The 72,089-nt window shown below is 39.1% G+C and overlaps 1 protein-coding gene and 1 non-coding gene across 2 annotated transcripts; both read right to left on the bottom strand.

Moving 5' to 3' along the window:
- Window positions 1–7,970: 7,970 nt before the first annotated feature.
- On the bottom strand, window positions 7,971–53,576 carry KPNA4 (karyopherin subunit alpha 4). The gene is made up of 17 exons (XM_074298104.1): window positions 53,287–53,576; window positions 32,527–32,571; window positions 31,225–31,314; window positions 31,100–31,129; window positions 30,957–31,009; window positions 29,730–29,825; window positions 29,005–29,090; window positions 27,388–27,474; window positions 21,319–21,488; window positions 21,190–21,234; window positions 18,110–18,241; window positions 16,635–16,763; window positions 14,293–14,397; window positions 13,398–13,469; window positions 12,174–12,336; window positions 11,540–11,634; window positions 7,971–9,983 (listed from the first exon to the last, which is right to left on the bottom strand). The coding sequence occupies exons 1-17, from the start codon at window positions 53,353–53,355 to the stop codon at window positions 9,885–9,887; spliced, it is 1,566 nt and encodes a 521-aa protein (XP_074154205.1). The 5' UTR covers window positions 53,356–53,576; the 3' UTR covers window positions 7,971–9,884.
- On the bottom strand, window positions 15,166–15,499 carry LOC141565290 (small Cajal body-specific RNA 7). The gene has a single exon (XR_012488966.1).
- Window positions 53,577–72,089: the final 18,513 nt, after the last annotated feature.

Consider the following 72,089-nt stretch of genomic DNA (forward strand, 5'->3'; position numbering starts at 1 on the left):
AGCCCCCAGCTCTCTCCTGATCTCCAATCAGACGCCACCACTTGCCTTTTGAACATTTGCTCAAACTGGATGTCCACAATGCACCTCTCCTTATGTTCCTCCCCTAAAGCCTCCCCATTTAAACTTTCCTCCTTTTATTGAAGGCACCGGCATTCTCCCATCTGCCCAGGCTAATTTCCACCATGCCATCCTCAGTTCCACATGCTCACCTCCCATCTCCATCAATTCCACTGCCAAGTTCTGTCTCTCTTCTCTATGAGCCCTTCTCTTTTGCAGGCCCCGCTCAGGGTCAGGAATCTCCTAGATTCTAACCTTCTGACTGGTTCCCCAAAGCAAGCCTCTCCTTTTAGGTTCCCCAATCAATCCATTCTCTACTCCGATGTCCAAGTGATTTTCCTGAAATGTCACACCCCTGTTCTCCCTGCTCTAGCGGCCATTCCCTCCAGAATCGAAGATGAACTCCTCAGCCTTCTGTGCACCTGTGTCCCATCCCCACTGGTCCGCCTGCTGGTCCCGCACACAGTGCTTCATGTTGGACTTTGGACTAGTTGTCTTTCCCCCACTGTTTGGAGCGCTCTCTCCCATCACTGCCTCTGCTTGTCGGACTTCCTTCAGAACTCAATTCCCACTTTGGCAAGAGGCCATTCTCTCCCCACTGCGAGCACCCTCCCTCCCAGATTCCTTCCATCCCTCTGTCGGTATCCTGCATGGACCCAGTTGTACACCCACGAGGCTGGGAGCTCCTTGGCAGTATGGAGTGCTCTTTTCTTTGTATCTTTTGCATTTGACGCAGTGCCTGGCACACGGGAAGAGTTTAAGAAAGGCTAGCTGAGGCAATTGAACTCCTTTGTACTTCTGAAACCCAGAATAGTAAGTTCTAGCCCAACCTAGTGGCTAAATTCTGAGTCAAAACATTCACAGGAATACTCTAGCAGCAGAGTTGGAGGGGAACCATGGGGATCGTGGGGTAGGAATCTAATACACAGGAACCATTGTTGGGAAGACTTATGTAAATGAGTGAACTGGGCAAAGGCAGGACAAAATACCCAATGTGAGGGGACCCAATACCAAATAGCAACAACTCAGGTCCAACACAATGGACGTTACCTGGGCTTATTAAGGCACCCCCAGTTTTTGGCAACCCAGAGGGGAACCAGACACATGAATCATATTTTTCATTTGAAATAAATGGCTTTTTTCTTTTTTTTCTATTTTGCTTTCATTGTTTTAGTGAGAATACATTTTATGGAAGGCACACATATGAATTTTTGACAGTTGAAAGGGGAAACTTGTTGGGAAACCACTTGTGTTTACTCATAACAATTTAAGATAAACTTTAAATTTAAAGCACAGTTTGATAGTTTTAGAACTTAAAGGGATTCCAGAGGCCATCCAGTCCAAACATGTCATTTTCTCTCAGGAGAAAACTGACATTCACATAGGGCAGGGTTTCCAATATTTTTTAGGGCTACCATTTTATTAATCAATACAGTAACAACAACAGTTAAAACTTTCTAGTAACCGTACAATTTACTTCCCTTTGATGTTTCTGATAAACTCTAATTTTGATACTAAATAGGAATATAGGTTCATAGATTCAGAACAGGGAGGGGTGTTTGAGTTCATCTCAGCCAATCCTTTTGTTTTACAGATAAGGAAATTAAGGCCTGGAGAAGTTAAGTGAACTAACTGCCTATGGTCTTAATGTTACCTGTTGTGGGATGTGCCACTAATTATTCAAATTGTACTTCTGCTAATTATTAGTCCCCTGACTTCTTTTCCGAAGGGTTTATATTAGATCACCTTTGAAGCTCCTTCCAACTCTAGATTTATGTCTTGCTCTGATGTTTATTATCATCATTATTATGGCTGAGGTAATTGGGTCATATAGATAGTGAGCGCTAAGTGTCTTGAGGCCGGATTTGACCTCAGGTCCCACTGTGTGCTGCCCCTGATGTTTATTATTATTCACACAAACAACTTATATTTACATAAAGCTTGAATGTTTGTCAAGTGTTTTCCTCCCTATAGTCTGGTGAGGGCGTTGGTATAATATGGAGATATGTTTAATTAAAAGTACATGAATATATCATTATAAATGTATATTGACATTGGCATGTAGGTGGCCCTACAGCGGACAGAGTACTGCACAGAGTCAGGAAAACCTGAGTTCAAATCCAGACTCACACCCCTACTAGCTGTGTGTGATTTAATCCTGTTTGCCTCAATTTCCTTATCTGTAAAATTGGAGAAGAAATGGCCAACCACTCCAATAACTTTGCCCAAAAAACTCCAAAGGCCATTGACTGAAATGACTGAACCACAATGACAAATTTCCACCCTTTTAGATTTTGTTTTTAAAAAATCTCAGGGGAATTCAGGGCCTTGCCCGTGACTACAGAGCTCCTAAGTAGCCAGATTCATGAGATGGAAAGTTCATTACACATTAGGGGCATTTCCCAAAGTCGATTCTCAAAAATCCTATGAAAAGGTGACCAGTCTATGAAGTTGGTATTTAGATAAAGCTCAGTCGGTAATTAAGGAGGATTTCCAATTTTTCTATGTTGTAAATGAAAGATAGCACGGTGCAATAGACAGAGGGCAAAGCCTTGCAGGCAGCTCTCTGCCATAGAATGGCCAATTAGCAATGGCACTTCCATACCAGGAACACCAGGACTGCCTCCCCCTCGACCCTCCTCCTATTGCCCCACCTGTGACACTATCTAGTGCTCTAAGTTGGTGCAAATTCATCCTTTTTATTTAAAATTCATCATTGCACATTTCAGGATGACAAAGACCATATCTTTAACTGCTAGATGGATAAATGAATGGTCGGATGAATAAAAAGGGAGAGGATGTTCCTGGGAAACTCATGTTTGAACTGGAAAGTGTGTGATAAAGAATTACCATGTGTACAGGGCCAGCGACTCACTTCTAAATGAAAGATGGTTACAGGAAATATTCACATTCACATCCTCCTCATCACTTTATTGAATGGCATCCCTTTTTTGGTTGCTGTGGAATTCCCAATTTTGCTTTGAGGTAGTCTTTGCCCTCAAGGAACTTACAATCTAGTGGGGAACTTAAAGATAGATAAACATTTCACATGTCATAAGACTGAATAGGGTAGGATTGTGATCCTGATTATATATTCCTTAACCTTAATTTCCTCATCCGTAAAATGGGAATAAAAACACTTCTAGTGCCCTCCTCAAAGAGTTGTTGGGAGGCTCTCATCAGTTTTGTTTGGATCGAAAGAAATCCAGTTCTAAAACTGTCCTCTACAATGAACTACTTGAAAATAGTGGGATCACATCTGTGGAGCTGGAAGGAACTTTGGAGACTATTTTGCAGATATAGAAACTGATGCCCAGAGACTTATTCAGTCATATTGAATACAAGCAAAATTTGAAGTTGAGTCCTCAGATGCAACTTCAGCCGACTTTCCAAAGCAGCACCTTCAGCTCCCTAAGTTTGCCTTCAAACACTCCAGTGCAACAGATGTTAGGTGCAAGGTGTTATACTCTCAGTGAGAATCTGAGGACAAAAGGAGACCCTTCATGCTCATATTGAGAGAATAAAAGGAGCCAATAATTTAAGGAAAGTGCTTGAGGGATTGGGGAAGGCTTCAAGGAAGCTGTGGCAGCTGAACTAAATCTTAGGCAAGGGGAGCAATGGAAAAGTCTGTGTGGGAGCAAAGTGATTGGGGTTACTAGGGCAGTGGGGAGCCAGACTGCAGAGGGCCTGAAATGCCCAGCAGAGGTTTTCAGGGAGCAATGACTATGTGTCCTGGGGAGCAATGGCATGGGGATGGGGTTACAGATGGGAGATCCTAGAAGGGAGACCAGTGAGGCTGTGTCAGACCAGAGAACAGAGGTAACGAGAATCAGTTATGTTTGTGTCTGAAGGGACTGGACTGGAAAGATGGCATGAGGTTAAGTGGACATGGAAGGAGAGGAACTTGTCAAGAACAACTGAGTTTATGATCCTGAGCAACCAGTCATGTTTTAAAACGGGAAATTTAAAAATGGTGGGAAGATCAAATCTGTTCTGGACAAGTAGAGTTTCAGAGGCTCCCCAAGGCTTAATCACTTGTCTGACTTGGTTGAATCCTTTAACCTCTAACTGTAGGATTCTGTGGAAGGCCACACACAGATGTCAGCAGTTAAAAGGACAAAGTGGTTGGGCAGTTGTTTCATGACTGAAGTTTCGTTTAAGCTGGAGGTCCTCAAAGTCCCTAGGTAAAACAAGACTTAATGGGAACCACTGGAGAACAGAAGGCAGACTGATAAGACAAGCATTCTGAAGTACAAAGGCAGGTTTGTAAGAGAAAGTGAACTGCCCAGAGACACAATCTCAAGGGATTTCAGTAGCCTATCATGGTTAAGACATATTAAAGGGCTGACCTGAGACTTATTACAAAGAAATGGAATTTTGTCATCTAGTGGATGACAAGAGTAAGAAACCGGCTTTAAGTCATTTCAACTGTAAAGCTCTTTCCTTGCCTATGATATTGAAGCTGATCATTTCTAGAATTCAACTACATTAATTTAGTCACAAGATGAATTGGGACGGGGGGATGTGGGGGCTCCAGAAATCCCCAGATAATACTGGAAAAGGATGAAGATAGAATTTGAAATAGCAAAAAGAATGGCTTAGGACAAGTTGATAGGTAAACATTAGCTAAGGTTCTCATGTGTCAAAAGCAACTAGACATGGAAGAACTTTCCTTAAGCTGTTGTTTTACAATAGTTCACATTGACAAGTCTCTAAATATAGCCCTCTGTGGAACAGTGTTAATATAAAGAAACTGAGGCTTAGAGACGTAGTGCTGTTAAGTCCATAATTGGGATTTGAATGGAGCTCTCCAGAGGCTGCATAGTAAGTGGTGCTGGCCTTGGAGTCAGGAAAACCAGGGTTCAGATTGTCACTTGTACTCAAGAGCCACGTCCTGGTTCGTCTCGTTTGCCTATAAAAAGGGCTAACTTGTGCCCCAAAAATCTTCATGGACTGTTTGACATTAGGGACTTTGGCCAACCTCAGAGCCCGCAGTACCAGTTATCAGTCTGGTGCCAAAGTCAAGGGTGAGATAAAATGATCTTGGATAATCTGTTAACTGTGAAGCAGCAACTAAGAATGCTTCACTCGAGAAATGCAGAGACTGTGCAGGTGATGGGGAAACCAGGAAACATTGGTTGGTGAGAGAACTAGGGGAAGGTGGGTTTGTTTTTTTTTGCCTTTTTGAAAGACAAAAAGGGGAAAAACGCCCAGGAAGCAAAGGTGAACAATCCAAGAGATGAAGAAGCCAAGACCGCAGTCCCAATAGTCAGAAGGGGCAGGATCCCCAGGCAAATGGTTTGGAGTTACAAAAGATGGGGGGCTTCTGGGCACCCTCCAACAAGGTGGGAAGAGCTGGGGAGCAAACTACAAACTTTGGTGGGACCCAAGCAGGGCTCTCTGGAGGGAAGGCTTCTGTGCAGCCTGGGCTGTGATCCCTCATGCAGACATGGTGACTCCAATTGCAACTTGTGGCTGTGTAACATTGTGTAGAGTCTAAATCCTATACTCTAAGTTTCTGTTAATGAATAAAAGATTCAGGAGACCCTTCCTGACATCCGAAGAAGTGGCTTGAAGAACTCTGGGAGAGGACAGGAATTCACCCCACACTTTGATAACCTTGGCAAAGAAAAGTCCGAGATTTGTCTGTGTAGCTCCAACTTCATTAATGGTACTTGGCTAGAAGCATGAGACTTTATTACTCGACTGCAAGGCATTCATCTGTAACACTGAGCTATCTCGGCAGTGTGGCGACAGCTTCCTGTACTGTATTTACAATGAGCAAAAAATACTAAGAAAGAACACACATTACCAGTGGAGTCACATTTCAAGAACTTTATTGTTCTTAGAGAAAAATAGATCCCTCACATTTTAAGTTTTTCAGTGAAATTCTTAAGATCATTCGTTCTCTAGCTCTCAGGTTAATCCAGTGTGTAGGAATGACTGGTAGCTGGGGATCACACATGATAACCACGGCTTGCTAAGGGTAGAAACCAATCTATCTTTCCAGGAATTTTGCTGATTGATGTGGTTCATAGAAATCAGTTCAGAGCAGATTAAAAGAAAATGTTTAAAAAAAAAAATCAAATATACTCATTGTGGCCTTGGCCATATTCTCTACCTCCTTCATACAAGATGGCCCACAGCTCCACTCTGCAGCTGAGCAAGGGAAGCCTCAAGGGGCCCAAACCATGACCATTCAGAATGAATATTGCTTTTATCTGTATGGGATGCTAGTTGGAGCCTTGGCCCTCCCAGCACATGAGATTGTTTTCCATCATCAAAAGGGGGGTTCTAAGTCACAATACTAAAGAAAAGGGAATTGTGGGACGAGGAATCAGTTGCTTTTGGTGCCCCTCCAAAAATGAAGAATGAGCATCACTTATATTAATGTATCAAAAGTAAAATCCATTTCTGCTCAGTTGGGGTTAGCATGAAGCCTTTCATATTTTAAGGGAAAAGACATTATCAGAGGAGATTCTTATTAATCCATCTGGGATGGCATGATCCCATGCTGCCATTAATTAGCTCAACATTAGGCAAGGCACTACATCTATAGGTCTAGTGTTTTTCATTCATAAACTGAGCCAGACACTTAAAAGTGTGTTGTCTCTCTTTTGTCTCCTGCCCCTCTCCAATTCCCCAAAAGGACCCCTCTTCTACTCCCCCCAAATGGGGAAGATGCACGAAGAGGCGGCTAAGGAGAGTCAAAGGACACTGGCCTAGCTATGCCACTTTCTCCATGCAAACTCATGTTGGAATCACAACTGTTCTTTCTGTAGTTTAAGGAAAACCCACATGGCACTAAGTTTCCCTCAACTGAAATCTACTTTTAACAAATCAAAAAGACCTTCAAAATCCCCGGTTTCCTTTTGCACTGGGTGAAATGTACTCATTCCAACATGCTACCCAAGGACAAGTCAGTGGCAATCTCTTAAAAATTTAATTAGAAATAGCCATTTATTTTTCATCTCTCCATCCCATCCCTTGTTCTCCCCCATCCCCACAAGGCAAATCCTAATCTACAGTTATGCACATAACTCAACTGAGCGTTTTAACTGGGGAGGTGGTGAAGAAAAGTATGTTTTTTAGTCTCTGCTTAACCATTTTTCGAAACCGAGAAATAATGAAGCCCTACTCTGGGTGAGCCAACTTCCTGGACTACTGGCTAACAGTTAGGAATATAGCTGTGCTTAAATACACAAGCAGTTAACTATTAATAGATGTCAAGAGAAAATACTTAGAATGAGAATGCAGACACTGATCTATTGGGGGGGAGGGGAGGAAGGTCAAAGCCCTATGTCTAAGCAGAAATATGTTTGAAGTATGAAATAGCCCTTATCTTTAATGAGATGCCATGTGCTTCAATGATATAATTTAAGTGATAAGCTTATAACTTAAGTTATAAGTTTATAACATCTTATTAACAAAGAAAGAAAAAAGTGGAAAAGGGCTTATGGCTCGATGAAAATTAAGGCATTTGCCTATTCTTACGTAAACATCTATTACCAAATCTCATGTGAAAATAATATTTTTGTACAAAACCCATCATTCAAGTGATACTGACATATTACCAGTGCTGTCCAGGGTGTGGTTCTAAACAGAGTTGAAGCCATTCAGAAGATCATCGTTAGGGGAAAGGTTATTTGAAGGGGGAGAAGGTACATAGGTTTTCATGTGCAAATTCAAAAGCTAATAATATCATCACACATCATGAGGAAATGAAATTGTAGAACTAAGCTGATTAATAAATCAAGTTACCTACATTCTTTTGGTTTTGAAGCAGGTCAAAAGCCTAAGAGGTAAGAAGGTGAGAACTTTAATAAATTGAATTGTTATGTTGTCATGTCCAGTTTGATCATAAAAAGCCCTTCCCCCCCGCGCACACACACACACACACATCACACCCCGTGTAAAACATTGCTTTAAGTTTTAATGTTTATTTCCCCAAGACAGCCTAGCCTGCACTCTACTTGGATAAATTTTACAAGCTAGTTTTCTGCTGCTTCTAGTTTTAAACTTTAACCATGTTCTGATGACAAGGAATGCTGCAAAAATACTCTAGTCCAACAAAGAGTTATGATCACAAAATAATCTTTATCCATTCTACAGTGTTTCAGAATTACCAGTTGATTTTTAAACACAAAGTAGATAACGATGCTAATGGTGGCTAATCTGGTATGTTTCTTATAGCAAACCGCTGTTCATGCAACACGTGTGCTCGAAGGGGAAGGCACAGGGTTTCCTACAATGAGCCACCTTATAAAGAGTTCTCCTTTTTGTACAAATTTATTTGTGTCACATTTAATTTAGTGTGCAGAACCTCAAAACTGAGGCATTATTCCAATTTATAAAAACCACTTGCATGTCTTTTATGCAAGTTTTAGAAATACAAAGTTTTCTCCCTAAAGTGGCTCAAAATAGATTGTTCATGGCTGCCTACATCTAAGATAAAAAGATTCTAAAACAATTGAACAGATTAGGCATATTATTAAAGGTGTTCAAACCATTACTTGATTTGTACATCTATTCACACCTCGTCATCGGTCTTTATTCGGCAGTACATATGCACCAAATTCCATTTTAGAAGTTTCCATATCATTTTCATAGAAAACAAAGTTTGAAAGCAAGTAACATTTAAACACAGCACGGGATTCTACCACAACTGAAAACTTTTTTCTTTTTCTTCTTTACAGGACTCAACAAAATCTAAAACTGAACTAGGCTGTAGATTATTACCACATGCAAAGAGCTTCATGTTATCTTTGAAAATGAAAAGGACGGCTTTAGAAAGCACATTTTACTGTTTCTTACTATTATGGCAACTTGTGTACTGCAACACAGTCTATTTGGAGGGAAATTCTGATTTTTCATGCAAAAGTCTACACAAATTAGTTTTTGATGATATGGAAAGCTTTTCATAACATCAAACATTCATCTGGTGCAAATGCACAGGGACTCCTTCCTGAAAAGTTATCTGACTTGACAAGCAACTAATAAAGCCATACTAGATAAAGTAATTAGGGGGGTGGGGAAGAATGAAAAGAAAAAGAAAAAGGACAAACGAAAAAGGAAAGGAAAAAAAAAGGTCCAAGAGAAAGGGAAAGGAAACCCAGGCTGCAGAAGTAAACCAAAGTCTGCTGCTAAACCGGTCTTTTATTTCCATGTCCAGTGTACGCCAACACTTAGGGTCTCCCCCTGATGATTCCCAGGTTTGTCCCCAGCCCCTGAAGGCGAATCAAGCTCGCACGCATCCCCATACAGCACCACAACCACACTCTCGCACACGCGCCCCTCCACAACTGGGGTCTGCTCCCCGAGGGAGGAGCCCTGGGTCTGAAAGATGAGCCGGGCTCCCCACCACGGAGGCCAGAGCCTGCTCAATGTCTTCCATTCACACAGGGCTGAAGTCATAGCAAGACCGGGCTCTCTCTCCTCGGGCTCGGACGGGCACCCTGTTCTCATTAATGCTTACAAGGCTGGAAGATGGTGGTTCCGCGCCCCCCTGTTGCTCTAGCTCTAGTCCATGTTCCTTCTCAGGCCCGGCACATCAGTGACCTGAGCCCTTTTCCTTTGAACGACCTAAATAAGCATTCGTGTGAAGTTTTTCATTACATTTTGCCACTCACTCTCACTCGCACCCACTCGCCATCTTGACTTCATTTGGGCTTTCTGTGATTCCAAATGAAATCTTCACGTTCTCTTTCCCCGATTTAATGCAGCAGCAGATCCCATGAGCCAAGCTTGATGGATCAAACCTTTTTTTTATATATATATATGTATATATATCAGTGCTGCATTGTACCCAACACTTCCACAACATCTTTCTAAAACTGGAACCCTTCCGTCGGTACATTGGCAGAGGAATTGAAACCAAATGTTCCCCCTTGTATTGCCTCTGGAACAAGGCTAGGGTCTTCATCAATCTAGAAGGGGAAAGGGGGGGGGCAGAGAGGAGAGAAAGAAAAAAAAAAGGTTAAATCTAGGTATCTTAAAAGCAATCTTTTACATAGTTTGAGAAAATTTTATATCAGAATGATTCCCCCCCTTTAATCTATGATATTTAATGCAGACAATCTAGCTCAGTGATTGGTGAGCTGCCATGAACTAAAAACAGCTTTGACATTTTAGAATACAATAAAAAGGTAAAAATTGATCTTAGTTCACTGGGTGGTTGTGGATTTATTTTGCTGATCCCTAATCTATTATGATCCAATTATCATAACATTTAGTAAATGTTTCTTTCCACTATTACTGTAATTTATATTATAAAAAAAATGTTAGTTTGAATATTATATCAATCTATTTTTGGAATTTATTTCTCTTATTGAAATTTTTAGAAAATTCTTTAAAATACTGGCATTTTTAGCTTTTTCTTTAGTTGAATTATCTTTTAGTTCTATAAAATCATCTTTTCCTGGGGATTTTAATTAGCCCTACATGTTTGACTATCTATATCCTGACAATTTTTACAATAATAAAACTTTTAAAGGATTTTATTTAGGATTTCCATGTTTGGGTTCACATGTGCCACAGAGCTATACTTTTGGTATTTTGTCTCATAAAATTTTCTAATATTTTTAAAGACTTTATGCTCTAGTCTTTTGATATTTGGAAGGACAATGTTTAGAGGGTCAGGTCTATAGTCGTTTGTGTTTCTGAGGCAATCTCACATTTCCTCTAATCAGAAGAAATTTCTTCCAATTTGTGGGCAAGTGGAATTTTTTTTGGTTGAGATCAGTGATTTTCTTAGCGAAGGGAATATAATCCCTAGTGAGAGAACCCTCTTCTACCAATGCCAATCCCCAAATGCTGAGTGATTGGTGGTGTTTGGTGTTTTGGGCATTTAACTTTATAGTCACTTGGCCCAAGTTTGAATCACTGGATCAGAGGCCAGACTTGAATCCACGTCTTCCTAATTTTGGAGCTACCTCAATCTAATTTGTCACACTGTCTCTTGAAGTTTAGATGCATAGTTAATTAACAATTTCTACTACTGAATAACAATATTTGAAGATATGATAGGTATAAATATGGATTCTAGTATCTGAATTATTTTGGAAGGAAGACTGTAACACAAGCTGTCTGATAATTTACAGCTCTACTTGCTATTTGAACTGGATTTTACGATTTTGCAGATGAACACTATCTAAAACAAACACCTACATTTTTCACTTTGTCAGGTGTTTGTATCATTCACTCACAATTAATATCTTTATAAAAAGACTCTTAAGAAATTAACATATTTGCCTGTAAAGGGTAATTTCAGAATATAAAGGACCTTAGTTTTTTAGGAAAATCAGTCTTTCAATAATCTCAAGTAAACAGCTAAATAGTTGACATTCTATTTTGTTCTATCAAAAAAAAAAAAAAAATAAATAAAATAAAATAAAATAAAAAAAAAAAGTGTCCTCAAATCCCTACTTTTAGCTTCCCTCTTCAAAAATAGAATTAATTTAAGAAATAAATTTAAAATTAATACATCATCTGATGAGAAGAACTGATCAATGATCTCATAGGCCAGCTTGTAGATGTCTTCATTTTCGTGATTTTGAAGCTGTTCAATCTTTTCAAGGCCTGCAATAAAAAACATTTTATTATGTAAAAGAAGCCACAGTAATATTCAAAAATAATGATTATCAAAGCAATTAATTAGAACTCCCTTAAAGTCGTGTGTTTAACTCAGAGAAAGGACCTAGGAAAATGTCCTTTTGGGTTTAGTTGTACATAACTGTCCTTGAAAACTGAATTAAAGAAAAGGAGGCATCTGCCTTTAAATGCTTATCATTCATCATTTGGAAAAAGAAAGCAAAAATACATATATTTCTACCAAGAAATCATTAAATTTATTTGTAATATCCATACTGAAAATATATAATTAGTCCATGTATATAACTATCTTTAAAGTACGTTCAGTTTTTATCTTTAAAGCACATAGTACTTTAAAAAACAGAAAACATTTATAAATGTATTTTGTTATTTAAAATTTAAAGTAGCAAGGTACATATATGAGAAGTGAAGACCTGGCATTTAGACATTCATCAAAGCAATAAACTGAAAAATGTTGAAAAGTTTACTTAGTGAAATATTTGCTAAAACACTGAGCTTATTATTACCTCCACATTCTTCTATTAGGTTGGCTATGGTTTCGGCCTCGTCTTCAGCCATTTTTAATATATTACTTAGCCCATCAAGTACCACCTGCACAACCTGAGCATCTTTCACAGTCAGCAAGTTGCAGAAGGGTGGGATAACATTCTGCTGGATAAGGTAAGCCACCTATGGAAAGAGAACCCAATGACCAGAGGCTACAGAACAATCAGGGCATTAGTGGGGTCTCCCTGGCAGCGGCAGAACTGAGTCTTCTGACTCTCCAGTGCACAAGGCCTAGTTATGTAACTCTGTGACCTTAAGCTACCATATATAGCCGATGTTCAAACTTACAAAATTCAATGCCAACTAATACCTAATGGATTAATAAATTAAGAGCTGGAAACCACAGAAAGCAGGACCAGAAGCTTCCTGGAACTGACAAGAGCTCCCAGCAGGCAGACCCAAGCTATGCAGCGTCCATCCCATAACGGAAAACCAGCCTGACACATCCTCATTTTTAGTCATGGCAAGGTTTGGCTTTCTGGCCTCCAGGTCACCAACTACACATCACTGTGAGAAACGGTCCATGTGCTGGGTTTGCTTTCTTAATGGCATTTTTAAAAACCATACAAAGGCATTACCATGAGAATTAAATGAAGGTCCAATTACAAAGCAATTAAAGGCATTCTCTTCTATCCAAGGAAGGAGTCTAAGGTCCTAATGCAGAACGTCCCTCAAGGTCAAATGTAACCAATACAACAAAAATGAAATTCTGACTGAAAAAATGGTGTGAGGGAAGTGTTACTAAAGGAAGCTTTAGTTACTAACATTGGTAGAGAGTTAATCCCTACTCAATCTAAAAGTCTTTGTGTAAGGTCCTATAAGCTGTCTTTAGAGAAGAATTCTCTCCTCCTTAGTTGTACATCATTTAATCATATGACTTTTAGGCCCTGTGTAGTTGTACAGTGAATGTCCCAACACTGGATGACAGGACCACACCCATAGTGTTCAAGGATGTCATCAGGCCCGGAATGAGGCAGAAGCTTCTATAACAAGTGTTTAGGAAAACTCACAGAATAAAGCCCGAAGCCTGGCCTCTTGAGGCAACAAGCTGAGGCTTCTCTTGCTGGGAAAAGGCAGGGTAAGAGCACCTGGCAACCTCTCCTTTCTCTTTTCACTTTGAGACGAGCCCTCTCAAGCCCTCCCCAGCTTAGGAATGAACATGAAGTGCCCCAGGCCCCCCTCACCTGGTCTTTTCTTCCACTGATTGTTAAATTACTTATGGCCCAAGCAGCTTCTTTCTGAGTTCCAAAATCACCCTGGAAAAAAAAGCAAAGGCACTCTAAGACTTTTCAAAACAAACCAGAGTGGGTGGAAGCATCTGCTTCAAGGAATGTCGATTGCCAACAACCAGTCACATCTCTCACTGCAAAAATGCTAATTAAAAGCCAGAGATCTAATGCTGTGGCACTAAGGAAGGAGGATGGGCACCCCAAAGGGATCCCCTAGCCGCACACAGGTGAGCCTTTCACCAGGGCACTTTCAAGGCACCAGGATTCCAGGTCTGCAGCTTTGGGCAGCACAGCAGCCACATTAACACATTCAAGAGAGAAGAAAAAGTGATATCAGAACATTAAGCAACACAAGAGAGAATAATGGTCTGGGTTTTAAATAAAACAGCAATGCCTATGTAAGCCAGTGAAGCTCAGCAGAAATGGGATGACTCCCACACTCTGGGGGACATGCATGGTCCTTGGGGGCATAGCTTGGCATTATCTTAAATGGCCCTTTTCCTAACCCAGGTGAACTAAAATGTTTTAATATTCCTCTAAAAATAATTAAAATCTATGCAAGAATCATACATGAGTCAGAGGAAATGTTATCTATGTAAAAAAAAAAAAAAAAAGATTTTAAAGATTAGATGTGTCTATTAAATATGATTTTACTATTACTATATCAATTTAATAGTATTCCTAACTCAAACCAATCCAGTTACTAAACATTAAAGCCACATGTAATTTACAATGGAGGCACCAATCACCCTGGTCTAAAAAGTACGTGATTGTGGTTATGAGGCTAGTAGCAATCTACGAACACTATGAAAGTGGGCCCCAAGAACTGCCCCCAAGAACACTTCTTTACCTTATCTAAGAGGTGTATGATCATGGGCACAAGGCTGGCATCGATCACTGCTTGAACTTGTTGCTGATTTCCCGCAGTGATGTTCGAGAGGAACCATACCGCCTCCTAGAAAACAAAATCCCTTCAATAATCGATAGGATTAATTTAAAAATATTTAATTATTAACAGCATTAATCATTTTTACAATACTGTCAAAATACTCTCAGATGACATACACCTGTTCTCAATGATATACAATAGTATCTGAGAAGGGTTCACAATTGTTTAAAATGGACCTATCAAATTGCCCCCCACCCCAAACTCCAACAAAACATCAGAGCAAAAATGAAAACTGAATTAAAATCACATACAAGAATTGAAGTGAATGTGTGTGAATTTTAAAAAGAAATTTAAAAGATTTAATGCAATCATTTTTTATTTCACAAGAACAAAACTTAATATGCTTTTAAAATAACTCTATATTAGCCAACAAGTTTTTGGTTCCATTGTGCCTCTAAGTTCTGGCTGATAGATAAATAACATCTATTTTTAAAGATCTTGTTGTGTCTTCTCTCCTCAGGAACCAGGATCAGCAGGAACAACCATAGGGAAGAAGGAGCTTTCAGCTTTACTGTTTTCTCTGACTGGCTTTTGCTCCTGTTTGTGATGAAGGTAAGGATTCTTTTATCACTCCTACCAAATGTTTTGTATTTTTCACTAAATATACTAAAAACCATTTTAAAAAACACTAAAACCACTGCTCTTATAGTAAACAGAGGGAAAATTTATAGACTCATAAAGGAAAAACAAGTATATTTGTTTATTTATTTAATTGGTATGAGGGGGAGGGAAGCGAGAAACATATTCATACTAATCAATAAACACTTAGCTCTTATGGATCAGATCACAGGTCCACATTTATGAACCTGTTAGAGACTAGGGTGCAAGGCAGGTAAGTGAGCTGTTCCTGAGCTATAATCACTGGCAAAGCTGTAACAAATACTCCTGTATTTTTTACAACAGCCTCAGATGCACTCCGATATCTGCATTTTCAGTCAGGGCTCCCTTTCCTCAGCCTTTACATTATTACCCCCATGCACACACACACAGATACACGTCCCCTCCCACCCCATTTTAATGTTTACTTAATTTTAAAATAAGTTTTAAATACTCAAATCACACACCTTTCAAACAAATGCACCCAGTTATCTCTATGTCATCACTTCCAAGAGAGCTAGTTTTTAAAAAATCATTTTACAACTAGTTTTATGTATTAATTTGGCAAATTATACTTTAATAAAAAAAAAAACAAAAACAAAAAAAACCTATGAGATACCATATTTTACCATAATTTGATAAATAACTTAACCTGAATCCTAATTACAGAGAATCTGCAAACCTACTCCCAATGGAAGGAAGTTTTCAGGTCCTGTTTTGAAAACACATTTCCAATTAAAAGTAAAATTAAATGGAAGATGCCCATATCAAGTTAAAACAATGTTGATGCAATGTGATTTATGCTAAAAATTTCCAACTCCATTGAGATATCACAGATACAAGGCTAAATTCTTTCACACAACATATAATCATCTTAGACTGAACTCGGAGGTTGCCTTTTAAAGGAACAAGGACAGATCAAAACCAAACCATCAATTATCTGGTCCTTGACAACCTACTGCAGAACAGAGTTATTATATATAGCCTCTGAATAGTAAATTTAAACCAAAGGGAAAAATGACCATTCTCTGTATAACTCAAGAGGATAATAAATTTAATACAGGGTCTTACAGCAATCACGCTGAATGTGTGAGTCTTCTTTAGCAAACAGAAAGTTTTTACTCCCAGAAACAATTCATTCATCTGTATGATGGGTGCTACTGGCTTGCCTACTTTCAGGGTCACTAGAAATCAGCCACAATCAGGAAATCATTAAAGGCCAGGTTCCACTCTTAAATGCTTCGAATAGTCACACTGACTGATTCTGCAATTTGATTCCTAGGATATTAAAGCTTGAATCACCTGTAACTTTATTTCCCAATCATTGGAAATTTAATAAGACTCACAAATTTAACTGTCAGTATTTGAGGAAATTAACAAAAGGCCTAATTATTCCAAATAGCTACCATTCAATCTGATAACTGATTTCTAGTTTATTCACAGCCATAATAACCTAACTGCTTTAGTTTCACAAACCATGGAAAACAAATACCTGTAAATGAGGGTGAAGGTGAGAGACAAAAGAGAGTGAGGTAAACCATGTGGAAAGCCGCAGTAGGGAAGACATTTGACTTCTGGGAGCTTCAAGTTCTGAACCCTCCCTCCTCCCCAAGGGTCGAGCCCTAAGACACTCAATACGTACCCACCTTATTGATTTTTTCTTTGGGATGTGTCAGAAGTGCAGGGAAGTGTGAAAGAGCATCGCAGTTCAGCACAACCTGCGTCTGCTCGTCAGTACCAGTGACGATGTTGCCGACAGCTCGGAGTGCGGCCGTCTGAAAGACACAAAAGCTCCATCAACTCTCATGCAAGTAAAGACGATCGAATGTGAACAGCAAAGGTTGAACAGAGTGAAGTGACTGTAAGCATGGAAGGATTCCAAATGTTACCCCGTGCCTAGGAAGGTTGAATAAGATTGTTGGAAAATCAATCAGTAAGCACCCAATGGGGAAGGAGAGGGGGGAAGTAATGTTTGCATGTGCAGGAAGTGAAAGGAAAAAGCTAGGTACACAAACACAACAAAGAGTATGCAGTGGTGGAGGGGAAAATTAAGTTTTCCACTTTTCTTTAACTTTCTAGTCCAATAGTAGGAGATGATATAGCTATGTTCAACTAATTTTTTCATTCTAATCAAGTGATTCCTAAACACTAATTAACAGTCTTCTAATGACTTTAATTTTCCCGGCTTCATTTAATACTTTTTCTGGAAGATGAATAAGTTGAATAAGTTTCCCAATCTCTCACCTCACAATTCTTATCACCTGGATCATTATGACTTGCAGACCAGCCCCACCTCGGAAGTCCTTCCCTGCCCTCCCTTAGGCGTCACCTCAGCTCAGGGCAGGCCCTTCCCACCCCTCAGCTGCCTTACTGCCACCACCTCCTAAAAGGTCTCCCTACTCATCTTCTTCTCTAGGCCAAAGGGACTCTCAGTGAAGAGCAGATCTCATCTATTACTTCAGGGGCTCCCTGGTGTCCCCAGCATAAACTATCAACTCATCCCTTTAACTCTGAAATCCCTTCACTAGCTGGTTGCCACAACACTTTCCAACATCCCACCCTCCAGCCAAAGCTTCTCAGTTCCTTGCACACCCAATATGCTGTTGCCCATCTGTCACTGCACTGGCCACTGCATCCACCTGAGATGAAGCCCCTTGCTCCTTCCCCACCTCCATGAACCTTTCACTTCCCTCAGGATGAGAGGAAGCTCATCCTGATCCAGCCCAACTTCCTCTGGTCCACTTCTCTGACCTGACTGGAGTGTGCCTGCACATCATCTCCCACCCTTCCCTCTGAATGAGCAAAGACTGCTATCCCTGGGGCTTTCCCAGCCTTGCCAAAGATCCCTATTGTGGAAGAGCACTCCTTGTACCCTTGGAGGAGGCCAAAGAAGGTCTGAGGCTGGAATTCAACAGCACATAGTCTGTCCTTATTCCTGTCAACAGATGAGTTTCCTTGAGCATGCAACGAGGAGCAGGGGATGAACTAAAAGTGCCTCAGGGAGCAAGATGCCCAGAGCTTTGCACTATCAGGAGACATGGAAGTCAGGCTTCGGGACCCAAGAAACCACACTGTGGTTGTCTCATTGTTCTCCTAAGGTCCTTACTGCTAACAGACTCACCTGCACCTTCACCTCCTGGTGACTGAGCAGAGGAACTAAATGAGGGACGATGCCCGAGTCAATGACCATCTGAATCTGCTCATTGCCAGCATCAGTCAGGTAAGAAAGGGCCCAGACAGTATCTACCAGTATCTACAATGACAAAAACATCAGACATATTAGCAAGCTGTGAACATCCCCTAAGCCAAACCAAGATTCCTTTTGTTCACCCTTCCATGTTTCACCTCACCCAGGGGCTGCTGCTCATCTCATCTAAGAAGGTGCCATCTCGAGAGGTTTTTGCATGGAGCCATGGTGACCCCAATTCCAGCCAAGCAATGCTAGCTGTGGCAGGCTGACTGCACCCCTCCCCTAGGAACCCCAGTCCAGCTATGCTGACCCAGAAGAAAAGTCACAGCAGGCAGTGAGGGGTTTGCCACACCAGGACCTCCTAAGGATATCAGGTAGCCAGTCTGGAGGGGTTTTAACTTGCACTAATGAAGAGAGAATTATAAGATCAGTGACAAGACAGACTCCTAAGCACTGCGAAGAATCCTGCAGTGGTGACTGGGTCTTTCTGGACTTAAGGTCTCCAGATTTTTGTTTCATTACAACTCCTGTACCCCTAGTCATTTGATCTGCCCTGAATCCATGCTCTGTCCATTCATATCCTTAGAAATCACTAATTCTTTCCGCCAGCTTCCTCTGGAAATTATTATAATGTGATTAATTGTAATATAGAGTAAAATATTTGTGTATCATTTCTAGTGTCACTTTTATTAGTTATTAAGCACCTCAAAGATAGTCTTTCACATATTAAACATCACCTTTACACAGCATTTCCTAATTTGTGGAATACCCTTCTAACACTTTGAGGTAAACAATCTAAGGATTCCCTTCTCTGAATAAGGGAGCCAAAAACAAGAGGCTAAGTCACACTTAGTAGACAGTCAGGATTCACACTGAATGGCTCCTAATCCTATTCCACACAGCACTGAGGGGTTCAGGAAGTATAAACGTTCTCAACCACTTCCAAAGTGCTTAGCCCAGTGCTTGGCATACAGGAGGTGCAATATAAATGATTGTTCCCTTCTTAAGGCTGAAGGGCGGTAGGCAGGTTCAAAGGATGTCTGGGTAAATTGGATGTAAAGACTGTACTACCAATGGCACCCGTGCTGTTCAAAAGGGGTACAGTAAATGGCTGTAAAAAAAAGCAAAAATATAAATCTCTGCTTCTTTCAGCTTGATATCTCACATGTCTGGAAGGTCAATCTGACCAGAGTACTTTAAATAGCCAATATCCACTGCTAAGGAGGCTTTCCCATACATCATATTTTTCCCTTTCAAAGGACTTTCCCCTGGGTAACATCAAGCTATAGATCAAGGCAATATGAGGATGTATCAACCTGTGAGTGCTATAAACTGATATTTCTTCCACACCAATCAGATGTTTCTAGTGTTGTTCTAGATATGAATCACCATATATATTCTGCATTGTTTATTTTAACATAAAAAGTATTTTCAAGTCTTTTGTAGTCTTAAAACAGACACTATGGCAAAAAAAAAAAAATCAATAAATGCTTTTATGACTTTCCTCTATAAAGAATCTTCATTCTAATTCAAGATTTTTTAACAATAGGTAACCTCAGAAAAATGGCATTAAATGGAAAAAAAAAAAAGAGGGGAGTTACTTGATGTTTTTTTCTGTATCAAACTGCAATTTATTTTTTTTTAAATATCTGATAAAGGAGCAGCTAGGTGGCACGGTGGATAGAGCACCAGCCTTGAAGTCAGGAGGACCTGAATTCAAATCTGGTCTCAGATACTTAACACTTCTAGCTGTGTGACTCTGGGCAAGGCACTTAATCCTAATTGCCTCAAGAGGGGAATAATCTGATAAAAAGCCAGAGAAGCCAAAGTCCTCTGTGCTAATTTCTTTTTTCCTCATTCCTGAAACTCTCCTTGGGTTCCTGATCGATTTGGGCTCTTCTCTCTTTAGGAGATCTGACTCCCAAATCCACATTCTAATATGTCCTGGCTGTAGCAGTGATGAGTTGAATTTCCCAAGATATCAAAAGAAGCCTCTTTGTTGTAAAGTTGTGGGATTTAAAATGTTTTGTTTGTTGGAGATATTTAATGTTATGTTATACCCCGATTTTAATATTATATTCTACATTTGATGGAAAGATCATGAATGTGAGCACATCACTGTAGAATCTTTAATGACAACAAGACTGTCACTTGTTACTTCTGTGACTTCAGGAAAGTCAATTTTTCTAGTCGTCAGTTTTCTCCTTTCTGAAATGAAATGGTTTGACTAGACAACCTTTCAACTATCAGTCACTTCTGTGAGCCAGTGTTCTTGGGGAGAAAGATGCTATTATCTCCTCCCTGGTGCACATGCTCCAAGTGATTAGCTTAGGTCGAGTTAGCTCTCCTCTGAATCCCTAGGCTCCCAAGCCTCAAAGACTGGCTCTGCTCCCAGCTTCTGGATAAGGGTTATTTTCCATGTCACACTCAGTCACTTGGTAGGGAATCAGGATAGAGTGGTGTCTTTTTTAAGGAGTTGTACTATAGCTTAACAGCACTATTTTGGGTCTTCAAATATTAACTGGTTAATCATAATTATTTAAATCAGAATATTCACAGATTAAATAATATTGTGGGCACCTTGGATATTTTAAGGCTAATGCCTTCAAAAGATCTATCTTTGAAAGACAATATAGATTTACATAATAAGAAACATGAATTACAAATCTTGTTCAGGTTTTACACAAAACAGATTTAGGAAAAAAAGAAATGACTATGTTCAGAATCAACATAAAGTATTTCTATTTGGCCAAGATGTCATGTTAAAAGTAGTTCCAAGATATTGTACCTCCTTGAGTTGAAATTTCTTTTCATCAGACCTATCCCGAAGTAAGGTAGGTAGAACTGGGCTAAATACTTAATAATACTCCCCACTTATCTGGGAATCAACAAAACAGTGTTCACACTACAATCTTGGCTTTGTAAAATGCATTTTTGGGACCACTACCAACAGGTCTATGTACCTGTGTTCAATCTGAGAAGCCCATACATGGTTAAGATTTTTTACTCACATTTACATCTGTGTGATGAATTAAAACGCAGAGGGCTGGAAGAATCTGAGAAGAGAAATAAAAATTGCAAATGATTATATATCCCACTGTTTCGAGCTTATTTTTAAGAAGGGTAGGGATAATATTTACCTCCTGAATGGTTTCCATGGGCGGGGGTGGGTCTTTGTGGCGACATAAGTTGACCATAACCCAAGTAACATTCCTCAAGAAGGTTATGGGGATGGACGGACTGATGAAGGAGAGTAAAGGCTTCACAACCCCAAGACTGATGACATAGTCTCTACACTGGGGTCCGTCACCTGTGAGATCAATTTTCCCCAACAGATTAATAAATTTTCTATAGAAATGAGCATGTTTCACACATTCACATCATTGGATTTTCTCTTTTCTTGAGATTTTTTGGTCTCCCCCGACAATAATATCGAGTAATGATAGAAAAATGAAAATAGGAATATTTTTTAGAGTGAAGGAACAATCTTTTGCCATATATTCAAAAGTTCTTTATGAATTTTTTTTCATTATAATATAAAAAAGCACACATCTTTCTTGGAAGAATAAGCACCAGTTTCTTTTGCTCTCTGGATTGACAAGTGACTTTCATTAGCACAGCAAAAGATTTCATGAAAAAAGGAGAAAATATGCTAAAATCTTGCTAAAGACAAAGCATCTCAAACATAAGCTTTAATGACCTAACATTACAAAGTACTAATGACCTCTAGAAGATGTTTTACAACATTTCAACGATGAATTTGTATCAGGCTCTAAACACTGGATAGACTGAATATGGCATTTAAATGGAATGATTTAATTTTAAAGTTTACTCTGTATTTTTATTTCCAGTTCCAAGTGATTCTGGCTATGGATTTCATTGATTTCTTTTAGTCTATTCCACTGTCTCAATGACACAGGTATTCCCTTCAACAGCCAAGATGAAAATCCATTTATAACTTCTCAATTCAGTGCAGTTCTTTATATTCTTCCATAATTCCTCTGTAGAGAGCCTGCATAGTAGCAAGGTCACAAATTCAGGGGAGCTTGGGAAAGGGAAGTAAGAGATGGTACTTGGTTAGAGGAAAATGGGTGATAGGTAGCTACAGTTTTGTTGGAAATTAGTTATAACCAAGGTGTTAAGGGCCAGAGTTATTCTCACTTACTACAACCTCACTGAGAAACTCAAGATGCTTCCTCTTTATGCCTTTCTGGTAACAGAATGAATGCTTGGGGTTAGGGTGAAGACCAGGAGACAGTTATTTCAGAGTCCTCAATTCTTAGAGATTGTTCCTTGGCTTCTTGGAAGGTCTGAGGCAAATTCCAGTTCAAACATGCATTGTAAATGCATCTAATGTTCCATCTATTGCTAATTCCAACATAAAAACTTTTAACATAGACCCCTCTAGAGTTTCTTTCTTTTTTTAACCTCTAGAGTTTCAGGACCCTTTGTGTCTGTCATTTAATTCCATTTCTGGAGCAAAAACATCTGGCACAGTGACTGAGTGACCATATTCTGACAATGTTTGAAATATTCAGTCTCACTGACTCCTCACCTCTACCATAGGGATGAGGTAGATTACATGGTTTCTCTGGACTCTTTAATGTTTTTTCCATTAACTAAGTTCAACTTCCTTTCAGTGATCTCTCTATTTACATAGATATCATGGTGCAGATCATTCTCTTGGTTTACTCATTTCAATCAACATGAGAATTTCCAATTTTTCTGTATTTTTCTTTTCTTTTTTTTTTTTCCTGAGGCTGGGGTTAAGTGACTTGCCCAGGGTCACACAGCTAAGAAGAGTTAAGTGTCTGAGACCACATTTGCACTCGGGTCCTCCTGAATTCAAGGCTGGTGCTCTATCCACTGCACCACCTAGCTGCCCCTCTGTATTTCTTTGTATCCTTCAGTTATTTCCTATGTACAATAATTTCCCCCCCCCCCCATTTCCAAGCAGATTCTCAACCATCCTGCTCGTTGTTCCCTGTTAGCGTAATGAGTGCTGCTCTGACTATTGCAGAGTATGTATTGGATCATTTCTCTGATTTCCTTGTAATGCAAACGCAGGAGGAGGATTACAGGAAGGGACAGAAGGAAAGAGGGCAGATGGAGAGATGAAAGTGACTTAAAATTCTCTACTCTACTTACAAACAAGGAAAATGTGGCTCCAGAAAGCCAGGTTACTGGCTCAATATTCTAATTGGGAGGATAATCCAGGCACTCTAACACAAACCTATTCTCTCCTCATTAATCTGAAGTTAGAAATTATACAGTACATTCATTTCCACATAAACCAAAGAAAACATACTATTTTTTGTACCTGGTTAATAGTAAAAGTGGAAAAATTTAAATAAGCAAGGAATTATAAAATGTTTTGGAACATCATGGCAAGGTTTGACATAGCAATTTGTGAGAAATGGCTTTAAGACTATATTTCACTATTCTCGTGAATTGATGAGCCTCTCCAATATGAGTATTCCCTCCGATGATGCACTGATACTTGACCAATGTGGTGTAATATTGATCCAGATCTTCCCAAAGAACCTCAATACATTGCAGAGTTTACAATAGTTCTCTTGACACAAATGGAGAATAATGGTTGTGCATCTGATGACATTTTTTTTTTTAATCAACATCTTTGTGATTCTTTGCTTGAACGAACGCTCATTTACCTATTCCTTTGTGTGACCCCTCAACTTTTATTCTTTTTTTTTTTTTTTTTGGAGGCTGGGGTTAAGTGACTTGCCCAGGGTCACACAGCTAAGAAGTGTTAAGTATCTGAGACCAGATTTGAACTCAGGTCCTTCTGAATTCAGGGCTGGTGCTCTATCCACTGCGCCACCTAGCTGCCCCTTCAACTTTTATTCTTGAGTCAGGTGTGTTCTGTGACTTAGATTTCCCCTCCTTCACTTCTGAACCTGTCTATTTGCAATGTCAGAGAGCATTCTTTTTTCTTTTAAAAAAAAAATAAAATACAGGCAGTATCAAAGGATATGGACAAGCAATTTTCCAAAGGATAAAAGGATTTAAGAAGAAGAAGAGATTTCTTTAATCAGAGAAAAGAGAAATGACAAATGCTGGAGGAGATGAAGAAAAAATGGGAATACTAATACACTCTTGGGGGACTTATGAACTGTTCTGGTCAATATGGAGAGCAATTTGGAACAATGTCCAAGCAACTGTAAAACTCTGCATATCTTTAAATACCACTAGATCTATATCCCACAGAAACCAAAGGAAAAGAACCGAAATAACACAAAAATATTTATGGCTGCTCTTTTTGTGGTAGCAAAGAATTGGAAACTGAGGAATGGCTGAACCAAGTTGTAGTATATGATAGTTACAAAATCCTATTTTGCTACAAAAAATGATGGCTCAGGGTGATTTCAGAAGAACCTGAAAAGTTTTATATGAACTGACGCAATGCAAAGTGAGCAGAACCAGTGAGAACAATGTACACCATACCAGCAACATTGTACAAGATCAAATGTGAATGACTTGGCTGTTCTGATCACAATGATCCAAGACAATTCATTCAATAATCCTGATGAAAAAAATGCTCTCTACTTCCAGAGAAAATATCCAGAGTGCATAAAAAAAAAAAACTTAATTTTTGTTTATTTTTCTTGCTTCATTTTACTGCAACATGCTAATATGAAATCCGTTTTGCATGATTTGAATGTAAAAGTGATAGATTGCTAACCTTCTCAATGGGTGGAGAAGGGGAGAGATGGAGGGAAAAAATTCATAATGCCAATTTAAAAAATTACAAAAAAATAATAATTGACTTTTGCTTAGTTTAGTATGTTTCTCGGTCTTCTTTAAAAGCGTTTTCTTTTACTGCTCCCTGTTTAATGAGGCAGTAACATTCACAATATTCCATTATGCTCCTCAGTAATATCTTACAAATGAGTTTATATAATAAAACAGTGCTTCTCCTGCCTGTTCCTTCTTTCTCCATTTGGCCAGACAATCAAGGTTTGACTTGACTTCGGTACCAAATGTAACAACCTATGCTTTAATTCTCTCCTGCAGGATCAGAGCTACAAAGGTGCCAGGGACATGAAAGCCCAGCTCTCCTAAAACTTCACCTCTGGTTTAGATACCCCCAGTCACAGCAATAGCTAATCAGGTATAGGAAGTGAATTCTAAGCCTAGATCTCTAACTCCAGAGCTGGCACATTCTCCTTATCACCATATTTCTGTTTTTTTTCCCTCTAATTAGTTAGTGGTCTCTCTGCATACCACAGCTGATTCATGAATGATTCAGGGTATCAACAATGAGTCACTTCCTGTCTTTGAAAAATAATTGATTTCATTTTTCCCCCCTCAAAATCTTACTCAAGATTCACTATGCCCATGCTTCCTGATTCTTTTCTTGAAGAACATACTCTGAGGAGGGAGATGAGAGGTTTCTAGGGGGCTTACAAGGCTTTAGCCAGCCTTTTTTCTTTTTCTTAAAAAAAACAAAAAAAAACAAAAAAAACACCCACCAAATACCAAGAAGCATTTATTAAACATGTGTCCCAGGGACTGTGCTAAGTAATGTAATACAAATACCAAACTGAAATACCTCCTGATTCTAAGAGTTCACATTTTCTCACCAAAACCATGTTTGAAAATAAAATATCCTTGCCTTGGCCCTGAAAGTAGCAAAGTATTGAATAAGGTTAGAAAGGATGTACCATGTACTTCATACAATTTCTTTTTTCTTTCTCCGGGCACAAGGTATGTGGTTTTCCTGGTAGTTTTTTTTTTTGGTTTTTGTTTTTTTTTTTTTTGGCAGGTATTTATAAATGATAATAAATTCACAAATGTTCCTTAAATGGTGTTTGCTGTAGCTTTTGAAGCAGCTGGGGGCACCACAGTGCACAATGAATTGGGACTGGAATCAAAACGATCTGAGAATACAACCTGCCTCAGACACAAGCTGGGTGGTACCTGTGCAAGTCACTAACCTCAGTTGGCCTCAGTTTCCTCAACTGTAAAATGGGAATGATGGCACCTACTTCCCAGGTTATTGTGAGGATCAAATTAGATGATATTTGTAAAGTGCTTAATAGCCTAGTGCCTGATGAAGAGCAGGCGTTACCTGTTCCCTTTTCTTTCCCATTTGGGTAAATGACAAAAATCAATGTACATTAATTGTCATTGTTTTGCCAAGGAGAGATTATGAACTGTCAACCAACAGTTCCAACTCCAAAAAACTTGCATATAACTTATTTTTATTACAAAAGAAAGCAGAGAGACATGCAAGCTGGATACTTCTTGTAATCTTTCTCCTAACTTCAACGTTCTTCTGGTTTTGTTCATAGAATGTTAAGACTGACAGGATTCAGCTCCTCCAATCCTTAATAAATGGTCAGGGATCTCACAATTTAGATTACAAATACTAAATGATTATAGACAGATTAAAGCTCAATTCCTTTCCTGTCACTGCCATGGCCAAAGAATTCATCTCCAAGTGGCTGGCCTCTCTGAACTCACCACTTGGCTGGTCCTCAGAAAGCAGACAGTTGACATGCTGACAGAAATATACTTGGGATCAGGTTTTAAAATTACCTAAGTCCTCTAGGTATTTGGAAGGGACATCAGAAATGGAATGGAATCCAATCCTCTCTGTTTATAAAGGCCAATACATAGCAAGTGACTTATCCAAAATCAGATAACTAATCAAGGGCAGCTACAACATGCTACTGGACTCTGTCCCAGTGAAGACTAAAAAAATGACTGTCTTTCTCATTTGTGGAGAAAAGGTAACTTACATATAACTGAGTTTTAAAGAGCTTATTTAATGAGAAAAATTGCTAATGAGAAAAAGTTCTAAGTGACTTTTTTTACACTCTGTTCTCACACACTCTCTACAACAAGAACTAATGAACATTAGTTACAAGGAAAGAAAAGGACAAATGGAGAAGGGATCTGGATCATGCAGATTCTCAGCTGTATAGAGAAATACATGGGAAATATTTAAAAAACAATTTTCATCTTATTTGCTGAGTTTTGCATCCATCAGCCATTTCAAATCAAATTTCATAAGCTAACCTAAAAGCTATTTTTGGTGGTATTAGGATATGCAAACTCTCCTCTGTATGACAAACTGGCATGTATTCTCTTCCTTTTGTCATATCTAATAGTATTCCATTTTACTTCTATTAAAACTTTATATTGACAGCTTTTTGGTTTTGATTAAAACGCTTAATACAGACCTATGATGTTTCCCAGTGCCCAGACCGCTTGCTCACACACATTTTGATGAGGTGAATGGAGAAGCCTCAGAAAAAGTGGCACAGCATCTAGGAGAGAAAGAATTGTGAGAACTAAAAGTACTACTTGGTTTCTGCAACCCAACCCAACAAGCAAATCTCTCTCTTCTCCTAGAACCTTAGTCCCTGGAAAATAAATCAATTTTATTTAGCACAGAAGGGAAAACATTTCTATTCTATGCTAAATTTTCATCTACAAATACTGTGAAAAATAATTAGCAGATTATTTAATCCTAAAATTACTTGGTATTTGTTTTCATAAGGAATTGGAATAAATGTTTTAAAATATGTAAAGCTAAAACAGAATCATTTTATATAAATATTAGATTCTAAATTCCTCTATTAGGATTTAATTTTCTTGAGAATGACCATGTCCTATTTATCTTGTGTCTCTCCTAATACTTCACAAAGACCTTTGTGCCTAGTACTTAAAAAAAAGCTACATTATTAAGCCTGATTACAAACAACAGGATGAAATTCAAATGTGGCTTATGGAATCTGAGTCAATATTTTAATTCCATTACTACAATTGTGGACAAGACTCCATTCACAAACAAGCAATATAGTCCTGTAGTAGAGCTAGCAATGCTTGCTAATTATTAATTAATTAATGCTTGTTCCTACTGCAGAAAACAATTTTCTACTGACATTGTAAAAGTAATCCACAAACATTAAATATCAACTACACGTCCAGTATTGTGCTAATAAGTATGAGGTACACAAAGGATTGTACAATGCTATCAACTACCAGTGTTGGTAGCTTAGTAGTGGTCTACAGATGAGGAATGCAATATATTCTCTAATGGGTACTATGGATTTGTTATTGTATGCTATATATAGCTATAGTCAGGAGAAAAGTGACTTGTGTAAGAAACAGAATGCAATGATTTAAAAAAAAAAAAAGTTATCTTTTGAAAGCAACATACTCAGTATTTGTCTGTAATAGTTTTAAGAAACTGGATTCAAGGCCTGCTCTCCTACTGACTTGTGAGGTGGCTTATGAGCTAAGAAGTTATTTCAGTGAGGGAAACTCCCACCCTCCACATCTACTGAAAATCACAGATCCCTTCCTACCCTGCACAATTTATAACATCAACCTAAATAATCTCACACGCAATACTTAATACTGTCACTCTCCAAAGGCAGTTGAAGGGAACATAAAGATTAGAGGGTCTCACTGAGTGTCTACATGGTATTATTGCTTAGGACACAATTCTATTCAACCATCTTTTAATCAAAGAGGCAGCTGTTAGAAGTATATGCAAGTACCTTTAAAAATTGTTTTTATTGAAAAATTACCTCAAGATCAGTAAAGAAATATCATAAAATGCAGACTAAAATTTTTCTTCCAAATAAATCAGGTGACTCTCAAGACTGAAAAGTTTGAAATATGCTTACACTTAGACTTGAGATATTTGTAGAAAGCTCTCTTCTTGAAGCACAAGTTTACTCAAAGGAAAACTATTTCTTTTAGCTTTTTTTTTTTTTTTTTTTTACATTGACTTTTCAAAATAAAGCATGCAATTGTCATCTGTTAAAACTGTCAACTAATCAACTTACTGGACTGAACTACAGCCTGTGTTTGTTCAGAGGTTCCAGAAGCAATGTTTGTCAAAGCCCATGCAGCTTCAAACTGTAAAGAAGGACTAAAAGAAACAAAAGTTTTACCAGCTTGAATTTTTAATTATTGGACCAAACCCAATTCAGACTCAATTCTCTCTATATAATCTTATTCTTTTTAATGGTTACATCTCCACATGTCTCCAAGATACGCCCTCTTAACAACCCATTCCTATCCTCATAAAAATTGTTCTTTGTGATAACAAATCTGACATTTTTCTACTAAATTTATTTTATTTTATTTTTTTGGGGGGTAGCTATTAACACAGTGGACAAGGACTATAGTAAATGTTGGGTCTGTAAGAAGGCTAAAACCAAATAAGGGAAAAGTATTAATTTTGTAGTTTGAAGTCAACGATGTAACTATAAGTTACATCTCTTCCCCAAATAAGCAGTTCACTATGTTTTGCTTATCATTTGTATTCATAATTATGCTATTCTACTACATATGCTTCTCCCTGCAAACAGTTAAGAAAAACAGACTAAAGAGTGATTATTTACTAGTTACACATGAACTTACTCCATTGAATTTACCCTTTATTAAAATGAAAGATGACCTTGTGCCTTCATTTCAATCAATACTCAACTGTCTACTTAAAAAAAAAAAATTTAGAGAAAAAAGCTTAAATTTTTTTTAAGTTTAAAAGAGTTCAAAAAGCACTTACTTGTCGTCCCTTTCGAGACAATGGACTAAAATAGGTAATATTCCAGATTTTATTAAGTCATCAATTGGTGGATTGCGATCACTGGACAAAAGCTTTCTATGAGAAATAAGGCAAGGAAAAAACTTATTAAATGTAATTATATAGAATAGAATTTTATTCCCATGTGTGAGTTTCTGACAATTAGTTTAGGTTATTTAAAAAAAAAATTAACAATCTCTTCTATAAAAGTTTAAAACATTCCAAGGGCAATGAATCCCGCTCTTGTGTAAAACCACCTCAAAAAGCACATTTTCATCATGTGGTTTTTCTGATTAAAAACTTCTGCCTCTATTTCCTATTGCATTGCTGAGATTATTCTGTCTGATTTCTAGGGTACTTTATTTATAGCTCAAATACAGATTTGAATATGCATCCTCCATCTAGTCAAGTCAAACTGCCCTATTAATATGGCAACATTAATTCTCATGCCTAAAACACCTTTCTGTACCTTCATTCATTTTCTGTCTTCCTACTTTACTTATATCACACCATTTAGTTTGATCATAAAGAAAAACTATTTAGGGTTAGGTGCTAAGCACTAGGGATACAAATAGAAAAGACTAGATAGTCTTTGGCAACTGGGGGAAGAAAGAAAGGAAGGTAAAGATGGACCAAAAAGTCTGAAAATCCCGAATTTAATGTAAAGGGCTAAGGGCATTCCAAGTTTAACAACCTTCCTTATATATTCTACAATCTAGCCACAGCAATCTCTTTGCCATTTTCCTCTTATCCTATTAGCAAGAAGGAACAGTTAAAGATTGTAGAGCATTGGAATAACTGGTCAAAGCTATGCTTTAAAAAGAATATGTAGCTGTGGCAGATTTGTAGGCCTATGGATTTTGCTTGATTAACATGAAAATAAGTGGTAAATAAGGGGGAGAGCTTTTAGTTACACTAATTGCAACAGAAATTGTATACAATAAACACACCAGAAACAACGAAAAAGTGAGTTTTTATATAAGCTTTTTTCTTTCTTTTTTGGACTTTCTTTTTAAAATAAGTTTTTATTTATTTTATACATGTCACATTAAAACACAATTTTGGCACTATTAATTATAAAAATTACAAGAAAAATTGAATGACCTCAGTTAGCCTGAGATTTCACATCTGACTGAACTTTGTACTGTGAATTTTCAAAAGGTTAACACTTACAAATATAAGCTAGAAAGGCAGCAATTTAAAATTTACCTAGCAGCCTGAACAGCACTTAGCTGGATTCCTTGGTTATCACTTGAAGCATTCTGTGATAAAATAACAAATGGTTAATATAGTAACAAGCATTTATTCAAGGAAAAAAATGATTAGAAGGGAAAAAAAAAAAAAAAACTTACTTGCACAATTGCTTCTAAGGAGGTATTTTGCTAGAAAATGAAAATTATACAAAGTGTTAAGTAAAAAAATCATTCTGAAATTATGCAATTTTTTTATCAGCAGTCTTAAATGTAAGCAAACTCACCACTCTGTAATCACCATCTATATCAGAATCTTCACAAATATCTTCATGTGGTACATTTCTTCTTTTTAAGAGATGTTCATCTCTTTTGTTCTAAATAAATATAAGGGGAAGGGTAGAAAACTTTTGTTTAAAATCTCTTTTTTAAAGATCAGAATATACAAAATTTTATTCCTACATGAACTAAGACATTAAAGAGAAAGAGAAACAGACAAATCAAACTAAGAACCCCAAATAATCAAAAACCATGATGAAACCAAAAGCTTAAAATAAAAATATGCTTATGCTTCATATTTAAAATAGTAAAGACCTTCTTAAATTATGGAACCAGGCAGAACAACTAGAATGGTCCTATGTTTTACTGACATAGGGAAGTCCTTACCTAGGAAGCCTACTCTAGCCACCTGTAGTCTTTGAATTAAATTAAGTGGTGCTGTGATCTGCCAGGGATATCACAGCCTGTGGCAGAGACAGAATTGAACCAATTCTTCCTGACTCTCAGATCAGTGTTCTTACCTCTCATTCACTCTCCAGGTTGATTTACCAGTGTTATTTTATTATCTCATGCAGAGATGACCAAAGGTCAAACTAAAAACTGGGCTATTTAGTACTGAACCATTATATGCTAAGATACATCTTCCTTTCTAAGAAGCAATTAAAAATTAGAAGTCATTTAATCCAGGGCAGGCATGCACAATGACTAAAAGATGACACAAACTTTATAAAGAAAGTTACAGATAGAGTTTCTACTTAATGTATCCATTATATTCAGGGCTAAGTCATAGCTCTATAAACAGCAAACTGCAGTACCCTCTGAAACTTTTACAAATATACCACATTTCATGATAATCCTAAACGGGTTAGGGATGGGTATTCCCAAGGCAGAGCACTGGTTCTGGAGTCTATGAGCTACCTGAGGCAGTGAGAAGAAAGACCTTTGCCTGGCATGTGTTAATGGAGGGAACAGAAACCCAAATCTTCCTGGTTCTGTGACTGGCACTTCATTCACTCTATGTCTGCCACTCATTCAAAGTTAGATATGTAATGTTATTATAATCATTATACAACCATTACCATGTCTACAACCTTACTGAAGTATTATTTGGTACACTGCTGCCTCTGAAGAACCAGAGGCTCTTCTGTCTTGCAACTGAAAGCTTCCCCATCAGAAGGTAACTGCCTGAGAACTGGGACCATCTGACTTTCCTATCTGTATTACTTGCACTTAGTAAGTACATACTAAATGCTTCATCCATTCATTCATTGTCAAATTAGATTGGAGGCATAAATTTTATTCAGACTTACCTTCCTTAACTCGACAACAACTTCATTTCGCTGCCGTCTCATAGTCTGTTAAAAAAGAAAAACCAACAATCCATAATCATGACTACAACCTCTTAAAAACTCTACTCGAAATGTGAATCTTTTGTAAATGCTTTTTTCGAAGACTCAAGGGGACTTTCATTGTTCTTTTGATAAAGAGTTGTGTCCATTTTTAAACCCATCAATAAAAATGCTGCTTGTGTCATTTTATTCAAGACTCTTAGGACCAAGTTCATGTAAAACCACTCATGTATCAAATTCCAAAAGAACTACTGAAGCCCTACTTCAAAGGCCTGTGATAATTTGCTTGATGAGGACATAGCCTACTGACAGAGAACGCGCTTGCTTCTGGTGCCCCTAATATGGTGTCCTAATGAAGAATCCCAACTGAAAAGAGGCCCTGTGCTTGTGGTTGGAATGCCTCCCCTTCCCTCAGAAGCACAGTCCAAAGTCCAAGGCAGGAGAGGAGGTCTACTTTGGGCTTCTTTTTGGACCAAGCTTCCTATTATTAAAATGTCTCTATTAATATGAGAACCAAGCTCTGTCCCTCTTCAGAATTCCCTGGGATACTCGAGAAACTCAGTAACTTCTCCAACTTGTTACAGAAAGCCAAGGTGTCAGAGGAAGGATGTGAATCCAGTTTTTCCCTACTCCAAGGCTGGCTCTCTATCCCAATCTCATATAATAGAAAAGCATAACTCAATATGTGTGAAATGTGTCTGTCACTGACAATAGAAGGTATTCATGTTCCTCTTTTGTACAAAATGAGACTAAATAATTTCCTCTACATAAAAATAACTTTTATTTGATTCAACTAAATCAACTAATATGGAAAGCAACTTTTAAAGATTTCACAAGATTTCTAGAGCTCATCTTTTTTGAAAGTGGGTTGGTGTCACGTGCAAAAATGTTTGTGGCAGCTCTTTTTGTAGCAGCAAGAAACTGGAAACTGAGTAGATGCCCATCAATTGGAGAATGGCTGAATAATTATGATATATGAATGTCATGGAATATTATTGTTCTGTAAGAAACGATCAGCAGGATGATTTCAGAAACGCCTGGAGAGACTTAGAGGAACTAATGCTGAGCGAAATGAGCAGAACCAGGAAATTATACATGGCAACAAGACTATCTGACAATCAATTATAATGGACGTTGCTCTCTTCAACAACGAGACAATTCAAACCAGTTTCAACTGCTCAGTGATGAAGAGAGTCATCTACACTCAGAGGACTGTGGGCACTGAGTGTGACTGCAACATAGCATTCTCACTCTTTCTGTTGTTGTTTGCTTGCATTTTCTTTTCTTTCTTCCTTCTTGATCTGATTTATGTATACATATATTGGATTTAACATATATTTTGACATACTTAACATATATTGAACTACCTGCCATCTAAGGCAGGGAGTTGGGGATAATTTGGAACAAGGCTTTGCAAGGGTCAATGTTGAAAAATTACCCATGCATGTATGTTAATAAACAGCTTTAAATTTAAAAAAAGTTGGCTTGATGTTAGAGAGGAAGCTTATGCAGAAAAAATCATCTTGACCAAGTCAGAGCAAAGGGAACAAAGGCCAGATCTGAACCCAGGTCCTTTGGCTCACAACCTAAAGCCTATTCCGTGCATATCTCTTCAGATCTCTGCTGTCTCTGGCAGTGACACAATGCTTCACCAGTTCTTCTAGTATGGAATGAATGTACTTGGGCTTGGCTAATGACTGAGTGAGGAGCTTTTTTAGCACCCCCAATTTCTCTGGGGTGTCACCAGAGAGTCCCAGAGAGGTCTGTTTTGTGGAACCACAGTGCCTCCAACTATAAAGCCAGCAAGCAATGTACCACGTGGCCTCCATACCATACTACTCAAACTTGTTAATAAGGGAAAAATGGGCAAAAGAGAAAATAGCGAAGTACGGTTGTAGGGCAATGGTTTGCAGCCAACTTGGTAAGCATTTAATCATCCCAAAAAGAAAAACTGATTACATATCTTGACAGGAAACCAGTCATTTCCAGACCAACTGTGTAGCTAACTGACTAATTAAAAGTAAAAGTGAAAATCAATTCCAAATTAAGAGTAAGAAGGGAGATGTGGACTGCCCCCATTTCTTATAGTTTTCCCAAGGGGAAAGCCAAGAGACAAAACAGCAACATCCCATTTCTCTGCCAAGTGACAAGAAGACTAGTTGAGTGAAGTAGTGGGTAAGAGCAATGTCCCATCTCAGGCACTTTCTTCTTAGATGCAGACTGGGTGACCTTGGCAAATCACTTATCCTTCTAAGCTTCAGGTTCTCAATTTTGCAAACCTTAAAGAGCTCAATAAATGTTAGCCTACACTCACAAAAAGGAAAATGAGTCTGCAGAACATTAAACCCAATTTAAATTCAAGTCATCCCAAGAGTATTGAAAGTTAATTTTTTTTTTTTTTTTTTTTAAATGATAGGCAGCATCTATTTGGAGAAAAAAGGACCTGGATTTAAACCCTTCCTGGACACTGATGAGCTGGGTGTTGACAGTTAAGCCAATGGAGACATGATCTGTATAGAGTATCTCAAAGTTCATGCTGCTGAACCAGTTACCCTCCAATAAGTTTTCTGCAAACTTTAATGCACTTTTAGTTGTTGCTATGAAGCCAAAAAGACAACAAAGAAATAAATACTAGGATCAGAAATAAGATCGCAAGGTGCTTAAAAGTCAGTAGGAGACAAAGAAACTGATGTATTCAGTCTGGACAAGCTTCCTAGGAGTTTGACTGCGAAAAAATGATCCCTCTACCATCAAGAAACTAAAGGGAGGGTACAACATACACAAAATTCAGTATGACAAGATAATCTGAGAACAGAAAATGCCCTGGCAATTAGTGGGAAGCTGTTAAGATTTATATAATCACTCTAAGATTGTAAAGTACTTCACATGCATTATCTTATCTGGACCCCACCGCACTCAAGATCCCCACAACAGGAATTATCTCCAGTTTATATATAAGGAAATTTACCCATGTTTATGCAGTCAATAAAAATGAGAAAAAGGATTCAAACTACTTTACCCTGACTATGTAATGCTGCCACCAAGAAATATAACAGAAAAAGTAGTGGAATGGTCACAGAATTAGATAAATCTAACAAAAAGATTATTAAGAAAGAAGTTAAGGACTAGAAAGAGTTTTTAAAAAGACAGATCTTTGGTGATTGCTGAAAGGAGTTTACATATTCTCCTGCCATAAAAATTAACTATCAAATGAAGAAGGTAAAGCTAGATTTTTAAGGATTTTTAAGGCCAAGTTGAGTAATACACATTTTGTTCTAGGAGCAAAAGGGACCTGAGTTTTAGAGAAAATGGCTTGGTTAGCTGAGGGAAGCTCCTAGAAAAAAGAATGAAGAAAGGAGAGTAAAAATGAAAAAACAAATAATAACAGCTAGCAATTCTCTAATACCTCCTAACAACCTTGGGTAGGAGACTCTTATTATCCTCTTGCTCCAGATGAGGAAGCAGAGGTGAAGTTCTGTGATTTAGCTGACTCCAAGCCTAGTATTCCATCCACCGCAGCACCTAGAGAATCTAAATGCATTCCTATAAAGTTGAGAAGGACTAGGATTGGGCACTGGGTAGAGATATTAGCCCTGGCAAGAAGAAAGAACACCTCTCTGAGACAGAAGCAGAGGAAGAGAGATGTAGTAAGTGGTTATGATTAGGATTTGAAAGAGTAAATCATAAAATCATGAGCTTTTGGAGCATAATTTTTTTTTACTATAAATCAATTAAAGGATAATAAAAATGCTAAATAGGCAGCTAGGTGGCATCATAGTGCATGTAATGCCTCAGTTGAAATCAGGAAGATTCATCTTCCTGAGTTCAAATCCAGAATCAAGACACTAGTTGCATGTGCCTAAACAACAAATCACACCAGCATTTGCCAAGAAAATGCTAAATGAGATCACAAAGAGGTGGACAAGACTGAACAACAAAAGATATTAGCATGTAATATTTGTAAATATTATGTGCTGTGTTCTCCTTACTCTCTAGGCAGGCCGAATTGATCTCTCTGTCCCTCACTTTCTTCCTGCACCTATCCTTTCTTCTGTCACAGAGAATCCCTCTCTTCCTCAAACATTATCTTTTGCATGAAGTCCTTCTTGATCCCCTTCTACTTCTGCCTTGCTTCCCAAAAGATCTGAACGGATTCCCTTTATATTTATGTTGTATATTTTTATAAGTACTTGCCAGTCCTTTTAGAAAGTGCATAGAGATGGTTTCATTCTTTGTACATGTAGCACCAATGGCTAGCATAGTACACTTGTATAGCACAACAGTCAGTATTTAATAAATACTCGTTGACAACCTTTTGGGGTGGGGTAAGGTGGTGAATGCATTTACTTTCTATTAGTTCCACCTTTCTGAATCCTTAAGGCTCAGCTTCATTTTAAAAATTCACTGATCTCAAGCCTTCTCCTAACCCCCACCCCCCAAGCTGTTAGTATTCTGTCTATTGTGCCTCACATTTCTTGTACTAAATTATATTTAAGTTATTCTTCACTAGGAGAACTTGAGAGTCTTTGGCAGCAAGTGCCATTTTGGTTTTTGTCTATCTCTGAAGTCTAGAATGGTGGGTTTATACTTTAATGTCACAAACTGCAAGGCTTTAATGGTTCAGAATAAAGGAGATGTCATTATCTCAGATGTCTGTCTGCAAATATGTGCAAGACTCAACAAAAAGACGGATGGCTGGCCCTCAGGTGAGATGCTATACACCTATGCACCTGAGTTATGACAAGGTCTCCTAAACTAGTGCAGGAACATCCAGATCCTATTCCATAAAAGAAGGTTGCTTAGAGACCCTGATAAACAGAAGGGAGAGTAAAGGTCTCATAGAGTTGTATCTGAATGGTTTCCCATTTGTGATGTCACAAGTAAAGAGGCACTGATAACTGAGGATTTTTCTTGTGCATGCATCTGACCATATCATGTCCCTCCTTAGTGGCTCTTCATTGGCTCTAGGATCAACTAACTCCCCTGTCTGGTTTTTAAAGTCCTTTACAACTTGGTCCCAGACCTATCTTTCCATCCTTCTAACTCCTCTTCCCACATTCTGGTTTTCAAACTGTCCTCCCAAGGCTCTCCATTGCTTTTGTCTAGAACATGCTCCCTCAACTCCACTCCACAAAACCCCACACTACTTTTGAGAAGGATGTGACAAGTACCACCTTCCTCAGGAAGCCTTTCCTGACTACAACCAATGTTCTCCTTTTATTTGTTCTCTAGTGTGTCCTTGGCATTTATTTGGTAACCTCCTTGAGAGTAGGGATTGTCTTTGAATGATTTTTGCATCCCCCCATGCTCAGTGACATGGGTCAGAACCTTACTAGGCCCCAGTTACCTCCACTGGTAAAAGATGGAGTTGATGAGATGGAGTTGATGAGATGGTGGCTTCCAAGGTCCCTTCCAGCGCCAAACCTATAATCCCATGAATTCAGAAATGTCCTGAAGTGTCTCTCCTCATAGGCTCCTGTTTCCTTGATTGTTCCATGTGGCTGTCTCTGAATCCCTAGCCTGGTGCTTGGCACAGAGCAAGCACCTAATAACTTCTTGTTGAGACAAGGAAGGCCAGTTCTGGAGAAGCAGTGGGCTCTTTAAATTCCAGAAGATACCAAGAGTATTCCCTCTAATACTTGGCTTTAGGATCATTCCAAGCCTCAGATTCAGTACTCCAAAGGAATCCTTTTTTCTGTAACTCTCCTCAAAAAGTAGCCATCTAGTCTTTTGTTGAAGACATCTAATAATGAAGAATTTATTGCCTCCTAAAGTAGCCCATTCCACTTTGAAATGGCTGCCATTGTTAGGCCATAATTGGTCTCTCCATAACTGCCTCTAGCTTTCTGGGGACAAGTAAACAAGTCTAATCTCTTTTCCAAGCAATAGTTCTTCAAATTCTTGACAGCCATCAAGTGCCCTCAAAATTTCCCCCTTTGAGGATAAACTTGCCCAATTCTTTCAACTCATTCTTTGCATAGTTTCAGATCCCTTAATTATCTTGATCATCTTCCTCTTGATACACTCCAGTTCATCGATGTCTCTTCAAATATGATTCCCAGAACTAAATACAATATTCAAAATGTATTTAAACTAGGACCAAATTTAGTGGAGCTGTAATTTTACCTAATTCTGAACAAAAGTTTTGGCTCTTGGGTCACCATGTCAAATTTAAGTGCTAAACCCTCAGGTCACTTTCATGAGAAATGTTTAGGTTATGAAAAGAGTCAACTTCAAGTCTAGGGCTTTTTATCATGTTGTCAAAATTAAGAGATATATTACTCTTTTTGTATGTCCTTTTGAGATGTGTACTGTGTCCAAAAAAATGTAAAATTTTGTCATTTAAAAATGCTAAAAATATTTTATCTTAACAAGACTAATTTTTTTTAATTGTTTCTGGATCCTAGACTTATCACTCAATTTATTAGCTATCCTTCACTGTGAAATATAAGCATGCCATTCATAATGAAAATGGACATTTGTAGATCCATGCCTTTTAAGTGCTAATCATAAAAGGTGAACATAATAGAGCCAAGGATCCAACCTTGTGGTAACAACCTTTTGTGTGTGTGTCCTGGATCCTTTGAGGCAGCACTTTGGGGAAGGCCATAGACCATGTCTCTGATGGTTTTTTTTTCCTCTCAGTATTTTTATTTTTCCAAATATATGTAAGAATACCTTTCTACATTCATTTTTGTAAGATTCTGTTTCAAATTTTTTCTCCCTTCCTCACCTTTCCCTTCCCCAAGACAAGTAGGTTAAATATGTTTAAAAGGATTACACATCCTTGGCTCTATTATATTCACCTTTTTAGTTTCTATTTGTGATTATTTATATATTAATTTATTCTATTTAGTTTCTATTCTATTCCATATTATTCCTGTCCTTGTTTATCACAAATCCTAAGATGACTCTGTCACTTCTTCCCAAGGTTCCCATTTCGTTTCTACTTCAGCCATCATTCCACCTCTCCTCATTCTCATTCAGAAGGTCTAGAATTGTGGTGTCCTCCTTCATTCATTTACCTTTTGAAGAACAAAATTAATCAGCAAGGTAATCAAAAGTAAACCCCTGCTTTTAGCTATTCCCACCATCCCCTTACACTTCCACTACAATAGTCTAGGCACAATTCTTCTAAGACTCAAAGACACAAAGCTGCATTTATCTCTTTGCACTAATTCACCTTCCTTATTACCTATATACTGCACATTTTTGCGTGGACAGAGATGAAGCCATTTCTATATAGATATACTCCCCTGTGAATTACAAGGTCTACACGTTCTTTCTTTTATGTTTTATCCACTAATTTCTGTGGTACATAGCTTGGCAGAGGGACATAAAGCATTATCCTCCCTCTTCTATTTTCAATATACAACTCTTTTAAAAAGGCTGTTGCTAGTTCAATGCCAACATGGCATGAGGACTCCACTGGGACAACTTTGTGGATCTGTATTTGGCCCTCTGCTATTTAATATTTTCATCAATTACTGGGATTAAAGGCATAGAAAAGCTCATTAAATCTGCAGGTGACACAATATGGCTCAGGATAGCTCGTATTGGTTAACCAAGTTACAATCACAAAGGGACCTTGATAGCCTAGAACATCTAACATGAGATTCAATATGGACAAATGTAAATATTACACGTGTTTATACAAAAATCAATTTTGACAGTACAAGGTGGAAGAGGCACAGCTAGATGGCAGTTCTGAAAAAGATCTGGAGGGTTTAGTGGATTGTATTCTCAACGATTCAGCAGCCTGACATGGCACTAAAAAAGTTAATGTCCTCTGGGGCCACATTTACAAGAATCTGCATTCAGGGAAGGGGGTAATAGTCCTACATTTCTACTGGATAGACCTCACTTGAAGCAAATGTGTTCAGTTCTGGGCACCATGGATTTAAAAAAAGACAACGATTAAACTGTACAGGAAGGTAATCAAAAGGGTGAAGGGCCTTGAGGAAAGTGGGGCATGTCTAGCCTATTGGATGGAAGATTTAGGGGGGGACATAGCAGTTGTTAACAATTATGTAAAGGACTAGTATGGGTAGGAAGGATTACTTGTTCTGTTTAGTCCCAGAGTTTCTCTTTGCTACATAAGAAACAATGGGTAGAGTTCAAGAGAAGATAACCAAGCTTAATTAATGTCAGGAGAAACTTAACAGCTAATGCTATCTACAAGTGGAATTATATAGTTGGAAGGAATGATGGGTTCCTCTTTCATCAGAGACAGGCCACTTTTTTGTCGGGCTGGTTATAGTAGGGATCCATTTTACATATGGATCCACCCAAATGGCTGTCAAGGCCATTCAGCTCCCAAATCCTTTAATAAAGCTATACCAAGAGATCAATGATAATTTGAACAATTATTTTGTAGCCAAGATACTTGTAAAATGGAATTTTTTTTCCCCTGGTGGTCTTGTGATCTGACAAGCACAGATTAACTTTACAGAACATAAAAGTTTAAAAACTAGGAACAATATAATAATCAAGGAAAGTGCAACTTTTAAATAAGTGAAGCAAGATTAAATAAACTTCAGGTTTAAGAGCTGTGGGACCACAAAAGTTACTGTGAGGGGTCTAGCAATTCTGTGTACATTAAACACTGACATTTTTATCTTTATCTGTACTGTGACATCATAAAAAATGAATACACTCTCAGTAAACTCGACAAATATCTTCCAAAAATGTATTAACATATTTTTTTTCAAATACAGGTAAATGTCACTAATACAAATTCATTTGTAAGTATCACTAAAAACTTAGAACTTAAGATACTTCAGAAGTTTTTTGTAGTCACAGATTTTCATAAACAATGGAAGCAAATAATATCAAATTTAAGAGGGGTAAGTGTGGAGAATTCATGAACACTTCTGGTGTTAAAAAATCAAGACAGAGAACATTGAAATAAAGTTATGTGTTAATTCTAGAATAAATAGAGTAGTAAGAATGAAAAAAGTATAGGATGGCCAAACAGGGTACTTTTCTCCTCATTCATTCCACTCACATACACCATCCCGGTACAAATGCAGGTCACCTCACATCTGAACTACTGCAATATTAAGCTGGTTAGACTCCCTGACTCAATCTTCTCCCCACTCCAATATGCTATCTACTTAGCTGACAAAATGATTTCCTAAAGTACAAGTTTGAGCCCCTTCCCATCCCTATTCCTATGGCTCTCTATTATGTTCTGGAGCAAACAGAACAACTTCTGTTTGGTTTTTAAATTTCTCCTACCTTTCCAATCTTCGCACTATACTCTCTCTTCATTTACTCTACCAATGCACAAAACTTGCCTATTTGTGATTCCTTTATTTCCCAAATGTATGTCTTTTCAGTTCCAATGCCTAGAACTCTCTCCTCACTTCTGCCTCTGCGCTTCCTTCAAGACAATTCAAATCCTACCTTACGTAGGAGGCTTTTCCTAAAAAGCCCCACAGCTAGAACCTTCTTTTGACATCATTACCTCCTCACTCCAAGCTTAGCTATTTTTTATTTGTCTTTCTTTGTATCCCCAATACTTAGCATAATGCTAAGCAGAGTATTTGATAAACTTTGTTGACTAACTTTAATAGAGAGCCTAAGAGCTGAATATTAGGGTCACTAATTGAAACATAGAGGGTATACAAAGAAAGGTTGGGTGGCCATTAGCTGTTAGAACTGTCTAGATAAAAGATGATTTAAGGCCCATGGCTCTATTTCACTGTATATATGGTTAAACAGTGATCCTTTCCCCACATCTACAAAATTAAGTTTTTATGCTTTCAAATTCAATATACCATTTACTGCTTCAAGAAAAAAGGGAACCTGGGGCAGCTAGGTGGCGCAGTGGATAGAGCACCAGCTCTGAAGTCAGGAGGACCTGAGTTCAAATGTGGTCTCAGACACTTAACACTTCCTAACTATGTGACCCTGCGCAAGTCACTTAACCCCAATTGCACATAGCAAAACAAACAAAAAACAAATTAAAAAAAAAAAAAAAAAAAAAAAAAAAAAAAAAAAAGGAACAAGTTTAAGAAAAAGAAAACTTGCTAAAAAAATATTACTTCATATTATGGGAACGAGATTTGATTTGTGATTTTATGAGTATAGGGAATTCCTCGAGAGATTCCTTGCTTTACCCAGGCAAACCAGCATCTTCATATGAAGACCCTTAAAAACATATCTTCTGCTACATAGTTATATTTCTTTAAGTAAGCTATGTTTTCCCTTTGCCCATAAAGATTTGTTTTCAAAACCATCCCACCACAGAAATCTAAAATGCAAATGCTTTTATAGTTTTAGAAGATATTTCTCTTATCATCAATTTTTGCTTTCTAATACAGACAACTGAAATATTGCATTTTGAATTTAAATACAGTTACCAAGGAAGTGTGGCAGAGGTGTACAGGGAACTGAGCTTGGAATTAGAAAAAACTTGAGTCCTCACCCTAAATTTACTATGTACCACAGTTAAATAATCATGTTAGTGACTTAACCCCTTTCAGTCTTCGACAATTATCACCAATAGTGAAAATATGTTCATATCTTCCTCTACTTCCCCAGGTCTTTCACAAAGAGGGATGGGGCTAGACATTTCTTTCAAGTCTCCCTAGCTTCTCTCAACCAATGATTTCCTTAAAATTTTCAAGTGTTAAAATGTTTTTTGATTATATTAAGAGGACAAATACTAGAATGAAACAAAGTCATTAATTTAAGATAATTATAGCAGAGTATTTACATAAATGCTTTAATACTTTTAAGGTTGATAAAGCACTTTATACAAATATGCTCTCATTTGATCCTTATGACAAACTTTGGAGGTAGGCGTAATTATCACCCCCAATTTACAGAGGAGGAACTGTGGCTCAAAATAGAGTACACAACATGTCCAAGGGTCACACATATAATAAGTGTCCAAAACAAGATTTGAATTTAGGTCTTCTTAACTTTGGATCCAGGACTCTGTCCAATATGCCATCTAGCCACTTCTCAAACAAGATAAAAGAATTAAGTTACCAACACTAAAATTTTACATGCTTACTTTCTTTATATAATCTTTTGTTAAGACTAATCTCCTCCAGACCACTAGGTTTCAGGCAGTTTTCTGGATACTCAATTCTGGCAATGTTTCTTTTGACATCTTCCTTATTCAAAGCCTTCCAACATTTATCATTCCTTGACAATGTGGGAAATGCCGGTAAGGGAGTCCTTAGTACCTACTAGAATATATATGTGTGTGTGTGTGTGTGTGTGTGTGTGTGTGTGTGTGTACACACACACTCTACTTAAGGACTGAGGAGGAAGAAGGGGAACTAGTGTAGGGCAAAAAGTCATATCTACTCAAATATTTATTAAGCACATGTTGAATATTTTCCACACCAAGAATAACCTACTTGCTAACTCCAAACACTCTTGAATAGTCACTACTCAATTAATACTCATCTCATATTTTACAGATATCTACAATGTTTTCACTACTCTGGTCCTCATATCTTACACCTGGAATACTTAAATAACCTTCTGCTTAGTCTATCTTCCACAAGACTCTCCCAACTCATTCCACTCATCAGCTACCAAAATGACCTTCCTAAAGTGCTGATCTGACCATATCATATCCCTAATCAAGCAATAAAAAATAAATTAATAGCTCCCAAATACTCCCAGGATCAAATATAAAATCCTCTCCATATAGAATCTTAATCTGGACCTTTTTCTAGTCTCCCCATACTCTATAATATATTCAGGGATACTGGCTGCCTTCTTGCAGATCCTGCCAAAGGACATTCCATCTTCCTCTAACTCACTTTCTCTGTTCCTTCGAGAAACCTTCAACTCAAATCCCACCTTTTCCAAGGCCTTTCCCAGTCCTCCCTCTCCTTCAATGCTAGTTTCTTCCCCCTGAGAATACCTTCCATCTACTCTATATAGCTTGTTAATTAGGGAAGGAAAGGAATAAACATTTACATAATGTCTACTATGTGCTAGGCACTTTGCTAAGTGTTTCACAATCATGTATCTCATTACATGGTTCTTTGCATGTTTGCCTCCCCCATTAGAATGTGGGCTGCTTGAAAGTAGGAACAATGCAAAAGCATCCCTTTCTTTGTATGCCCAGTGCTTAACATTTAGTGCCTGGCACATTGTAAGCACTTAATAAATAAACGCTCAGTGACTGATTGCTAGTTGGAAGAAAGCTGAATGAGACGAAAATATGTCCAGACATGTCTAAATGATTGTTTGATTGGCAAACTGCTTCTCTTCATCGCTGTATATCATAAAGTATATACTGTCTTTTAATATTAGCTTTTCCTGATTAACTCCACTACATTGATAATTTCCTTCACTTTCACTAATACCAACTTACTCAGACTATTATTCTACTGCATTTTTACATATTAAGATTTCAACACTATTCTCATGGTCACAGAACATACCCCTAGCTTAAGGCAAATCCTTATTTGTCACAAATGCACAAAATTGCATGAAGGTATTAAGAGTAGTCTTGGAAAGCATAAGCCCACAAGCTGGTGAATGGCGCAAGTTGTATGTCTTTGAATATTAAATGGCCCAATAAATTTTTTTCTAGCAGTTTTTTCAAATAGCTTTTAAGAGGGCCAGCAGGGATTACAAATCTAACAAAATTTCCACAATACCAGCTAAGGGGAAGGCAGGGGACTTGGGAGTAGACAGAAGAGTTGCTGAAGTTTTATTGATGTACAGTGGTAGTAACTAAAGTCAATGGAGATGAGCATCGCAAATAATACTGGCTTACTCAAAGTTACAACAACCAGTAGCAAAGTTAACTGGAAGAAAATCAAAGATTATCTGTAGGCAATTTAAAAGTTTATATTCACAATTTCCTTTTGCTTGAAGTTAAGCATTTCAATAACCCCGGGCCTGGCAGCTAGCCCCAGCTTCCTGTGCTTGAGTCCTCCCATAGGGCTGGCTACATTTGAGTAGTGCTGACAGACCTGTGCCTCCAGCTCAGGGGAGACATGGCCAAGGGCCCACAAAAGCTCTAAGAATCAGGGAAGAAATGATACTTTATTTCACCCTAGAGCTAGTCTAGAAGTCATTACATCTGTTTTTACATTTGCAGACACTGAAGAACCCAGGAGTTAAGCGTCTGGTTTAAATTAACAAAGGGAGCAGGAGAGTTAGGATGAACCTAGTTACTGATTCCAAACCCAAAGTCCTTCCACTACAATGCTAGTGAATCCATAGTAAGCACTCCTTTAATGCAAATTTGTATATTTACATAGGACTACAGTAGTTGTTTTGGAAGTGAAACCAAGAGTAGAATCTTACACAAGTTTTTTTTCCCTCCAGTCTAGAAGTTAAAGCATTTAACTCTGAAACTGTAGCCTTCCCTGGCCTTGGCTTCATCTTGGTTGCTGGATAGCACAGAATTTAGTCAGGAAAACCTAAGTTCAAATCCAGCCTCAGACATTTATTGGCTATGTGATGTTCGACAAGTCATGACATGCCTCCCTCACAGGATAAGAGGATCAAAAGAGATATTTGTAAAGTACATTTTAAACTTTTAAGTATTCCTGTAAATGCTAGCTATGATTATTAATAAATGAACTTATTTAATAAATTGATGAACAAATTAGTCCTGTTATTTCTCTCCCACCAGTGCCATCATTACTGTCCTAATAAAGGAGCTGAAATGCTTCATTTTGGTACTCCCTCCCTGGAGCCTACTGTCCTGAGAAGTGAGACTCCGATTCTATCCAGCCACACACAGCTTCTCCCTGACCATCTTTCCACTGAACTACCCAGTGGATACCTCTTCCTGCTCTGGGAACAGTGATCAAGACACCATCCCCATCACTGCTTTCAGAAAAACTATGTCAAAAGTCGGCTCTTTGTGGTTCCATTTACCATTCCTGGGATTTTTCAGACCAAAAGGTCTTCCTTAATCATCACTCCCCTATGTGTGCTATCTCTTTCTATTATCAGAGAAGCTCTTTCAAGGCAGGGATGGTTCCTCTTTCAAATCTGTACCCCTAAAGTACTTAACATAGTACCTGGCACATAGCAAACACAATGGTTTTATTTTTTATTCATAGACATGGTGGAAGAAGATAAAGAGAAATTTGGCATTACTTGGAATAACTTAGATGCTGTTTAACTCAATTCTGGTGGCATTCATTGTATACGAAACGCCCTTCAAATTAATTAGGATATAGTTGGCTACCATCTAAAAGACTGAATAGCAGAATATTAAAAACTCACCTTTAAAAACATAATGATCACGCTTCAAAATGCTTCAAAGTAGTATCTTTGAATGTTTCCTGAAAAGGTAACCCATTCAACTCAATACAATGATTCTTTAGTGAGTGCCTACTAGGTTCTGAGTCAGGTGGTGGGGATACAAATTCCAGTGCTTACTTGGAGGAAATCAGGAGGGCAAGTACTAGCATTAGGGGAGATGAGGAAAGGCTTCTTGCAGAAGTAGGCCAGGAAACCAGGAGACAGAATTGAAAGAAGAATGTTCTAGACATGGGGAACAGCCAGTGAAAATGGAGAGTTGGATGATGGTATGCTGGAGTGACTTGCACAAAGGACAGCAAGCAGAGTGTGGTGGGGAGGGAAACAAAGACAAGATTAGAAAGGAAGGGCTTTACAAGTCCAACAGAGGATTTTGTATTTGTTCCTGGAGATACTAGTGAGCTACTAGAACTTACTGAACAAAGAGGTTACTTTGTCAGACCTGAATTTTAGGAAGATCAATCATTCTAATAGCTAAACAGAGGATGAACTGAAGACTAAAGACACTTGAAACAGGGAGATCAATTAAAAGATTACTGGAATACTGCAGGCATGAGGTGATGAAAGCCTGGAGTGTCAAGAAAGAAGGCAGCACATGAGACACTAGAAAGACACAAAAGGCAGGACCTGGCAACAAAATAGGAGGTGTGGAGGAAACAGTCAAGGTTGCAAGTCTGGGTGCACCTAACAGAGGTAACTCGGGAGAGTGTGGGAAGGGTTCAGTTTTGAACATTTTGACAGTGTCTATTACACACATATAATTCCAGAGTTCCAAAGGGCCAGATACAGATGGGAGACTAGAGAGGCCATGGCTGGACAAACCATCAACCTATCTATGGACTGGACTCCATGGGAGTGGATGAGAAGAGAGTCTGGGATTAACGGGCACAATCTAAATGAAGTTCCAGGGAAGGAACTGGGAGACAGAAGAGTGATCAAATATGCCAAAGATCAGGGGAAGCAAGGAGGAGAGGCCTAAGAAAAGGTGGGTAGCATCCTTCGGATTCAAGTCACAGGGCAGACCTGAGTTTCAGCACTATTAGCTTGGCAACTTGATGAATGAAAGACAGATCAGAGAAGGAAAATATTAGATAAGAAAGAGGCTATTATTAAACTAGTCTAGTCATTAAACACTCAACAAGCATTTATGAACTACTGACCTAGTGTGACCCAGAGAAAAGGCTGGATTCAGTCTGAGGAGCTGGGTTCAAATCCTAGTTCTACCATTTTCTGTTACTTTATTTTTAAATCATCTCTATTCTATGTGCCTTAGCTTCCTCATTGAGGGGGAAAAAAAAGAGGGTTGAACCTCGTGATTTGAAGGGCCCATTCATCTCTAAATTAATTTTTCAGCTGCAAGATACTCATCTTGGTCCTTAAGTAGCTTATGCTCATTGGGAGAAAACACATCCACTCAATACAAAATGCAAAGTGACTAAGAGCTAGAAGGATCAGTGCAGGCTTTTAGAAGGAAGTGGCCTGGCCTGAGCTCTGAAGAAGACTAAGAACACTATTTGCAATTTAGCAAAACTGGGGAGGTGAAAGCCAGGCAGTAAGGAATAAATAGCCTGTGCAAAGGCACAGTACCAAGCAATAACAGATGCTATATAAATACTGATTCCCTTTTCCCCAAGAGAAAAGCAGGCACCCCCCCAAAAAAAAATACTATAACTACAGTGACTTTCTAAGTCTAGAAAACTTTTATTTCCACTTTTTAAAATTAACTTTTATTAAGTTGCATACACTGAATAACAACCATAGAAATACAACTATAAAATATATTACAAACCTATAACATGTCTTAATCTTATTTTTCAACCCCAGCATTATAAGGTTCCACTGTGTATTTCTTTCCTTTTCTTTTTTTGCTGAGGCAATTGGGATTAAATGACTTGCTTGCCAAAGTCACACAGCTAGGAAGTGTTAAGTGTTGGAGATCACATTTGAACTCAGGTCCTCCTGACTTCAGGGCTGGTGCTCCATCCATTTTGCCACTTCACTGCCCCCCACCGTGTATTTCTAAAACCACTAGCTATTGTAATTGTAACTTTCCCTCCCAATACAAAATACATGAAGAGAAAAGGGAAAAACAAGAAACCCAAATAATTTCTGATTCCAATGAAAACAACTAAAAATACAATTCTGCCACAGTGACTGACTTCCTGGAGTAGCAAGAACAGCAGCAGCTTACAAATGTGAGGAAGCTCTCACATACAAAATCAGCCTGAGGTAAAATAGATAAACCACCTACAAGATTTAAGGATTTAGGCAAAGAGCATACAATAGCATATTTCCACTGTACACATATTAAGCCAAATAAATCTAAAACTTTCTTTAGGGAATTAAAAAAGGAATGCTTAAAAGTTTTACTATGAATAGGTAACTAACTGGTCAATTACTGTTCTTGAAAGAAGGTAATGAATGACTTGCTTCCTCTTATAATGGTCAAAATCCCATGTTGCTTTAGGCTGCTTAGTAATGAAAATAAAAGATTCACTTACTATAAGATGGATACGTCAAAATGTAACAAAATGAAGGCAAAAGAGGTGAGGTAACAAGAGAATTTTGTCCTAAAGGTGAACAATGAAAAAAGAGAAAGCAGGAATTCACATGAAACAAAGTATCCTAAAAGATGTATTAGCAGAAAATGGTTAACTCCATTCTCATTTACATTTTACTTTTCTGATAGTGTGGAGTTTAAACTAGATCTAATGTCAGAGAAGCTTATCTGCTATCTGGAAATAAAACAAATTAAGTGTGGTCAAACAATAAAAATTACCCACACACAGACATGACTTCAACAGTGAGACAAATGGTTCCAGACTCTACTCTGAAACCTACTGTTCTGGGGCTATCAAGGCCCAGAGCAAATTTCAAGAATAAGTTGCAGAAAGAAGCTACTGCCCTTGCATGAGTTTAGTTTCTTTGCCCTGGAAGTTCTCTATACCACTGGAAAAAAAAAAAAATTCACAGGTCCAGTCCTTACCTTACTTAATCAACCCATCTATGATTTGGTAGGTTAGGTTCCCAGGGATAACAGAATCAGATGTAGAGCTGGAGGAGTCATTAGAGATTATCAAGTCCAACATTGTCATTTTATAAGTGAAAAAACTTGCCCAATATTCTATCAGGCAGTAACTGCTAAAAACAGAATTTGAACCTGGATCTTCTGACTACTAACCAACATACCGTCCACATTGTTCCTCTGATGGTTTCTTGAGGCATATAGAGATTAAGTGATTTGTCTAATAAGATTTCAGAGGAGCTATCTAAACCCAGATCTTTCTTACTTCCTTACTCTAAGCCCAAGATTTTATCCCCCACATCACTTTACCTCCTATAAGGGATATTTAACAAACACAAATATGCATTTTGAACTAATTGTATATTTTCATGTGTAGAAAGCACAAACGATATAACAAAGATGAAATATTGCTCCCAGCAACTTTATATTTTTTCTTACTTTTCATAAATGACTAAGACTAAGACCAAGGCCCATGTCAATGAGTAATGCTTTAAAAAAAAAAAAAAAAGTTTAAGTTGCTTTGCTTTAGTATTTTACCATTTAGCTTATATTTATCACCACACCCCTTCTCATTAAAAATTTCACTGAAGGACAAATATGTTCCAGAACTCATGTGTTAACATGATTCACAGTAAGGTAAAACATTAATTCATGGGAAGTACAGAAAGTTAATTCCCAACTATATTTTTTATCAACTAGAATTAAACATTAGCAATACTCAACCAGATGACATTTCCTACCTAAGGATGTATAAATATTTTATGTGATTATATGCTTGATTTATTATATGAAAAATAATTACATACAGTAGTTATTTTAAATATTGAACATATGTTTGAAGATTTTTGAGAGAACTTGGCTAATTTAACAAGACCTAATAGTTTAATAATACATTTATTCTGACCAGAGTTTATTACATCTACCTAGATTGTGCCTACACAACAAAATATCTGGTCCACACCATTAAAATGAAAAAATTCTACATCCTTTGCATGATTTTTGCACAGATGATTCCAAATATTCATGATAACTTAAGTTTAAAAAAAATGTCAAAGTATTTTTCTGTTCTATGGTCATGGCCATATTTGGGGAAAAATACTTAAAATTTAACCCTAGAATTTTTTAAGGTCAAAGAAAATATTACAATATTATTTTTTATTTAAAGTTATTTTAGGCTCGGCCTTTCATAAAAGAAATCAATCAATTTAGAAACATACTTTAAGGCTTGAGAATTATAAATGCAAAATTTAATTGTCAAACACTTGACATGCATAATTTTATTTAAGCCTTACAACCACCTGGGGAAGTGAGTACCGGAGATATTTTTACAAATGAAGACTCAGAAAGATCAAGTGACATGGTCATGGCCACATAACCAGTGGGCATCAATGACTGGAATTTACCTTCCACATCTTCTCACTTCATCATGCTTTATAGTTTTGTGTTCTTCATTATCTCAATTTTACTATTTTCAGAACTATTTAAGTAAAAAGCACGAAAAAGACCAATTTTTAAATGAATTCCCACAAGAAAATTCGACTGTATATTAGAAGCGTAAATCTGTAAGCTTTGATTAAACTGCATTTCCCAAGGAAAACTGTTCTAGTCGCCTGGCCACCCTCCACTTCCTTTGTTGGCTTGTCCCCTCTCTCTATGGTTACTGTCCCCAACTCAACTCAACAGTCACGCTCTAGAGTAAAAAGGGAAATCTTTGCTGCTTTTGTCACCTGAAATTTTCTGAAAATTATTTTGAATAAGGTGTTGGGGGGGAGGGGAGAGAGGAGTGTTAGGGATGAAAGGTTAAGAAAAGAGAGAGTTTAACAGATACTAGTTAACTCTGAAAACTATGTTCTCAAGACAATTCATTTGGCTGCACTTAAAACGTTCTTTGACTTTTAATAATTGGGAAGAGTATGTTTTAGGTCCCATTTCCAGGGCTTCATTGTAACTGAGTTAACCTAACAGAGAAAAATAATGAAGCAAAGGAATCACCTACAGTGAATGCTATCAAATGGGGGAGGGGAAATTCCTCCCAAACCCCACTGGGGAAGGAAGGTGGGAAATGTCTTGAGGATTCCAAGATATCTACCTAACTGTAACCTATTCATCTTCACAGCCTTCAAGAAGCAGGTGTCAGTTCCTCCAGCTGTATGGATGAAAATGCCACAAAGCTAAGTGATTTGCCAAGTCTTGTGACTTCAGAGATGAGACTAAAACTTGAGGATTCAGAACTTAAGCTACTGAAATGCAGAAAAAAATTTCAGTTACCTGCCTCTCACACCAAACATTTTCTAAGCTCTTGGAATATAGGGCTGAGGGGATCAGGGTAGTTTTTCACTCATAACCAACCATAAAAACAACGGCCAGATTTTTTTTTCTTAAAAGAACCGTGATATACTTTAATCGGGATACCTGTCAGGACTTTATTGGGCAGACAGGTAGTGAGGGGCTGCCCGACACAGCTCTGCCCGCACTGGCCAGGCCGAGGCCTGGCTCCCCACCCGCTGACTTTCAGGGGGCACCAGTTCGATGAAACAAGGACTTGGCTCGACGGCATCAGGTGCACCGCTTAACATCCCCGCCCCGCGTGGCTTCCCAATTAAAAGGCCATCGGGGAAGGCCCGTTTCCCAGCCTCCTGCAGCCATGCTGGGCCTCTCCAGGCTCAGGCCGCCTGCACCGGCCTCCATACGAGGGGGCCTTCTCCGAATGAGAACGTCGAGGCTAACCTTTAGCAGCCCCCCGGCCCCGGCCGGACCCCCTCTCCCATTACGAGGGGACCGGCCCTGGCCAAATCGGGAAATTGGAGGCTGCGTCTGGGGCTGGGGCGCTCCTAGAGCTGTCCGCCCCCCAGGCCCACCTTTGGGCACCCAGGCCGAGATGCCACGAGCCGGGCACCGGGATGACAGCTCGGCGTCGGACTCGGGCGTTTTAAAAGGGCGGGCCGCGGGCTGGGGGCGGGGAGGACCGCCAGAGGAGCCGTGGGCCCCCACCCCCCCACCCTCCCGTCGCGACCAGGCCGCGGGCTCGGCTCCACGAGGCCCCTCGCGCCGGGCAACGAAAGCCACGGCCGGGCCGCTCGGGGCGGGGCGGGGGCCTAGGCCGGGCCTCCTCCCGCCGGCGGCGGCGGCGCAGGCCCAACTTCCAGGCACGTTAGCGGAGGCGTCACGAGCGGGCCCGCCCCCCGCGCCATTCGCCACCGGCTCGGCCCGACCAGCCCCAACCCGGCCCCGACTCGACTGGACTCGACTCGACCCGGCCCCGGCCCCGGCCCGGCGGTGCCCGAGGTGCGCAAGCGCACTTACACTCGTACACTCGCCTCACACTCACGCTCTCACACTCCCGCCCCGAGGCTCCTCACGCCGGCCCGGCCCCGGCTCCGGCCGGGCCCGCGCTCCCGCCCGGCCGCCCCTCGGGCCGGCGGCGCCGCGCTCACCTCCAGGTCGCGGCCTTTGTTCTTGAAATTCTTGAGCCGTTGGTTGTCCAGTTTCTCGTTGTCCGCCATGGTCGGGCCGGCGCCTGCTTCCCCCGCCCGAGCCCCGCGGGATCCGCCCCAACCCCCGCGCCGCCCCTCCCAGGGCCGCCTCAGCTGCCGCCCTCGCCGCCGCCGCCGCCCGCAGCTCCAGCCGAGAGGACCCGTGCGGGGCCGGGCCGCGGCAACGGCGGCCGAACGTGTGTGCGGCTGCGGCTGCGCCGGCCGGGGCTCCCGCTCCTGCTGCTGCCGCCGCCGCCGCCGCCGCCGCGCCGCGCCCGCCGCTCCCGCTGCTGCTGCCTGCCGGCGGAGAGGGGGAGGCAGCCTCGATCTGAGGGCCCCGGCGCCGCGGCCACGCCCCCCGCGCCAGACCCGCCAGCTCATTGGGCGCCCGGGCCCGGGCGTCGGGCGAATCAGCGAGGCCGAGGAAGGCGGAGGGGCGGGAAAGAGAGAGCGGGGAAGGGGAAGTCAAGGGAGGGGTCGGCCCCGGAGGGGAGGGGGAGAGGAGGCGGGGAGGGAGGCTGGCGGGAGCGGAGCGGGAAAGGAAAGGCGGGGGAGGGGGCCGGAGTCCTCCGCGACTTCTCCGGGCTGCCTCTTTCACTTTTCTTTCCTCTCTGAACTCCCTCCGGGGCTCTCCTCACCTCTACCAGCCCCCCATCTTCTCCCCTCCCCTCCCCCTCCCCCTCCTCTCCCTCTCCTCCACTTCTTCCCTCCTCTTCTCCCACTTCTCCCCCCTTCTCTCCCCTTTTTCTTCCTTCCCTCCCTTCCCTTCGTCCTTCTCTCCCCCTCCCCTTATTTTTTCCTTCGCCCTCTTTTCCCCTCCCCTCTCTCTACTTCTTTCCTTCTCTCCCCTTACTCCCACCTCTCCCCTTCTTTTCCTTCCCTTCTTTCTTTCCCTTCCCACTCCCCTCTCTCCCTCATTTCTTCCCTTTTCCCTCCTCCTCCTCTTCCCCTCTTCTCCCTCTCTCCTTCCTCCTCTCCCATCCTCCTCTTCCCCTCTTCTCCCTCTCTCCTTCCTCCTCTTCCTCCCCCTCTTCTCCCTCTCTCCTTCCTCCTCTCCCATCCTCCTCTTCCCCTCTTCTCCCTCTCTCCTTCCTCCTCTCCCATCCTCCTCTTCCTCCCCCTCTTCTCCCTCTCTCCTTCCTCCTCTCCCATCCTCCTCCTCCTCTTCCCCTCTTCTCCCTCTCTCCTTCCTCCTCTCCCATCCTCCTCCTCCTCTTCCCCTCTTCTCCCTCTCTCCTTCCTCCTCTCCCATCCTCCTCTTCCTCCCCCTCTTCTCCCTCTCTCCTTCCTTCTCCTTCCTCCTCTCCCATCCTCCTCTTCCTCCCCCTCTTCTCCCTCTCTCCTTCCTCCTCTCCCATCCCCCTCCTCCTCTTCCCCTCTTCTCCCTCTCTCCTTCCTCCTCTCCCATCCTCCTCTTCCTCCCCCTCTTCTCCCTCTCTCTTTCCCTCTCTTCCTAATTCATCCCCCTCTTCTTCCTTTCCCCTTTTCTCTCTCCCTCTTTTCTATTTCTTTCCTCTCCTTCCCCCTCCTCCTCTTCTTTCCCTTCCCCCTTTCTCTCCCCATCTTCTCTTCTCCTTTCTCTTCTCTCTGTCCCTTTCCTCTTTCCTCCCTCCCCTCCTCCTCCTCACTCTCCATCTCATTCTTCTCTCCCTCTTTTCTTAACCCCCTCCCTGTCCACTTTCCTCCTTGTCTCCTCCTCTTGTCTCTATTCTGTTTCCCTTTTCCTCCCTCTGTCTTCCTCTTTCCCGTGTGCTTTCTCCCTCTCTCATCTCATTCTCGTTCATTTTTCTCTTTCCTTTACTCTTTCCCTCCTAAGGTGCTTGGTGCTTCCCCGGGAGAGAGCTGGACCAGGCCTGAGAGATTCTTCTGCCCTGATGGCCTGCCCTCCCCAGCTCCGAGGGAAGGAATGACCCCAAAGGGGGGTTGTTGCAGGGGCAGATGAAGGAGGTGGGAAAGGCTCACCCGATGAACTTTGGTCTGAAAGGGAGCTTAGAAGGCATCAAGTCCAGCCCCTCCCCACTTTTTTACAAATGGAAAACGAGATTAAGGGACATGCCCAGGGTCCTCCAGCTCCTAAACCTGTTAGGCAGCATTTGGAATTCTGAGTTCCAGCTCAGAACTCTCTCCATTGGACCACCCAGCTGTCTCTAAATGATTGATGTAGACATGAAAGAGACTTCATTGCTGCTCTCACTCAATCTCGTTCAAGAGTTAGAATTCTGGCAAAGTTAATTTCCAGAGTAAAGGCAAGGATCAGAGCCTTTTTGGTCTTCTATGTAAACTGTTTAAGGAAGGATAGTAATGGAATCTCTTTTTTAAAGAAAAGAGTTGAATTCCAGGGACATTGTTCTTTATAGAAACTTAATGACTAGAGAGAAATCCTATAGAAGACATTTTTTTTTAAAGATATCTAATTTGAGATTCAAGTGGGGTAGTTATTAAAAAAGAGAGACTTGGGAAGGGAATAAGCAATTATTAAGCACTTCCTATTTGCCAACTACTATGCTAAGCACTTCACCAATCACATTTAAAAATATAATTATTTGCTAACTAAAATATATCATATATTCTCTATCCCTCTGTGGGTTATCAGTCGAGAGGCAGAAGAGGAGAGGGACTCAAAGTTTGAAATCTGTGACTCGGGACTAAACTTGTACCCAGGCTGAGAGGGGAAGGAGAGTCTTTGGAGAAATTTCTATAACTGGGTACAAAGTCATTCCACAGTTATAGAGGTAAGGCCCATTAAGCCATCACTAAATGCAGATTGGGATCAAATTGGGTAAGACTTGGAATCAGAAAAACCTGAATTCACACACTGCCTCAGACACTAGTGAGATAGCTCAAATGTACAATGGGGATGATAGCATCATCCACCCCACCTCAACTATAAAATGAGACAACATATAAGTAAAACACTTTGCAAACTTCCAAGGACAATGCATGTGCTAATTATTATTTTCAATGACTGACGTGTGATCATATCTTGTAGGTAAAAGTAGGAGGAAATTGGGCACTAGAAGTTCAGGCAGAGTCAGAGAAGAAAATAAAGGGGAGGCTGGAGATTTCAAAGTCCCAAATCTTTGAATGGGTCATGTCTCGTTAGCTATAGCTGGATATGGACACGTTTTTCCCCAAGGTCTGCCCCAGATGCATATGACTGCACTTAGAAAGATTCCTTTTTAAAAACAGGAATTTTGTTCTAAAGAAAGTTTATGCCAGGAGACTTATTAAGTGAAGCATCATACCATTTATCTGAGCTGAAGATGAGAAAACAATAGACCAAGGAGTTGTTTACTGAAATTTCTCTAAGGTGAACACTAAACAGTCAGGATCCAAATAACCACATATTACAGGAGAAGCCCCACCCTGTCATTAGACATCGTCTTGCCAAGAGGCATCCTATAAACATTGGTCCACAGAAGCATCCAGGTCGTCTTTGGAACAAATCATAGCTGGCACCTCATGGTGGTGGGACTTCTTGCCCTCCTGATGGACTTGACCCTATCTTAAAGAAAAAAAATGATCTTGGGCTAAAATAGCTTTCCCCTGTTCAATCCGCTAGCTGGTTGAAATATTTTAGAAGAATCATATCTTTTGTTTTTATTAAGAGAATAGCAGGAATCAGGATGCCCTGTCAGGAAAGAGTTCTAGAAGGAGAGGGCCAAGGTTCAAAGCCTGCTTCTGATATTACCTATAGGCCCTTAAGCAGGTCATTCATTGATCCTCTTTGGGGTTCAGGTTTTAGCTTCTGGAATCCTTTTCACCTCGAGTAGTTTAATTTCTATAATTGAGGACAAAACCTTTTATCCCACAGTTAGAGATAAGCCTCCATTAAAACATCACCAAGTATAGATTGTGATCAAATTGAGTAAGTCTTGGAGTCAGAAGAACCTGACACTAGTGATGTCCTCATATATACAATGGGGATGATAATTTGATGTCTGCTGTGGGGTTTGGAGGGTCCTCTCAGTTGTTGGTGTCTTCTCCCTTGGGGTCTTACAGATATTTACTCTGTATTGTGGAGGGGAGAGAAGGAGAGAGGAGAGAAAAAGAGAAAGGGACAGAGAGGAGGAAAAGAAGGAAGGAAAGAGAAACAGATGGTAAACATAATTAGTGGTGGATATTTAGATATTAGAGGTGGAGAGATAAATAGCTTCTCCCATTGAGTGGAGAGGTTTTTATTTTTATTTCATATTTCAAGTGACTAGGACAACGCCTAGCACACACTTGCTGAAATTGGTCTATACTTTCAATGATTTAAGGAGCTCATGTGGAAATTTTTCCCTGATGCAGACCTATACTTCTCTCTAATCTATAGTCTTAGAGAATTACCTGGAGGCACAGAAAAGGTCAAGTAATTTCCCTGGCTTCATATGACCAGCATGTGTAAAAATCTGGGCTCTAACACTGGACTCTCCCATACCATAATGCATCTTCTGCAGTTAGTTAGTCATGGACCATCTGGGGCTAGGCTAAAATCTCCAAGAACTGACATTTCTTCTCCATTTTATATACTCCTCCCGGCAGATGAGATCTCTGGGATGTCAAGGAGTAAAGATTTTCAGGCATCTGGGAATAGCTTAAAACAAAATTGTGGGAAACTTAATTCCTTTTTTTTTTTTATTAATAGTTTTATTTACCAGATATATGCATGGGTAATCTTACAACATTGACAATTGCCAAACCTTTTGTTCCAACTTTTCCCCTCCTTCTCCCCCTCCCAGATGGCAGGTTAAATATGTTAAAGTATAAATTAAATACAATATATGTATACATGTCCAAACAGTTGTTTTGCTGTACAAAAAGAATCAGACTTTGAAATAGTGTACAATTAGCCTGGGAAGAAAATCCAAAATGCAGGTGGGCAAAAATAGAGGGATTTGGAATTCATAGTGATTCATAGTCATCTCCCAGAGTTCTTTCACTGGGTGTAGCTGGTTCAGTTCATTACTGCTCTGTTGGAACTGATTTGGTTCATCTCATTGTTGAAAATGGCCACGTCCATCAGAATGGATCAAAATATACTACCATTGTTGAAGCATACAACGATCTCCTGGTCCTGCTCTTTTCACTAGCATCAGATCATGTAATCAGGCCTTTCTGAAATCATCCTATTGGTCATTTCTTACAGAACAATCATATTCCATAACATTCCTATCCCATAATTTATTCAGCCATTCTCCAATGGATGGGCATCCACTCAGTTTTCAGTTTCTGGCCACTACAAAGAGGGCTGCCACAAACATTCTTGCACATATGGGTCCCTTTCCCTTCTTTAAGATCTCTTTGGGATATAAGCCCAGTAGTAATATTGCTGAGTCAAAGGGCATGCACAGTTTGATAACTCTTTGAGCATAGTTCCAAATTGCTCTCCAGAATGGCTGGATGTATTCACAATTCCACCAACAATGTACCAGTGTCCCAGTTTTCCCACATCCCCTCCAACATTCTGCACTATCTTTCCCTGTCATTCTAGCCAATCTGACAGGTGTGTAGTGATATCTCAGAGTTAATTCTCTGATTAATAATGACTTGGAGCATCTTTTCATATGGCTAGAAATAGTTTCAATTTCTTCATCTGAGAATTGTCTGTTCATATCCTTTGACCATTTATCAGTTGGAGAATGGCTTGATTTCTTATAAATTAGAGTCAATTCTCTATATATTTTGGAAATGAGGCATTTATCAGAACCTTTAATTGTAAAAATGTTTTCCCAGTTTATTGGGGAAACTTAATTGTAAAGAAAAGTCTATGGCACTCATTTCTAGCAAGGAGGTTGTGGATTTCCATATTTAAGATAGACTCTAGGCCCCTGTAGAATTCCCAAATCTAATTTAAACTTAAAGGCCCAATAGAATTCACAAATCTAAGGTAGACTCCAGGCTCCATTAGAATTCCCAAATTTAAGATGGATTCTAGGCCCTTATAGTATTCCCAAATCTAATACAGAAGAACCTCTTAGAATTCCCCTTCCTATACTTGCTCCTATACTGCTTTTTAAAAAGATTATTTAATATGGAAGCAATGGATATATAAAATACACTAAGGTACAAGAAACCCAATAATTTGAATATATCCCACCAGGAAATTTTGCAAAAGACTAATTGATAAGAAAATATTTGAAACCAGTTTTTTACAGAATCAGATAATGAGCTAAGAGAGATCTTAGGTCATCTCCAAGACTTGAATTTTACTGAGGAGACTAAAGGTCCTCCAGGAAGTGACCAAGCTGTGAATTGAGCTTGGGTCTCGAGATTCCAAAGCCAGACTTCCTTCCACTGCATTCCCAACCAATTGCAGAAATGCAGGCTCTTTGTGGGTCACCAGGATTAATTTAATAGCAGAGTATTGTTATCCCATATTCAGTAGTGAAAGTTGTGATGAATTTTTCCTTGCTGAGTTGTAGCATTCTTTTCTTGGGAATGCTGCCCTACTGAAGGTAGGTTCCTACCTCAGGGAGATTTATGAAATCATATGCAATATATCAGTTGATCTGACTTGATCGCAAAAATAAATAGGTAAAATTGATATTTACATCAATTAATAGAATTTGGGATCTATTCTCAGGGTATCTATAAGTAGGAACAGGTTTCTTAAGAACAGGGCCATATTTATTTCTCTTTAAACTGTATCAGGAATTTAAAAGCATTTCGTGACAGTTACTTATTTAGGGGATTTATTAGATTGACCTTTTGGTGTCCTAAACATCGAAAGCACAGTAATTTAACTGCTGGATTTGGAGTAAAAAAGACCTGAATTCAAATTCAGCCTCAGGCACTTAATAGCTATGTGACCGTGGGCAAGTCACTTAGTGCTATTTCCCTCAGTTTCCTCATCTTTAAAATGAGCTGAAAAGGAAATGGCAAATTACTCCAGTATTTTTGCCCAAAAGACCCTAAATGGGATCACTAAGTGATGGACATGATTGAAATAACAAAAGATTAAAAAGTAAGCAATGTTTGCTTCAGAAAATGGGGTAAATTTTTAATCTCTTTAACAGATTTATTATGTATAAAGTATGATTCCAGGTCAACTCAGAATGATTAAAGATGGGACAGATATTTTCTTTTTCCCTTTTTGGCTAGACAAATACAATTGAACATGATTTTTGAAGCATCTAGTATTGAATAGGCAACAAGTTAAATATTAAAGGATAAAAAAGCCCAAATACAACAATTTCAACTTCAAGCAGTTTTTTTTTGGGGGGGGCAGGAGGGAAGGAGGGGGGCAGAGAAGGTAGACAATGGCTATCCAGACAGTCTACACAAAGCAAATGCAAAGTAACTTTGTTGGGCATGGAGAAACCCCTGACAACTACAGATTGTAATCTATTCCCTCTTCACCTTAAGAAAAAAGTTTTAGTGAATACAAGGGATAATGTTAAAAAAAAAAAATTACCCATGCATATGTACTGTCAAAAAAATTATAATTATAAAATTAATAATAAAAAAGAATTGGTCTGAAGATCAAATAAGAAAATCAATGCAAAGCACTTTACTAAAAAAAAAAAAAAAGTTTTAGGAACAGACTGACTTGTTTAAGTTATATGTTAAGAGTTTCATCTTCTCCTGGCTCTCTCCTCATTTTTGGCTTTTTTGTGTGTGTTCCATATCTCAAGGCTATCAGAAACAGTTCTTTTATTTTAAATAGTATTTTATTTTCCCCAATTATTATAAAGATATTTTTAAAGAAATTTATTTAAGCTTTTTATTTTTTTTCAAAACATTTGTATGGACAATTCTTCAACAATAGCCCTTGCAAAATCTTGTGTTCCAATTTTTCCCCCTTTCCCTATGCCCTCCCCCAGATGGCAAGTAGTCTAATACATGTTAAACATGGTAGAAATATGTTAAATCCAATATATGCATACATATTTATACATTTATCATGCAAAAAAAGTTAAAAAAAAAAGAGAAGCAAAAAGTAAGCAAACAAAAAGAGTTGTTGCTTTGTTGTGAACCAAACTCAGTTCCCACAGTCGTTTCTCTGGGAGCTTGATGGTTCTCTTCATGACTGAATATTTGGAACTGGTTTGAATCATCTCATTGTTGAAGAGAGCTATATCCATCAGAATTGATTGTCGTATAATTTTGTTGTTGCCGTGTATGATCATCTCCTGGTTCTGCTCATTTCACTTAGCATCAGTTCAGATAACTCCCTCCAAGACTCTCTGAAATCATCCTGCTGGTCGTTTCCTACAGACCAATAATATTCCATAGCATTCATATGCCATAACTTATTCAGCCATTCCCCAACTAATAGGCAGCCACTCAGTTTCCAGTTTCTTGCCACTATGAAAAGGGCTGCCACAAACATTTTTGCACATCTGGGTCCCTTTCCCTCCTTTAGTATTTCTTTGGGATATAAGCCCAATAGAAACATTGCTGGGTCAAAGGTTATGCACAGTTTGATAACTTTTTGAGCATAGTTTCAAAATGTTGGATCTGTTCACAGTTCCACCAACAATGTATTGGTGTCTCAGTCTTCCCACATCCCCTCCAACATTTATCATTATTGTAAAGATAATTTTTAACATTTATTTTTAAATAAAAATTTGAATTCTATAATCTTATCCTTCCCTCTTCTCTAAGGCAGTAAGCAATTTGATTTAGGTTATATGTTCAATCATGTAAAACATTTCCATGTTAGTCATTACTCATTATGCATAATTTGATTTCTCTTTGGTCATAGTTCTAAATTCTCTGGAATAGTTGGATCAGTTCACAACTCTACCAACAGAGCATTATTGTCCCAATTTTCCCATATTTTTGCCAACATTTATCATTTTTCTTTTCTGTCATATTAGCTAATATGCTAAGTGTGAGGTGAAACTTCAGAATTGTTTTGATTTGCATTTCTCTAATCAAAAATGATTTAGAGCATTTTTTCATATTATTAGATATAGATCTGAAAACTGCCTATTCATATATTTTGGCCATTTATCTTGTATTCTTATATATATGACTCGGTTTTTTACATATTCGAGAATTAAGGTCTTTATCAAAACACACTTATTATAAAGATTGCTTCCCAGCTTTCTGCTTTCTCTTCAATGCTTGGTTGCCTTGGTTTTGTGGGACAGTTACTTATTAAACTTGACTGTAGTTTCCAAAGAGCAGATCTTGAATTCTAAGTTGCCATATGAAAGCATACATATTTCAAGCTACTTTTTTCTTCTATTTATCATGTTGATTTTTATTTAAAAATTTTTTAGAATATGCAAACCTACATATTTTAAATCAACATATAAATAAAATGTTCAATATGCACACGGTGAATGAATCCAAAACTCCTTTGTACCTGCCATAAGTTTAGGTCATTTTGCTAAGTATAAGGTACTACTAGCTACTGGGATTGCAAAGAAGAAGCAAGACAGTCCTTACCCTCAGAAAGCTTTGGGGCCTTGTAAGGGAAAGTGTTTGGTTTCAGACAAGTGACTGCAATACAGACTCAGGAAAAAGCTGCAGGTTGCTCAGAATTGGATCAGATGCTTCCTAGGTTTCCTCATGATTATAGATTTAGAACTGAAAGGCAGCTCATAGAAAATCTAGTCAAATTATATTTTTGACAGATCAGAAAACGAAATCTCAGAATGGGGAAGTGACTTTCCACTACCTTCTATCTTTAAGACAAGTCTTATTAGCTCTGGAATATTCCTGTAGAAGATAGAATTTCAGCTGATCTGTCAAATAATCAACAGATATTTGAAGATGGAAGCAAAGGCAGGTGCTAGACCTCAGAATAAGTTGGGGTAGATGAGAAAAGCTGGGAACAACTAAGAGAGTCTGGGGGATTTCAGTCTAAAGAGAATTGAAAGAGTATTGGATCACTGCTCTGCATTAGTGAAAACTAGCAATAGAAAGCAGACTTCTCAGTTTTTATTTTCTCTGCCAATGAGTGATCATTGACCTGGAAAGAATAGAACAAAAGGGTATAGTAAAGAGGTAACACCCAAGATTACTAAGGAGATGGTAGTGAGAGAACTGTTGTCACCTAGTCTGTTTGATCTACTTCATCAGTTACGGAAAACTCTTGAGGATGTGGTTACTGAGTCATTATCACTGATCTTAAAAAAAAAAAAAAATCAGGGCTAATAGAAGAGGTATATACATTAGGATGGATGGGCAAAAAGCAAATGTGTTCATTCTTCTGAAAAGGGAAGAGATAGGGCTGGGAAATTATAGGCCAGTGAAGTTAACTTTGAGTCTTAACAAAATCCTGAAGTGTATCATTAAAATGATGGTGAGTGATGCTGAGTGAAACGAGCAGAACCAGGAGATCACTATACACTTCAACAATGATACTGTATGAGGATGTATTCTGATGGAAGTGGATTTCTTCAACATAGAGAAGAGCTAATCCAATTCCAATTGATCAATAATGGACAGAATCAGCTACATCCAGAAAAGGAACACTGGGAAATGAGTGTAAACTGTTATTTTTACCTTCTGAATCCAATTCTTCTTGTGCAACAAGAAATTCGGTTCTACACACATATATTGTATCTAGAATATATTATAATATATTTAACATGTAAAAAAATAAATATTGAAAAGGAAAAAAATTTTAAAAAAATAAAATGATGGTGAGTTATGGTCTAGAATCACAAAGAGAGCTGCCATGGCTTCAACAAGACCAGGCTAAAGTAATTTGCTATTAAACTAGCTGATTGAGAGAATGGTGTAGATATAGTTGACTTAAATTTTATCAGAGTATTTAGCTGAACATATTCTTGTGGAGAAGATGGAAAGACATGAGCTGGATAATGTTTCAGTTAGGTGGGTTCATGTATGGTTTATTGTTCCCATAATGATTTGATGTCATCTTAAGTGTAAGGATGGAAAGATCTCAACTTTGCCCCGTGATCATCAACATTTTTGTCAATGCCTTGGTTTAAGGCTTAGATTTACTTATCAAATTTCCAGGTGACAGATTAAGTCAAATTGATAAAAATAAATTTAACAGGAATTTTTAAAATTCCAAATAGGGATAAAGGCTTATACATGGGCTTAAGATAGAATCTACAAGTATAAGATAGGAAAGAAGTAGCTAGATAGTTTGAGGGAAAAAATCTTGGGATTTATGTAAGCTCCATGATCAATATGAGTCAACAATGTAATATGGTAGCCCAAAATCTAATGCTATCTTGAGCAGCATTGATAGAAAAAGAATCCAGAAGGAAGGAGGTGACAGTTCCACTGTGCTTTGCCCTACTTAGGCCTACTTATTTTTTCTAGATTTCTAGATTTTTCTAGAGTATTTTTTTCAACGGAGGGGGGCAAATTTTAGGGAAGGACATTAAGGAGTTGGAGAGGGTCCAAAGAACCCTCTCTTATGGCTAGGATGAACAATGACTTTGAGTTCATACCATCTGAGGATCGGTTGAAAGAACTTGACATGTTTTATCCTAGGGAAGACTAAATGGGAAGATGACTGTGGTCTCCAAGTAAAGAACTTCTATTAATCCAAAGAAGGATTGGGTTTGCTCCATATGGCTTTAGATGACAAAATAAGAAACAATGGCTAGCAGTTGCAGATTAAAGCTCAAAGTAAGGAAGCCCTTCCTAACAATTAGAGCTATCCCAAAGTGGAAAAGGCTGCTTCAGGAGGCTTTGCTTCAGTTAAAAGTCTTCAGATGACTACTTGTTTTGGGAATAATCTAGAGAAGGAAAACTTGAGTTCAAATACTATCTCAGATACTTATTGGCTATGTGATCTTAGGAAAGTTATTTTACCCTGTTTGCCTTAGTTTCCCCATCTGTAAAATGAACTGGAGAAAGAAATGGCAAAACACTTCAGTATCTCTGCCAGGAAAACCTCAAATGGGATCACAAAGAGCCTGAAACAACTGAAGTAGAGAAGAGTCTTGTTCAAACACATTGAACCAGATGGTCTCTGAAGTCCTTTCTACCTCTAAGATTCTCTGATTTTGTGGAGATTGGGAATAAAACACTGTTCATACTTCATCACAATCACTCCTCTCCCTTCCCACACTATCCAAGTGACCTAGAAGGTTTTAAGCCAGCTGAGAACTTCCTCTGATGGCAAGAGCACAAAGTGGTTCAAACAGGAAGTTTAACTGAAAGGTCTCCACCTAGCAAGCCACTCTCACTTTGAGGAAGCCAGCAACAGTTATAGACAGAAATCTGTCTCTCCATAAACACTCATTGCTGTCTCACAAGATTAGAACCCATAATTTTTTTTGTTAGAGATCATTTGATGGAGAAACATTTCCATTCTCTGCCAAACTGTTTTTTTATGGGCAACTAGATAGCATCAGGACTGTCGTTAGGAAGATCTAAATGATCTGAATTCAAATCCCTAGCTGTGTGATCCTCGGCAAGTCACTTAACCCTGTTTACCTCAGTTTCCCCATCTGTAAGATAAGCTGAAGAAGGAAATGGCAAACTACTCCATTATCTTTGTCAAGAAAACTCTAAGATCACAAAGAGTCAGACAAGACTGAACAACATTCCTCAACAAAATAACAATTACACGATCGACATCAGTAGAATTGTTGCTTATCTCCTCTCAACTTTAATTTCCTCAGTTGCAAAATGAAAGTATTGGGCTGAATGACTAAGTTCCCTTGTGCCTCTAAATCAGCGATCCCATAATTATATCATCTGGCTGGCATTCCTAAAGTGCTTAATGGAGATTGTTTCCAAGTTTCTGCCTTATTCTGCATTTCCTAACATGGTGCCTTGACCTCAGGAGGCACTTACTCCAGTTCGACAGACATTTGAATGCTTTGGTCTTGGTTCTCTGGCATATATCAGCTCCCTCCAAATTTGTGTCATGTGGACTAAGCTGCCTTGACATATCTTACTTCAATAGTGTGGCCCCAGAGAGCTGGGAGAACCCTCACATCCAACTCATCCTGGTGTGCTATTGACATAAGAAAAGGTAGGCTCAGAGTTTCTTAATTGAAGCAATAAACAATCCATTTGGGTATTTGTTTACGATGACATGCTGTTCTAAAGTATGTTGCCTCTCAAATGGAATTCTGTATATGTTGGCCCTTTTTGACAGATGCATACAAAAATTGATATTTCATAATTGAGTTCTAAAGTTTTCATGAAAGGGAGAATTTATTCTGTTCCTTCTTAAAATTAGTGACTGGTTTAAAGAGCTGGCCTTGGGCACCTAGAGCAGTTGGCATTTGACCTTTGTCTTCTTCTTTTTGGCTTCTCAGTTGGCCTGGGTTTACTCTTTAGTAACCTGCCTCTTCCTTGACTAGGAAAATGGCCCCAGGAGATAGAACAATTTTCTACTTGGAGTAATAAGAGGGAAAAGGTTATTCTATACAATACATATATATGTATATAACATACATACACACATATAATCTATATGTATCTATATCCATTGATTCATTCTTTGATATGGATCAATAAATCCATATCACATGAACAGATAGACAAATGGATGGATGGATAGATGAATAGATAGATGGATGGGTAGATAAAGAGATGGATAGAGCTACAGAAGTGGATATATAAATTTGTCTATCTTGCTTTTTGTTTTTGCATCTTCAGCACTTTGGTACCCGATGCAAAGTACTATGAGCCATCGAAATGCTTTTTCATTCATTCATATGTATTTACGTAAATGAATATGTGTGTCCTTTGTACTAAGTGTGTTAAGATGAGAAACAAATAAATATTCATATGGAGAGATCAAGTAGAAAATTTATGAATTAGTATGTTTACATGCTATTATAAGAGGTTATAATTTATTAGTTTAAAATCTCATGCTTTGATTTTTTTTACTTTTGTCACATTCAAGACTGGTAAATTTCAAATCTTTTTGTTGGTACTAATAGCTTTAACGAAGACAGAATCATTGACTTAAAGTAGATGATTTACTTGCAGAGTTCTACTTATGAATGGTTTTTTTCCCTGTTACTACTGTACCATTGACTTCCTGTAAGAGTAGACACATTATACACGGAATTATAATTATGGAATGTGAAGTAGAAAACAGTGAGAAAGAGAAACTTTTAAGACTGAAGAACTACTCCTGAAATATATACCCCCATAGGACTCATGAGCTTTCCATTTATAGTTCTGTAATGATGTTATACAAGATCCTGAAAGTTCTTGGAGAAGGTCTTGAACATAGTTTCATCAGATTCTTGAGATGTTTCCAAAGGCTGTAACTGTCCACATGCCAAGTGAACTAAACAGTCACCAGCCACTGCCACATGATCAATGTTGGCCCGGTCTCACCCAACAAATTTCTTACGTTGGTGTCCCCATACATCTACTTTACTTTCCCACAGTGACAGCCTAGCCTATGCCACTTGTATAATTATTTATACGTTCTTCACTTCTTAGAGAAACAGGGAGGGCAGCATAAAGAATCTTTGGGATTAGTGAGAAGATCTGGAGTCTAACTGCTCCAAATCTTACTAATTGTCTGACCCTATGGCAGTCTCTAATCTCAGTTTTTTCACCTGCAAAATGGGAATATCACTACTTTCATGGCCTCCCTCAAATTTATTTTGAATAAAGTACTTTATAAACCTGAAAAAAAACTGCTTAAGTAGGAGTTTATTATTATTAGGATTTATGAATGACGTTCATCCTTTTAATTAATGAGAATAAGGGTCTGTGAGTTAGCATATCTCATTTAGTAGAGGGTGTCATTAGCATATCTTGTCTTCCTTCTACCTTCAGATCCAATTCACTTGCATTTCATTGCATCACCATCCCAAAGTCATTGTCATCTTTGAGACTGAAAGACAAATAGCAACAACCACCACCATCTCTGGTGAACTCCTCCCAAACTGCTTGATATTCTGTATTAAATAACAAAAAACAAAACAGAAGCTGCCCTATTGGTCCCAAATGATATTTGCCATTCCCCGCCCCCCCAAAGAGTGTTCATCATTTTCCCTACTTGTCAGTAGCAATATTTAGCTTGTAGAGAGCTCAGATCACTTAAATATGATTCTCTATATGACTTTGTCACCCAGGTGGATAGAACATTGGGCCTTGACTTCAAATCCCGCCTCGGACACTCAAGTAATTGTATGGCCTGAACAAATCGATTAACATCTATCTGCCTCAGTTTTCTCAAGAGTAAAATTGGTTGTTGTTGTTATGCCATGTCCAACTTTTCATGACCCCATTGGGGTTTTCTTGGCAGAGAAATGGAGCGATTTGTATTTCTTTCTCCAGTTCATTGGAGGAACTAAGGCAAACAAGGCTTGACTTGTGTAGGGCTATACAGCTAGTAAGTGTCTGATGCTGGATTTGACTTCAGGAGGATGAGTGTTAGGATTACTAGGTGAAAACTCAGGTTGTCTGGATGGTGACAAGGTGAGAATTCAGGTTGGACAATTACAAGGTGAGAACTCAGGTTGACTTGATAGAAGGAGCAAGCTCATTGGCTGAAGTGGTTCTTCCCAGAAGCCCTTGCATTATCCCACGCCCATTCTCTGGGAGGATAAAAAGCAACAGTGGGCCTGGAAAGTAAGTCTACATGGAAAAGGATAAGAGCTGGAGGAGATTCAAGGAGAAGACTTTGCATTACATCAGGCTTGACGCAGCTCTCTGCAGGAAGGGAAGTCACTTCTCTGGACAAGAGTTAACAGCAACTGCCTGGAGACAACGGTTCACTACAGGAAGAAGAATCTGTCTGAGAGATTTGAGTAGACACAGCAGATCTCTTCCCAGAGAGTGATCCGGCAGCTTCTAGAGACGACAGTTCGCTACAGATGAGACTTCCTGATTTTCGGGCCAGTGCTCTATCCATTGAACCACTTAATTGGCCCTAACTCCCTGGCATGTTCTGAGGCTCAAAAGAGAGTTAGGATAACTATTTGAAGGGACAGGAAAGATCAAGGGAAGGGTTGTTAGCTTTTAGGGTGTTCTTTAGAGTTGTGACAGAGTTACAGAAGTATCTTGGTGACACTTAGTAGCAAGGGTAGATATTCTGTAACTGGTGATGATATATGGTGACCCATGTGGCCCAGGGCCTCTTGGATCACCGGCTACAAAGTATCTGAGGCAGCACACTACCCCAGGCCTCTTGCTGCCCCACAGCGTCCACTCCGTCTGGCAATCCTCAGATAGGATTCTTAGGCTCCCTAGGCCGTTTTCCTGCTGTCTGCCTTCTGGGCCATTTTTTCTTCTGCAAAGGTTACTTCTATCAGCTTTCCAGTAGTTTCCAAAAGCATGAGATCTCTTCCTGACCACTGCATGAATTTCACATGTGTGAAATTTCATGTGTCTTCCCCTTTGGAGGAAAGCACAATCTTAGTTTTGGATTTAAAATTATAAATTTAGATCCTATACTTGGCACAGAGTAGGTACTCAATGTGTTATTATTATTATTATTATTATTTGGTGACCACAGAGTAGTTCTGAGGTATCATATAGGATAGGAGACAGGGAGTTCACTTGAGATGACTTCAGGCTTCCCGCTGTAGTAGGAGGTAAAATTATCTTTTGGGAGGCAATAATAAAGTTAGGGGTTGAAGAAGAAAAGATTTGGATCAGTTACTGTGGGGTTGAGGCTGAAAAAATAATCTCACAGGTCTCCTTTAGGGCAGTGCTTAGCACTTAACAAATGCTTCTTGATTTGACTTGATTCAAGAGGTGATCAGGTCCTTTTGCTCTTTCCCTACCATTTAGCAGCAAATGGATGATGGCTGCCATATGATCTCGTATTTAGCCCTAGAAAGGACCTTTGAATTCATCCAATCTGCCTCTTCATTTTGATAGATGAAGAATCTTAGTCTTAAAAGTAATTTATTTGCCCAAGATCACACAATTAATCAATTGACAAGCATTTTTTAAACTGACTCTGAGTTTGTGCAAAAACAAAAACAAAAACACAGTCCCTACAGGCAGAGCTAGAATTTGTACTCTGGGTTTCTGTTTTCAAATCCAGCGTTCTCTCCACTGAGCCTGACTGCCTTCTCATTGCATCACTAAAAAGAGAAAGCAGAGCTTAGTGGCTAACAAATCGATTCAAGTTGAAGACATCTGATTGGTCCCAAGGTGATGGAGGAGAGGGTGGTAAATCTTTACATCAGCTGCCATATCTGTGGAGAGCAGGCAAGAGAGCTCTATAGCCATCAGCAGTGTGACTGGGACCATGCCACTGGGCCTACTGGCGCCTGTATCTTTATCTGTAGAATGAGGCTGTGGGATCAGAGGGTCTCTGACGCCCTCCATGATCCTGTGGCCTCCAACAAAGGCAGTTTATGGCGAAGCTATTCTTCCGAGGGAGAATGCAGTTTCCCTTCAATCTGGCTTTGAAGGATGGTCCACGCTTGCTCAGCCCACATCAGATTTAGCTAGCTCAGGGATGATCTTTCTGAATTCCTGGTTGGACTTTTGGGCAGCTCAGGTGACTGTTATCTAGAAGATACAGGACTAGGGGGTGGGAGTGTTGCCTAAATTGGATGTTTTAATTAGCCTCAAGACCCCTGGGAAGTGGCTGTTATCTTAGGGGCCCAGCCTGCCCAGTGTCAGTGCTAAGGAAAAAGCTACCATTTTATTAAAGCAGGCTACTTGTAAGAGTTACAAAGAGAATATGGGTGTGGGTGAGCTGTTTAATTGTTAATAAACCAACTAAAAGGTTATAAGGAGCTATGATCCACTTCAGAGAAAGCTACTAACTTCTAACTTGTAAACTAGAAAGGCTAACCTTTTACAATACTCAAGCAAGCTCTTCCATCTAGGAAAAACAATCCCCCCAAAGAGGAGCGACTGTCCCATCACTTATTGTTATCTCTATAGCTGGGAATGAATACCTTAGAAAGTGAGATGGGTCACAGAAATTATATCAGTCACTGGTCAAAGAAAAGGCCCCAGAACTGAGGCTGGGAAATTGAGAGACCAGGACAGTGATGGACCAGCTGTATGTTTACTGAAGTTGCATAGGGAGCAGCAGGAGCTAATGGATGGGAAAGGAAAGTTATGTATGGGTTCTGAGGTCATGGGAGATAATTGATTGAGGGAAGGCACTGAAATGAAGAGGAGTTGGGGAATCCTTCTGTAGAAGGTGGGAATTAGTGGGGATCAAAAGGAAGCCAGGAAAGTCAAAAGTAGAAATTATTTCAGACATGGAGGACAGCCAGAAAAAAATGCCCCAGACCAAGAGATAGAGAGAATTCTATAAGATATATCCAGGAGACGAGTACCACTGGATTGAAGAGAGTATGTCGGGGAGTAAAATGTGAGAAGACTGGAAAGGTGGAGTTAGGGGGGCAGGTTAGGTAGAACTTTGAATGAACTTTGGATGCTAGACAGAACATTTTGTATTTGTTCCTAAGGATAATAGAGAACCATTGGAGTTTATTGAATTGGGGTGATAGTATGTGGTCAGACCTGAACTTTAGAGAAAAGTTAACATTAGTAACAATTCCAATGGAATGGTCCAGTCAGAAGCCAGACTAGAAAGAGTGAAGAGGGTGAGAGGAAAGGAAGCAGAAGCAGTTATTGCAGCTGGCCTGTTTTACCAAAAATGGTGCATTATCTGATAAACCCCAGGAATTATGTTTATTTATCTAAATTACTTTATTGTGACCCAGCATCCAAGAATCCAGATGGTTGAGTGTTCCAAAGCTGAAATGATTTGTCTTTTCTAAAATCTTTAAATGAAGTATTCGTGGAAAAGAGACATTGGAGGAGGAGGAAGGAAGATTAGATAGAGGTCAAAGAAAATAATTTTTTTTAAATCTAGAGGCAACAAGGGTTCATAAAAAAATCTAATGAAATTAGATTCAAAAATCTTGTCCAAAATT

Source organism: Sminthopsis crassicaudata, chromosome 3 (genome assembly GCF_048593235.1).
Source record: "Sminthopsis crassicaudata isolate SCR6 chromosome 3, ASM4859323v1, whole genome shotgun sequence".
Classification (NCBI taxonomy): domain Eukaryota; kingdom Metazoa; phylum Chordata; class Mammalia; order Dasyuromorphia; family Dasyuridae; genus Sminthopsis; species Sminthopsis crassicaudata.

Bases quoted from the DNA above. Each gene is read 5' to 3' on its own strand.
- KPNA4 (XM_074298104.1), bottom strand. From the start codon at position 53,355: ATGGCGGACAACGAGAAACTGGACAACCAACGGCTCAAGAATTTCAAG. The intron at 31,315-32,526 runs GTAAGTCTGAAT...ATATTTATTTAG, and splicing joins TTGTTGTCGAGTTAAGGAAG to AACAAAAGAGATGAACATCT. The intron at 29,091-29,729 runs GTAAGTGCTTTT...TGTTTCTTTTAG, and splicing joins TGTCTCGAAAGGGACGACAA to TCCTTCTTTACAGTTTGAAG.